The sequence below is a fragment of the Trachypithecus francoisi genome, unplaced genomic scaffold, assembly GCF_009764315.1.
Source record: "Trachypithecus francoisi isolate TF-2019V2 unplaced genomic scaffold, Tfra_2.0 Lachesis_group13, whole genome shotgun sequence".
NCBI classification, from domain to species: Eukaryota; Metazoa; Chordata; class Mammalia; order Primates; family Cercopithecidae; genus Trachypithecus; species Trachypithecus francoisi.
In genome coordinates this window covers 55747274-55819362 of record NW_022681458.1, presented here as the reverse complement: position 1 = coordinate 55819362, position 72089 = coordinate 55747274, and the positions used below count along the sequence as shown (strand labels likewise).

Sequence of the window (72089 nt, the reverse complement as noted above, 5' to 3'; positions counted from 1 at the left end):
AAGTGGGAAAGGATATGAACAGACATTTCTCAAAAGAAGACATCCATACAGCCAACAGACACATGACAGATCTTTCTACAAGCAGATCTCCACATTTGATTGTATCTACTTTGAACGCTAGTGTTTTGTCAACTTCAGATATCTCTATATATCATTATCTGAAATAGACTTTTATGCAAATTTTATAACATTGGCAGGATTTTTAAATTTATTTTAATTAGACACACAATAATTGTACGTGTTTATGAGGTACAATGTAATTTTTAAAATCTGAATACAATTTGTAATAAAATAGGGTGATTAACATATCTATTATTTCAGGCATTTGTCATTTTTTTGTGGCAAGAAGGTTCAAAATCATTTCTTCCAGTTATTTGGAAATATATAGTATAGTATTGTTAACTATGGTCAACTCTATGCATTTCTCTGATGCTTTGATATTGATCATTTTTTGATCATTTTTTCATATACTGTTAAATATTTGTCATCCTCTTTTGAAAATTATGTATTCATTTTTTTGCCCGCTTTTTAATGAAATTGTTTCTATATTGTTGAGTGGTTTGAGTTCCTTGTATATTCTGGACGTTAGTCTTTTGTTGGGATCAATAGTTTGCAGATATTTTCTCCTTTTCAACAGGTTGCCTCTTCACTCTGTTGATTATATCATCTGCTATGTAGAAGCCTTTTAGTTTAATATAGACCTGTTAGTTTATTTTTGTTTTAGTTGTCTGTGCTTTTGAGGTCTTAGCCATAAAATCGTTGCCCAGACCATCAGTTTTATTCTTCTGCATATGGATATCCAATGTTCCCAGCACCAATTGTTGGAGAGAATGTGCTTTCCCCGGTGTATGTTCTTGGTGCCTTGTTGAAAAACAATTAGCTATAACTATGTGGATTTATTCTTGGATACTCTATTCTGTTCGCTCTGTCTGTGCTTCTATTTTCATACCAATACCATGCTGTTCTGGTTACTATAGCCTTGTTATATATACATGTGTGCGTGTGTGTGTGTGTGTGTGTGTGTGTGTACGTGCATGTGGGCTTGTTTGTGTGTGTGCTTATGTGTGTTTGAGACAGGCTCTCACTCTGTCACAGAGGCTAGAGTGCAGTGGCACAGTCTCAGCTCACTGTATCCTGAAGCTCCCAGGCTCAAGTGATCCACTTCAGCTTCTCAAGTAGCTGGGACTAAATGTGCATGCCACCACAAATGGCTAATTATTTTAAATTTTTTTTGTCAAGAAGAGTTCCTACCATATTGCTTGATCATGAGGTCCTGGGCTTAAGCAATCCTGACACTTCGGCCTCTCAAAGTGCTAGGATTACAGGCATGGGCCACCATGCCCAGACCCTTGTAATATATATTGAAGTCAAGTAGTGTGATGCCTCCAGCTTTGTTCATTTTGTTTACGATTAGTTTGAATATTCTGACTCTTTTTTGGTTTCATATGAATTTTATAGTTTTTCTATTTTTGTGAAAAATAACATTGAAATTATGTAGAGATTTCATTATACATGTATGTATATATTGCTTTGGTAGTACGGTTATTATAATGATATTAATTCTTATGATCTATGAGCATGCAATTTTGTTTCATTTGTTTGTGTCCTCTCCAATTTCTTTCATCAATGTTTTGTAGTTTTTCTTGTAGTGAGCTTTTACTCCCTTGGTTAAATGATTTCCTAAGTGTTTTTCTGCAACTATTTAAATTGAATTCCTTCTTAATCTCTTTTTCAGCTAATTCATTATTGATACATAGAAATGTTATTGATTTTCGTATGTTGATTTCATATTCTGAAACTTTACCAAATTTGCTTATCAGCTCTAAGAGATTTTGGTGGGATCCTTTTCTAAATTTCAAATGATGTCATCTACAGAAGGGCACAATTTGACTTTCTTCTTTCCAATTTGGTTGCCTTTTGTTTTATTTCTTGCATGATTATTCTGGATAGGACTTCCAGTACAATGTTGAATAGTAGTGGTGAAAACAGGGACCTTGTCTTGTTCCAGTTTTTAGAAGAAAAGCTTTCAACTTCTCCCGATTCAGTATAATGCTGTTTGGTTTGTCATATGCAGCCTTTAATATATTGACTACGACTAGTTGGTGGAGAGTATTTATCATGAAGGCATGTTAAATTTTATCATTTTTGAGGGCGGAGCAAGATGGACAAATAGGAACAGTTCGAGTCTCCAACTCCCAGTGTGAGCGACACAGAAGACTGGTGATTTCTGCGTATTCACCTGAGGTACTGGGGTCATCTCACCAGGGAGTGCCAGACAATCAGTGCTGGTCAGCGGCTGCAGCCCGACCAGCAAGAGCTGAAGCAGGGCAAGGCATCGCCTAACCTGGGAAGTGCAAGGGGGAAGGGAGTCCCTTTTCCTAGCCAGGGGAAATGAGACACACAACACCAGGAAAATCGGGTGACTCCCACCCCAATACTGCGCTTTGAGCAAATGGGCACACCAGGAGATTGTATCCCACACCTGGCCGGGAGGCTCCCACGGCCACAGAGCCTCCCTCATTGCTAGGACAGCAGTCTGCGATCTAACCGCAAGGCAGCAGTGAGGCTGGGGGAAGGGCGCCCGCCATTGCTGAGGCTTAAGTAGGTAAACAAAGCCGCTGGGAAGCTCAAACTGGGTAGAGCTCACAGTAGCTCAAGGAAACCTGCCTGTCTCTGTAGACTCCACCTCTGGGGACAGGGCACAGCTAAACAACAACAACAAAAGGCAGCAGAAACCTGTGCAGACGCAAACGACTCTGTCTGACAGCTTTGAAGAGAGCAGTGGATCTCCCAACACGGAGGTTGAGATCTGAGAAGGGACAGACTGTCTGCTCAAGTGGGTCCCTGACCCCTGAGTAGCCTAACTGGGAGACATCCCCCACTAGGGGCAGTCTGACACCCTACACCTCACAGGGTGGAGTACACCCCTGAGAGGAAGCTTCCAAAGTAAGAATCAGACAGGTACACTCACTGTTCAGAAATATTCTATCTTCTGCAAACTCTGCTGCTGATACCCAGGCAAACAGGGTCTGGAGTGGACCTCAAGCAATCTCCAACAGACCTGCAGCTGAGGTCCTGACTATTAGAAGGAAAACTATCAAACAGGAAGGACACCTATACCAAAACCCCATCAGTACGTCACCATCATCAAAGACCAGAGACAGATAAAACCACAAAGATGGGGAAAAAGCAGTGCAGAAAAGCTGGAAATTCAAAAAATAAGAGCGCATCTCCCCCTGCAAAGGAGCGCAGCTCATCGCCAGCAACGGATCGAAGCTGGTCAGAGAATGACTTTGACGAGATGAGAGAAGAAGGCTTCAGTCCATCAAACTTCTCAGAGCTAAAGGAGGAATTACATACTCAGCGCAAAGAAACTAAAAATCTTGAAAAAAGAGTGGAAGAATTGGCCCGGCGCGGTGGCTCAAGCCTGTAATCCCAGCACTTTGGGAGGCCGAGATGGGTGGATCACAAGGTCAGGAGATCGAGAACATCCTGGCTAACACGGAGAAACCCCGTCTCTACTAAAAAATACAAAAAACTAGCCGGGCGAGGTGGCGGGCGCCTGTAGTCCCAGCTACTCGGGAGGCTGAGGCAGGAGAATGGCGTAAACCCGGGAGGAAGAGCTTGCAGTGAGCTGAGATCCGGCCACTGTGCTCCAGCCTGGGCGACAGAGACAGACTCCGTCTCAAAAAAAAAAAAAAAAAAGAGTGGAAGAATTGATAGCTAGAATAATTAATGCAGAGAAGGTCATAAACGAAATGACAGAGATAAAAACCATGACACGAGAAATACGTGACAAATGCACAAGCTTCGGTAACCGACTCGATCAACTGGAAGAAAGTATCAGCAATTGAGGATCAAATGAATGAAATGAAGCGAGAAGAGAAACCAAAAGAAAAAAGAAGAAAAAGAAATGAACAAAGCCTGCAAGAAGTATGGGATTATGTAAAAAGACCAATCTACGTCTGATTGGGGTGCCTGAAAGTGAGGGGGAAAATGGAACCAAGTTGGAAAACACTCGTCAGGATGTCATCCAGAGAACTTCCCCAACCTAGTAGGGCAGGCCAACATTCAAATTCAGGAAATACAGAGAACGCCACAAAGATACTCCTCCAGAAGAGCAACTCCAAGACACATAATTGCCAGATTCACCAAAGTTGAAATGAAGGAAAAAATCTTAAGGGCAGCCAGAGAGAAAGGTCGGGATACCCACAAAGGGAAGCCCATCAGACTAACAGCAGATCTCTCAGCAGAAACTCTACAAGCTAGAAGAGAGTGGGGGCCAATATTCAACATTCTTTTTTTTTTTTTTTTCCTGTTTAAAAATGTTGTTTTTTTTTTTTTTATATATTTCGTTTTCTTTTTCTTTTTTTTCTTTTTATTTATTTATTTATTTATTTATTTTTATTATACTTCAAGTTCTAGGGTACATGTGCATAATGTGCAGGTTTGTTACATATGTATACTTGTGCCATGTTGATGTGCTGCAGTCATCAACTCGTCAGCACCCATCAAGTCATCATTTATATCATGTATAACTCCCCAATGCAATCCCTCCACCCTCCCCCTTCCCCATGATAGGCCCCAGTGTGTGATGTTCCTCTTCCCGAGTTCAAGTGATCTCATTGTTCAGTTCCCACCTATGAGTGAGAACATGCGGTGTTTGGTTTTCTGTTCTTGTGATAGTTTGCTAAGAATGATAGTTTCCAGATGCATCCATGTCCCTACAAAGGACGCAAACTCATCCTTTTTTATGGCTGCATAGTATTCCATGGTGTATATGTGCCACATTTTCTTAATCCAGTCTGTCACAGATGGACATTTGGGTTGATTCCAAGTCTTTGCTATTGTGAATAGTGCTGCAATAAACATACGTGTGCATGTGTCTTTGTAGTAGAATAATTTATAATCCTTTGGGTATATACCCAGTAGTGGGATGGCTGGGTCATATGGTACATCTAGTTCTAGATCCTTGAGGAATTGCCATACTGTTTTCCATAATGGTTGAACTAGTTTACAATCCCACCAACAGTGTAAAAGTGTTCCTATTTCTCCACATCCTCTCCAACACCTGTTGTTTCCTGATTTTTTAATGATTGCCATTCTAACTGGTGTGAGATGGTATCTCATTGTGGTTTTGATTTGCATTTCTCTGATGGCGAGAGATGATGAGCATTTTTTCATGTGTCTGTTGGCTGTACGCATGTCTTCTTTTGAGAAATGTCTGGTCATATTCTTTGCCCACTTTTTGATGGGGTTGTTTGTTTTTTTCTTGTATATTTGTTTGAGTTCTTTGAAGATTCTGGATATTAGCCCATTGTCAGATGAGTAGATTGCAAAAATTTTCTCCCATTCTGTAGGTTGCCTGTTCACTCTGATGGTAGTTTGTTTTGCTGTGCAGAAGCTCTTTAGTTTAATTAGATCCCATGTGTCAATTTTGGCTTTTGCTGCCATTGCTTTTGGTGTTTTAGACATGAAGTCCTTGCCCATGCCTATGTCCTGAATGGTACTACCTAGATTTTCTTCTAGGGTTTTTATGGTATTAGGTCTAACATTTAAGTCTCTAATCCATCTTGAATTAATCTTCGTATAAGGAGTAAGGAAAGGATCCAGTTTCAGCTTTCTACTTATGGCTAGCCAATTTTCCCAGCACCATTTATTAAATAGGGAATCCTTTCCCCATTTCTTGTTTCTCTCAGGTTTGTCAAAGATCAGATGGCTGCAGATGTGTGGTATTATTTCTGAGGACTCTGTTCTGTTCCATTGGTCTATCTCTGTTTTGGTACCAGTACCATGCTGTTTTGGTTACTGTAGCCTTGTAGTATAGTTTGAAGTCAGGTAGCATGAGGCCTCCAGCTTTGTCCTTTTGACTTAGGATTGTCTTGGCAATGCGGGCTCTTTTTTGGTTCCATATGAACTTTAAAGCCGTTTTTCCAATTCTGTGAAGAAAGTCATTGGTAGCTTGATGAGGATGGCATTGAATCTATAAATCACCTTGGGCAGTATGGCCATTTTCACGATATTGATTCTTCCTATCCATGAGCATGGTATGTTCTTCCATTTGTTTGTGTCCTCTTTGATTTCACTGAGCAGTGGTTTGTAGTTCTCCTTGAAGAGGTCCTTTACATCCCTGTAAGTTGGATTCCTAGGTATTTTATTCTCTTTGAAGCAATTGTGAATGGAAGTTCATTCATGATTTGGCTCTCTGTTTGTCTGCTACTGGTGTATAGAATGCTTGTGATTTTTGCACATTAATTTTGTATCCTGAGACTTTGCTGAAGTTGCTTATCAGCTTAAGGTGATTCTGGGCTGAGACAATGGGGTTTTCTAAATATACACTCATGTCATCTGCAAACAGGGACAATTTTACTTCTTCTTTTCCTAACTGAATACCCTTGATTTCTTTCTCTTGCCTGATTGCCCTAGCCAGAACTTCCAACACTATGTTGAATAGGAGTGGTGAGAGAGGGCATCCCTGTCTTGTGCCAGTTTTCAAAGGGAATTTTTCCAGTTTTTGCCCATTCAGTATGATATTAGCTGTGGGTTTGTCATAAATAGCTCTTATTATTTTGAGGTACGTTCCATCAATACCGAATTTATTTAGCCTTTTTTGCATGAAGGGCTGTTGAATTTTGCCAAAAGCCTTTTCTGCATCTATTGAGATAATCATGTGGTTCTTGTCTTTGGTTCTGTTTATATGCTGGATTACGTTTATTGATTTGCGAATGTTGAACCAGCCTTGCATCCCTGGGATGAAGCCCACTTAATCATGGTGGATAAGTTTTTTGATGTGCTGCTGAATCTGGTTTGCCAGTATTTTATTGAGGATTTTTGCATCGATGTTCATCAGGGATATTGGTCTAAAATTCTCTTTTTTTTTGTGTCTCTGCCAGGCTTTGGTATCAGGATGATGTTGGCCTCATAAAATGAGTTAGGGAGGATTCCCTCTTTTTCTATTGATTGAAATAGTTTCAGAAGGAATGGTACCAGCTCCTCCTTGTACCTCTGGTAGAATTCAGCTGTGAATCCATCTGGTCCTGGACTTTTTTGGTGGGTAGGCTATTGATTGTTGCCTCAATTTCAGAGCCTGCTATTGGTCTATTCAGGGATTCAACTTCTTCCTGGTTGGTCTTGGGAGAGTGTAAGTGTCCAGGAATTATCCATTTCTTCTAGATTTTCTAGTTGATTTGCGTAGAGGTGTTTATAGTATTCTCTGATGGTAGTTTGTATTTCTGTGGGGTTGGTGGTGATATCCCCTTTATCATTTTTTATTGCGTCTATTTGATTCCTCTCTCTTTTCTTCTTTATTAGTCTTGCTAGTGGTCTGTCAATTTTGTTGATCTTTTCAAAAAACCAAATCCTGGATTCATTGATTTTTTGGAGGGTTTTTTGTGTCTCTATCTCCTTCAGTTCTGCTCTGATCTTAGTTATTTCTTGCCTTCTGCTAGCTTTTGAATGTGTTTGCTCTTGCCTCTCTAGTTCTTTTAATTGTGATGTTAGATTGTCAATTTTAGATCTTTTCTGCTTTCTCTTGTGGGCATTTAGTGCTATAAATTTCCCTCTACACACTGCTTTAAATGTGTCCCAGAGATTCTGGTATGTTGTATCTTTGTTCTCATTGGTTTCAAAGAACATCTTTATTTCTGCTTTCATTTCGTTATGTACCCAGTAGTCATTCAGGAGCAGGTTGTTCAGTTTCCATGTAGTTGAGCGGTTTTGGTTGAGTTTCTTAGTCCTGAGTTCTAATTTGATTGCACTGTGTTCTGAGAGACCGTTTGTTATAATTTCTGTTCTTTTATACTTGCTGAGAAGTGCTTTACTTCCAATTATGTGGTCAATTTTGGAATAAGTGTGATGTGGTGCTGAGAAGAATGTATATTCTGTTGATTTGGGGTGGAGAGTTCTATAGATGTCTATTAGGTCTGCTTGGTGCAGAGATGAGTTCAATTCCTGGATATCCTTGTTAACTTTCTGTCTCGTTGATCTGTCTAATGTTGACAGTGGAGTGTTGAAGTCTGCCATTATTATTGTATGGGAGTCTAAGTCTCTTTGTAGGTCTCTAAGGACTTGCTTTATGAATCTGGGTGCTCCTGTATTGGGTGCATATATATTTAGGATAGTTAGCTCTTCCTGTTGAATTGATCCCTTTACCATTATGTAATGGCCTTCTTTGTCTCTTCTCTTTTTGATGATGGTTTAAAGTCTGTTTTATCAGAGACTAGGATTGCAACCCCTGCTTTTTTTTGTTCCTTTGCTTGGTAGATCTTCCTCCATCCCTTTATTTTGAGCCTATGTATGTCTCTGCATGTGAGATGGGTCTCCTGAATACAGCAGACTGATGGGTCTTGACTCTGTATCCAGTTTGCCAGTCTGTGTCTTTTAATTGGAGCATTTAGTCCATTAACATTTAAGGTTAATATTGTTATGTGTGAACTTGATCCTGCCATTAGGATATTAACTGGTTATTTTGCTCGTTAGTTGATGCAGTTTCTTCCTAGCCTCGATGGTCTTTACATTTTGGCATGTTTTTGCAATGGCTGGTACCGGTTGTTCCTTTCCATGTTTAGGGCTTCCTTCAGGGTCTCTTGTAAGGCAGGCCTGGTGGTGACAAAATCTCTAAGCATTTGCTTATCTGTAAAGGATTTTATTTCTCCTTCACTGATGAAGCTTAGTTTGGCTGGATATCAAATTCTGGGTTGAAAATTCTTTTCTTTAAGAACGTTGAATATTGGCCCCCACTCTCTTCTGGCTTGAAGAGTATCTGCCGAGAGATCTGCTGTCAGTCTGATGGGCTTCCCTTTGTGGGTAACCCGACCTTTCTCTCTGGCTGCCCTTAAGATTTTTTCCTTCATTTCAACTTTGGTGAATCTGGCAATTATGTGTCTTGGAGTTGCTCTTCTGGAGGAGTATCTTTGTGGTGTTCTCTGTATTTCCTGAATTTGAATGTTGGCCTGCCCTACTAGGTTGGGGAAGTTCTCCTGGATGATATCCTGAAGAGTGTTTTCCAACTTGGTTCCATTTTCCCCCTCACTTTCAGGCACCCCAATCAGACGTAGATTTGGTCTTTTTACATAATCCCATACTTCTTGCAGGCTTTGTTCATTTCTTTTTCTTCTTTTTTCTTTTGGTTTCTCTTCTCACTTCATTTCATTCATTTGATCCTCAATCGCTGATACTCTTTCTTCCAGTTGATCGAGTCGGTTACTGAAGCTTGTGCATTTGTCACGTATTTCTCGTGTCATGGTTTTCATCTCTGTCATTTCGTTTATGACCTTCTCTGCATTAATTAGTCTAGCTGTCAATTCTTCCACTCTTTTTTCAAGATTTTTAGTTTCTTTGCGCTGGGTACGTAATTCCTCCTTTAGCTCTGAGTAGTTTGATGGACTGAAGCCTTCTTCTCTCATCTCATCAAAGTCATTGTCTGACCAGCTTTGATCCGTTGCTGGCAATGGGCTGCGCTCCTTTGCAGGGGGAGATGCGCTCTTATTTTTTGAATTTCCAGCTTTTCTGCACTGCTTTTTCCCCATCTTTGTGGTTTTATCTGTCTCTGGTCTTTGATGATGGTGACGTACTGATGGGGTTTTGGTATAGGTGTCCTTCCTGTTTGATAGTTTTCCTTCTGACAGTCAGGACCCTCAGCTGTAGGTCTGTTGGAGATTGCTTGAGGTCCACTCCAGACCCTGTTTGCCTGGGTATCAGCAGCAGAGTTTGCAGAAGATAGAATATTGCTGAACAGTGAGTGTACCTGTCTGATTCTTACTTTGGAAGCTTCCTCTCAGGGGTGTACTCCACCCTGTGAGGTGTGGGGTGTCAGACTGCCCCTAGTGGGGAATGTCTCCCAGTTAGGCTACTCAGGGGTCAGGGACCCACTTGAGCAGGCAATCTGTCCCTTCTCAGATCTCAACCTCCGTGTTGGGAGATCCACTGCTCTCTTCAAAGCTGTCAGACAGAGTCGTTTGCGTCTGCACAGGTTCTGCTGCTTTTTTTTGTTGTTATTTATCTGTGCCCTGTCCCCAGAGGTGGAGTCTACAGAGACAGGCAGGTTTCCTTGAGCTGCTGTGAGCTCCACCCAGTTCGAGCTTCCCAGCAGCTTTGTTTACCTACTTAAGCCTTAGCAATGGTGGGTGCCCCTCCCCCAGCCTCGCTGCTGCCTGCGGTTATATCGCTGCAGACTGCTGTGTTAGCGATGAGGGAGGCTCCGTGGGCGTGGGACCCTCCCAGCCAGGTGTGGGATATATATTCCTGGTGTGCCCGTTTGCTTAAAGCGTAGTATTGGGGTGGGAGTTACTCGATTTTCCAGGTGTTGTGTGTCTCAGTTCTCCTGGCTAGGAAAAGGGACTCCCTTCCCCCTTGCACTTTCCAAATGAGGCGATGCCTTGCCCTGCTTCAGCTCTTGCTGGTCGGGCTGCAGCAGCTGACCAGCACCGATTGTCCGGCACTCCCTAGTGGGATGACCCCAGTACCTCAGTTGAAAATGCAGAAATCACCAGTCTTCTGTGTCGCTTGCGCTGGGAGTTGGATACTGGAGCTGTTCCTATTCGGCCATCTTGCTCCACCCCCTCCACCTATTATTTCTTAAATAGATTTTCTAACATTTTCCTTTTCCTTTTGTTCTTTGGAACAGCAATAGTGCAAAAATTTTGTTGCTGTATGGTGTCCCATATATCACAACGGCTTTATTCATTTTTTAATTTCTTATATCTTATAATTGTCTGTCTTCAAGTTATGAGATTCTTAATTCTACTTGATCTAGTCTATTGGTGAAGCCTTTAGATGTATCTATTTGCATTTATTCAATAAATTCTTTAGTTCCAGAATTTTTGTTTGGTTCTTTTTTTATGATATCTATTTTTTAGTTAATGTATTATTATATCCTGAATTGTTTATTCAATGTATTTGAATTGTTTTTCAAAATTCTCTTAAATCTCCCTGACCTTCTTTAGAATCAATAATTTAAATTATTTTTCACAGAATTGTGTCAATTTCTTTTTTATTGGGATCCATTGCTGGAGAATTATTTTATCCCTTAGGATGTGTCATATTTTCTTGCTTTTTTATATTTCCTGTGTCCTTGCATTAATATCTGTACATCTAGTGTCAGTCACTTCTTCCGCTATTTTGAATTTGTTTTCATAAAAGCTGTTGAGAAACTGTGAGAGATTTTGATAATAGTAAGACCAGGGAAGCAGGAATATTTCTTCTTCTTCTTTACCAAACAAAATAAAGACCTTTGGTCTTTCTCAATTTGAAGAAGCTTCTAGCACATTCTTTGCATAGGCAGAAAGATATCACCTTGTAGAAATATATCTGGTTTTTCGAGACTTTAGAGAAAATCATTTTAGTTTATAGAAATTAAATATACTAAATACTTTTAGAGAAAAATTGTTTCAACATGACATGACTGCACTACACCTTGTTATTAATATTCAGAGATCTGGAAAGTATGGACCAATTTATTTAGCTAGAGGTCTCTTTGGTGGTAGAGACCCAATCTTTCTCTCCATAAAATTCAAAATTCTAGAAATTTGTCAGCTGAATCTGAGTATCCTTGATCAAAGGACATTACAAGGTAGATGATATTAATTGACTGACCATGAGAGGAGAGGCAGGATCGATTACCTGAGCCTAGTCAAAGGACATAAGGTTTCTTACACAACTGATGTTACTTGGGGAAAATGACATGTGGACCTTGGAGTTTTGGGTTAGGGATTTATAACAGTGTAAGTAGCGATCTATATTATCTACTATTGATTCCACTTCTCTGATTGAACCCTAAGTGACAGTAATTCAGCATTGGGAATGATTCCAGAAAAACAGACTCTTAAGGATGAGTTCTCTAACTTGATTCTGTGATTTATGAGATAATGTCTTAGTCCATTTTGTGCTAATGTAACAAAAAATATCATAAATTGGGTAGTTTGTAAAGAAAAGAAATTGATTTCTCACAGTTCTGGATCCTGAAAAATCCAAGATAAAGGTGCTGACGGGTTCAGTTATTTGGTGAGGGCTTTACTCTCTGGATGGGGGGACACTGTGTCTTCATGTGGAAAGTGAAAGGACAAGAGACTGAACACTGTGTGAAGCTTCTTTAGTAAAGACTTTAATCCCATATGTGAGGGAAGAGCTCTTATGGCTCAATTACCTCTTAAAGGTTCCACCTCAATACTATCACATTAGCAACAACGTAATTTTGGAGGGGACATATTCAAACCATAGAACATGAGTTCTCTAATCTGATTTGATATAAAAAGATTGATTATGCTTCCAATGGTAAGGAAAGCGCTGATAGTCCATGGCATGCCGTGGCAAAACAGTTACTCAAATTATCATGCGAAGATGCTTCTAATAAAGGCAAGACTCTGGGTGATGATGCATTTGCCCCCACAGAATATTACAGTTAAAATAAGGAGAATTATGTGGTTGTTTGTTTAGTTGCATCTAACTGCACTGGAATGCTTAAGGAAAGATGATGATAAGCTTGTTACTTTAAATTCCTAGGCCTTGAGCTACATAAGAGACATGAAAGCCTTTATGAATGACCTGGAGAAAAAGAGCTCTCTCCCTGAAGCAACAAAACCAATATTTCTAAAAATCAAAGTTAATCTTGTGGGTGGCTGACCACAAGCACAATGAACTCTTAAACATGTTAGGCTTTCTTGTATTAAAGTTAGGACATTGATTGGGAAGAAATGAGATTCTAACAATTAGAATGGGAACAAATTCCAATGAATATTGGAAATGCAAAGCAGGCGGAGAGTACTGCTCAGCTGTGAATATATGCCATATTTCATACAAAAGTAAACATGACTTAAAAGAGCCTAAAAGGTAGAATTCTGAGCCATGGAGATTTATTCCCAGGCCTTGAGACTATTTAAGAAACTCCCAACAGTAGTCCACTTGAATTTCAGGAATTCTATGGACCGGTGACTCACTTGAGCCGCCTAGTTTTACGGGTTTTAATAGGAATGTCTACAGTGGTTATCCTGTGTCTATCCCACCATTGTATGGCAGGTGTGTGGCAGGGAAACAGTTTATATCTTCAGTTTCACAGGTCAAGATAAACTGGGTTCAAATAGTTGTACTTAAGACATTACACCTGAGAGGCCTTATCAACACCTGGACCTCATTTAAAGAATAAGATTTTGGAGTTTGTGCTGATGCTATAGTAAAATGAGACTTTGAGTGTCCTTGGAAATGAGACAGTATATCTCAAATGTAAGAGGGATATGAATCATTAGAGTTACAGGGGACCTTGTGGAAGGCAGCCTCTGAGATGAACCCCAATCATCTCTACCTCTTGGTATCCAGGCCTGTATATAATTCCCTTGTCTTGTGTGTGGGCTGGATTCAGTGACTTATTTCCAATGAAAATGATAAGTGCTAGTGAAGATGTAAAGAAATTGTAATTCATTAGACACTACTAGGTGTAATGTAAACTGGTTTAGATAACATAGAAAATGGTATAGATATTTTCCCCAAAAAAATTAAAAATAGATCTACCTTATGATCCCAAAATTCTACTTCTGATTATATATATATGAAATAATTGAAATCAGAATCTTGGAGAGATATCTGCACCCCCTTGTTAGTCGCAGCATCATTCACAATAGCCAAGGTATGGAAACAGTTCAAATATCCATCGAAAGATAAATAAAGAAAATGTTGTATACATACAGTGGAATATTATTCAGCCTTAAAAAAGTAAATTCTACTATTTGGGACAACATGAATGGACCTAGAGGATATAACACTAAGTTCAATAAGCCAGTCACAGAAGGGCAAATGCTGCATAGTCCCACTTATATGAGGAATCTAAAGTAGTCAAATTCAGACAAGCAGAAAATAGAATACTGGTTGTTAGCAGATGGTGGAGGAGGAAATGGGAAATTGTTTCTAAACAGATATAAAGTTTCAGTTGTGCAAGACAAATAAGTTATAGAAATATATTTTACAGCATGGTAACTATAAATAACAATACAATATTGTGCAGTTTAAAATATGTTAAGGAGATAGGTCTCATGTTATGGTGTTCTTATCACACACACACATATATACACACAGAGAGACACATATAAGAAAACACAACAGAACACAAATTTCTGCAAGTAATGGGTATGTTTAATACCTTGATTGTGGTGATGATATCATGGATGTATACATATGTTCAAATTCATCAAAATGTATTGCATTAAATATTTGCAAATTGTGTAGATCATTTCAATAAAGCATTCTTTAAAAATACATCAGAAGTAATATTACTTCTGAGATTAGGTAATATGTCTGAGGCGCACTCTTCCTCAATTTGTCTTAGATCATTTGCTCTGGGCGAAGCCAGTTACCATGTTGTGAGGTGTCCTACAGAAAGGTCCATGGAGCCAACAGCCAACGGTGAGTTGACATTATCAATCCAACAGCCCACACAAAACTGATGTCTGCCAAAAATCTTGCAAGTGACTTTGGAAACAAATTCTGCCCTAGCCAAGCGTTTAGAGGAGAATTCAGGCTCAGCTCACAGCTTGACTACACAGTTATGAGACCTTGAGCCAAAACCAGCCATCTAAGCTGCTCCCAAACTTATGATCTACAGGATTTCTAAGATAATAAATGCTTGCAGTTTTCAGCTCTTAAATATTGGAGTAATTTGTAACAATATATAACTAATATAGTACTTCTAAAATGAATAAACAAAATTATAAGAGATATAGACTGTGTTTCTGATGGCAATATCCCAAATTTTCTTAGAAAGCAACTGAAAACTTCAGTAGAGTTTCCAAATACATGCATTCTATATCCATGGATTCAAACAACCATATAGTAAAAAATTTTTGGCTGGACACGGTGGCTCACGCCTGTAGTCCCAGAACTTTGGGAGGCCAAGGTGGGCAGATCATGAGGTCAGGAGTTTGAGACGAGCCTGGCCAACATGGTGAAACCCCATCTCTACTAAAGATACAAAAAATTAGCTGGGCATGGTGGCATGCTTGTAATCCCACTCACTTGGAAGGCTGAGGCAGGAGAATCACTTGAACCTGGAAGACAGAGGTTGCAGTGAGCCGAGATCACGCCACTGTACTCCAGCCTAGGCAACAGGACAAATTCTGTCAGGAAAAAAAAAGAAAAAGAAAAAAAAGCCAGGCACAGTGGCTCACGCCTATAATCCCAGCACTTTGGGAGGCTGAGGTGGGCAGATCATGAGGTCAAGAGATTGAGACCATCCTGGCCAAAATGGTGAAAGCCCATCTCTTCTAAAAATACAAAAAAATTAGCCAGTTGTTGTGGCACACGCCTGTAGTCCCAGCTACTTGGGAGGCTGCGGCAGGAGAATTCTTAATCCGAGAGGCGGAGGTTGCAGTGAGCTGGGATGGCACCACTGCACTCCAGCCTGGGCGACAGAGCCAGACTGTCTCGGAAAAAAAAAAAAAAAAAATTAATTGTGTTTATAGTGACCACACGCAGACTTTTTTCCTTGTCATTTTTCCCTAAAAATCACAACTATTTATATGGCATTTACATTGTATTAGGTATTATAAGTAATCTAGAGATAGTTTAAAGTATACAGGAGGATGTGCATAGGTTATATGCAAACACTAAAATATTTTATATTAGGAACTTGAGCATCCATGGACTTGGATATCTGTGGGAGGTCCAGAAATGAATTCCCCACAGATGCCAAGGGACTACTACAAATCTAGGAGACTTTTCAAGGGATGGGTATCTTTTCTGGGCTAGTTTCGATTTCATACCTTTTTCATTATTGCAGATTCTATTTTGAGGATCCAACATTCCTTTATTTCTTTATATCCTAAATACTAGAATTCAACTTCATTGCTTTAAAGTCTTTACTATTAAGTTCTTAGCCTTTGTATATTCAATGCTGCAAGTACATCTTAACCACTGAATCTTTATCCGTTGATTTTCAATTCAGGATCTCCTAATGTTTTCTACAAAGTGCCAGCTCTTTGCTTTAGTTATGGTCCTTGAGAATGTTTATGTGTTTGTTTGGTCCTACATGCCCTTCTATAATTAATCAGCCTGCCTTGAATTCATATTTTTCAGTTAGCCATGTCACCTCTGCATACTGAGTCAAATGCGAGGGTGTTTATTTTAAAATTCTTACTCTTATTACAAGGAGTAGTAGAAGGCATGCAATCTTATATAGCTATGGAATAGCTCTTTTACCAAAAATTTATTTATGGCGAGTCTGCCTCCAACTTATTATTCCAATTTATACCTATTGTCCAAACATAATGTTAGCACATTTTTTCATTCTGGGAAGTATTCCGAAGTGAATACTACAGTTTTGACAATCCCTTTTGTAATGAAAATTGCCCAATCAGGAGAAGCAGTGTTGGATTGTAAGAATGCAAGCTTTGTGAAAACTGGAATTGAAATCCTAACACTACCTTTTTCAGCTTTTTGCTCTTGGTCAAGTTACCTGATCTTTACTTTTAAAATAGATGAGAAAAAAATAATAAGAATTCATAGGCTTGTTATGAGTATTCAGTAAGTTACTATATATAAAGTCCTGAGAAAACTGCCATACAGTGATTACTCAATATATATGAATATTGTAATGGGTAATTTTATAAGTACACTGGATTGGCCATGAAGTACCTAGATATTTGTTCAAACATTATTCTGGGTATTTTTGTGTTTTTTTTTTAATAACATTTACATTTAAATTGGCGTACTGAGTAAAGCACATTGCCCTCCCCAATGTAAGTGGGCCTCATCTAATCAATTGAAGGCCTGAATAGTGAGAAAAAGCTGATCTCTAAGTAAGAGATAATTTCTTCTGCCTGACTGACTTTAAACTGAGACTTCAGCTTTTCCCTGCCTTCAAACTTGAACTGAAACATTGGCAATTCCTGGGTCTTGAGGCTGCAGGTCTTTAGGCTGGAATCATACCATCAGCAATTCTGAGACTCCAGCTTGCTGACTTCTCCCTGCAGATCTTAGGACTTGTTAGTCTCCATAATCTTGTGAGCTAATTCCTTATAATAAACAAGTACACATGCACACATCCTTAGTTTTTTTCTCTGGAGAGCCCTGAATAATAGAAGTATTAAAGGAGCTATAACAAAATTGCTTAATAACAATCATGTATGCTAGAGAAGAGGGATACCTTCTTCAACTTTTCCACCTGTAACTTTCTTAGAAAGGAGATTTGACACTGATGCTATGCAAGTCTATTAACAAAATATTCTGTAGGAGATGTGACACATTAGCTTAGCATTAAAAATATGGAATATTATCATTTTATGATTTGAGTTCTCAAACTTTAGATATTATTCTGATGAGGATCATGATGATAATTATTATGGTTATGGAAATCACAGCAATTGTTATAGACATAGTTTACCTTAATACAAAGCTACCATAGTTTGAATTCAGCTGTAAGGTATGGAACATTAAAAAGTCAAAGAAAATATCTGATTCTTAGCATCAAAGTACAAGTTATTCAATGTAAAATAATAAAGCACAATTTAATCTGTCAGAATAGCAAAGTGTTTCCTTTTTCAAGTAACTACTGGTTTCTAACAGCGTTACGTTAAATAGCTGTTTCTTAGGTTTCGAGCAGCTATAATCTTAGAACTCATTTAACTTAAAAAAAAAAAAAACTTGTCTAAGCCAAGAGCTAACATCAGATTTAATGTTGAAAAAGTAAAAGCTATATCTAAGATCAACAACAAAATGAAGATGCTCCATCTCATCATTTCTATTTAACATAGTACTAGAAGTCCTAGCCAGAGCAATTAGTCAAGAGAAAGAAATAAAAGGCATCCCAATTAGAAGGAAGGTAGTGCAATTGTAGCTGTTTGCAGATGATATGATTTTATATCTAAAAAGTCCTAAAGACTCCATAAAAATACTGTTAGAACTAATAAGGAAGTTCAGTAAAGTTTCCGGATACAAAACAACGTATCAGTAGTGTTTTTATATGCTAAAAACGAACTTTCTATAAAGGAAATTTTAAAAAACTTATGGTAGCCACAGAAATAAAGAATATTTTACGGCATTACAGCATGGTGACTATAGTTAATAATATTGTACTGGATACTTGAAATTTGCTAATAAAGTATATCTTAAGTGTTTCACTACACACGTACACAAAAAGTAACTATATCAGCTGATGAATATGTTAATTAGCTTGATTGTGTACACATCCATCTAAATTATTCTGATGTATACCTGAAACATATACAATTATTATTTGTCAATTATACCTCAATAAGTCTAGGGGGAACAAAACTTGACTAGGAAAATAATCGGAAATGCACACTAAAAAAACACATACACAAAAAAAGTTACTTTTGCCTTATTTAAAAGGGGAATAATTGAGATAACAGAAACCGCTCCAGTTATACTACTTTAAAAGAATATTGTGCACATGCTAAAATTAAGTTTATTAAAAATTACTAATGGCATGTCAAATTAATGTTAATTGACAAAAAATCAGGGTGCAATACGATTGCAACCAGATTTAAAATACTCTAGAAGTAGAAAATATAGCATATTATAATTTTTACTTTTGAGTAAGAAGATCATAGTTTTTAAAAATGATAGTCCTAGCTACTCAGGAGGCTGAGGCAGGAGAATGGCATGAACCTGGGAGGCAGAACTTGAGGCGAGCCAAGATAGTGTCACTGCACTCCAGCCTGGGTGACAGAGCGAGACTCCATATCAAAAAAAAAAAAAAAAAAAAAAAAAGGATATTCTTTAAAAATTTTAAATACATTTTCTCCAGTTTTCACCAATAAACATAATACTTCAATTATATGGGGAAGATGAGGAGCAAAAAATATAAATAAATGAATTATTTACTGAACAAAAATAAACATGGTCTTTGCCAAGGTGATCTTTTTTCAACCTTATATATCATATTTGTAGTGAAAACACTTAAAATCTCTTAGCAGTTTTCAAGTATAGAATGCATTGTTATTGACTACAGTCACCATGTTGTACAACAGAGCTCTTGAACTAATCTCTTCTGTCTAAGTAAAATTTGGTATCCTTTGACCAATATTTCCCCAATCCCTCCATCACCACCAACCCCTGGTAGCCACCATTCAACTCTCTGCTCCTGAATTTGACTTTTTTCAGATTGGCACATGTAAGTGAGATCATGCAGTATTTACCTTTCTGTGCATGACTTATTTCACTTAACATAGTGTCTTCCAGATTTATTTGTGTTGTCACAAATGACAGAATTTCCCCCTCTTTTAAGGCTGAATAGTATTTCATTGAGTATGTATACCACATTTTCTTTATTCATTTATCTGTTGATGGACAATTAAGTTGATTCCATTTCTTGGCTATGGTTAATAATGTTGCAATAAACATGGGAGTACAGATAACTATTTAACATACTGATTTCATATCATTTGAATATATAGCCAGTAATGGGATTGTTAGGTCATACACTAATTTTATTTTTAATTGTTTGAGGAACCTCCATACTGTTTTCTCTAATGACTATACTAATTTACATTCCCAGGCATGCTGATTTTAAAGCACGATGGGGCTTAGGGAAATCTCTTGAATTATTTTGACGTGTGAGTCAGGATCAACTGTCACTTTGAATCCCAATTTTTTAGACAATATAAACTTCAAACTCTCAAGAACAAAGTGGGTACCTCAATTGGAAATGCAGAAATCACCCACCTTCTGGGTTGATCTCGCTGGGAGCTGCAGACTGAAGCTGTTCCTATTTGGCCATCTTGCCAGCCGCCTCAAAGTATGAATGTATATCTGCTACACAAAAGCGTCTATAATGCGAACACTGGGAAAATATGACTGATTGAGTATAGTAAAGTCTTAAGATATTGTAAGTCTATTATTTCATAATCTTCATATTGATGAAGACATTTCATTGAATTTTAAGATTTTAATTGTTTTTCCTGAATATAAATTAATAGAAGTACAAATTCTAACATTTTCAACCACTATTTTGCTCTAAGCGAAAGTCCCCATTAAAATCACCTACAAAGTAAAACTATTATTAATAGTTAATTTTTAAAATATATATGCTTTTCTAGACATCTATGACTGTTCTCTCTCTCTCTCTGTTAGTTTATATTATTTGGTCATACTACAAAAAGTATAAAATGACTTTTCCACCATATATATGTATACATATATTTCCACCATATATATATACACACACACACAATTTTTATACCTATCTAAAATTTTGTAAAATAGTAAATAGCATAGACTTGTTAATCATAAACTATATTCAAATTCTACCACATATTGTCTGTGTCACTTGAAGCAGAATTATGTAAATTCCTCAAAGTCCAATTTTCTAATATATGAAATGCAGATAATATTATCTGAGTCATAGGATTCTAATAAAAATTTAAGGCAATAATACACATAAAGCTTTTAGCACATTATCTAAGAGATGAATGTTAAATATCTTAAGTTGTTTTTGAGTTGTTGGTATTATTATCATTCCATATTTTATAACAAAATATTATTTTATATGTATAAATAATTTTCTTCCTTCCCTTACTGCTGTAATTTCTGTCATTACAAATATATAATAGATAAACATGCCTATGCAAATATTGCTCAAGGATTAATTCTTGTAAGTGAAATTTTAAGTTTTATTTATTTATTTATTCATTCATTTATTTATTATTATTATTATTATACTTTAAGTTCTAGGGTACACGTGCATAATGTGCAGGTTTGTTACATATGTATACTTGTGCCATGTTGGTGTGCTGCACCCATCAACTTGTCAGCACCCATAAACTCATCATTTACATCAGGTATAACTCCCAATGCAATCCCTCCCCCCTCCCGCCTCCCCATAATAGGCCCTGGTGTGTGATGTTCCCCTTCCCAAGTCCAAGTGATCTCATTGTTCAGTTCCCAACTATGAGTGAGAACATGCCGTGTTTGGTTTTTTGTTCTTGCGATACTTTGCTGAGAATGATGGTTTCCAGCTGCATCCGTGTCCCTACAAAGGACACAAACTCATCCTTTTTATGGCTGCATAGTATTCCATGGTGTATATGTGCCACATTTTCTTTTTTTTTTTTTTTTTTTTTTCTTTGAGACGGAGTCTTGCTCTGCCACCCAGGCTGGAGTGCAGTGGCCGGATCTCAGCTCACTGCAAGCTCCGCCTCCCGGGTTTACGCCATTCTCCTGCCTCAGCCTCCCGAGTAGCTGGGACTACAGGCGCCCGCCTCGCCGCCCGGCTAGTTTTTTGTATTTTTAAGTAGAGACAGGGTTTCACCGTATTAGCCAGGATGGTCTCGATCTCCTGACCTCGTGATCCGCCCGTCTCGGCCTCCCAAAGTGCTGGGATTACAGGCTTGAGCCACCGCGCCCGGCCTGTGCCACATTTTCTTAATCCAGTCTGTCACTGATGGACATTTGGGTTGATCCCAAGTCTTTGCTATTGTGAATAGTGCTGCAATAAACATACCTGTGCATGTGTCTTTATAGCAGCATGATTTATAATCCTTTGGGCATATACCCAGTACTGGGATGGCTGGGTCATATGGTACTTCTAGTTCTAGATCCTTGAGGAATCACCATACTGTTTTCCATAATGGTTGAACTAGTTCATAGTCCCACCAACAGTGTGAAAGTGTTCCTATTTCTCCACATCCTCTCCAACACCTGTTGTTTCCTGATTTTTTAATGATTGCCATTCTAACTGGTGTGAGATGGTATCTCATTGTGGTTTTGATTTGCATTTCTCTGATGGCCAGTGATGATGAGCATTTTTTCATGTGTCTGTTGGCTGTATGCATGTCTTCTTTTGAGAAATGTCTGTTCATATCCTTTACCCACTTATTGATGGGTTGTCTGTTTTTTTCTTGTAAATTTGTTTGAGTTCTTTGTAGGTTCTGGATATTAGCCCTTTGTCAGCTGAGTAGATTGCAAAAATTTTCTCCCATTTGGTAGGTTGCCTGTTCACTCTGATGGTAGTTTCTTTAGCTGTGCAGAAGCTCTTTAGTTTAATGAGATCCCATTTGTCAATTTTGGCTTTTGTTGCTGTTGCTTTTGGTGTTTTAGACATGAAGTCCTTGCCCATGTCTATGTCCTGAATGGTATTACCTAGGTTTTCTTCTAGGGTTTTTATGGCATTAGGTCTAACATTTAAGTCTCTAATCCATCTTGAATTAATTTTCATATAAGGAGTAAGGAAAGGATCCAGTTTCAGCTTTCTATTTACGGCTAGCCAATTTTCCCAGCACCACTTATTAAATAGGGACTCCTTTCCCCATTTCTTGTTTTTCTCAGGTTTGTCAAAGATCAGATAGCTGTATATGTGTGGTATTATTTCTGAGGACTCTGTTCTGTTCCATTGGTCTGTATCTCTGTTTTGGTACCAGTTCCACGCTGTTTTGGTTACTGTAGCCTTGTAGGATAGTTTGAAGTCAAGTAGCATGAGGCCTCCAGCTTTGTTCTTTTGACTTAGGATTGTCTTGGAAATGCGGGGTCTTTTTTGGTTCCATATGAACTTTAGAGCAGTTTTTTCCAATTCTGTGAAGAAACTCATTGGTAGTTTGATGGGGATGGCATTGAATCTATAAATTACCTTGGGCAGTATGTGATTCTTCCTATGATTGAGCATGGTATGTTCTTCCATTTGTTTGTGTCCTCTTTGATTTCACTGAGCAGTGGTTTGTAGTTCTCCTTGAAGAGGTCCTTTACATCCCTTGTAAGTTGGATTCATAGGTATTTTATTCTCTTTGAAGCAATTGTGAATGGAAGTTCATTCATGATTTGGCTCTCTGTCTGTTACTGATGGATAAGAATGCTTGTGATTTTTGCACATTAATTTTGTATCCTGAGACTTTGCTGAAGTTTCTTATCAGCTTAAGGAGATTTTGGGCTGAGATGATGGGGTTTTCTAAATATACAATCATGTCATCTGCAAACAGGGACAATTTGACTTCTTCTTTTCCTAACTGAATACACTTTCTTTCTTTCTCTTGCCTGATTGTCCTAGCCAGAACTTCCAACACTATGTTGAATAGGAGTGAGGAGAGAGGGCATCCCTGTCTTGTGCCAGTTTTCAAAGGGAATGCTTCCAGTTTTTGCCCATTCAGTATGATATTGGCTGTGGGTTTGTCATAAATAGCTCTTATTATTTTGAGATACGTTCCATCAATACGGAATTTATTGAGAGTTTTTAGCATGAAGGGCTGTTGAATTTTGTCAAAAGCCTTTTCTGCATCTACTGAGATAATCATGTGGTTTTTGTCTTTGGTTCTGTTTATATGCTGGATTATGTTTATTGATTTGAGTATGCTGAACCAGCCTTGCATCCCAGGGATGAAGCCCACTTGATCATGGTGGATAAGCTTTTTGATGTGCTGCTGAATCCGGTTTGCCAGTATTTTATTGAGGATTTTTGCATCCATGTTCATCAGGGATATTGGTCTAAAATTCTCTTTTTTTGTTGTGTCTCTTGCAGGCTTTGGTATCAGGATGATGTTGGCCTCATCAAATGAGTTAGGGAGGATTCCCTCTTTTTCTATTGATTGGAATAGTTTCAGAAGGAATGGTACCTGCTCCTCCTTATACTTCTGGTAGAATTCAGCTGTGAATCCATCTGGTCCTGGACTTTTTTTGGTTGGTATGCTATTAATTATTGCCTCAATTTCAGAGCCTGCTATTGGTTTATTCAGGGATTCAACTTCTTCCTGGTTTAGTCTTGGAAGAGTGTAAGTGTCCAGGAAATTATCCATTTCTTCTAGATTTTCTAGTTGATTTGCGTAGAGGTGTTTATAGTATTCTCTGATGGTAGTTTGTATTTCTGTGGGGTCGGTGGTGATATCCCCTTTATCATTTTTTATTGTGTCTATTTGATTCTTCTCTCCTTTCTTCTTTATTAGTCTTGCTAGCAGTCTACCAATTTTGCTGATCCTTTCAAAAACCCAGCTCCTGGATTCATTGATTTTTTGGAGGGTTTTTTGTGTCTCTATCTCCTTCAGTTCTGCTCTGAACTTAGTTATTTCTTGCCTTCTGCTAGCTTTTGAATGTGTTTGCTCTTGCTTCTCTAGTTCTTTTAATTGTGATGTTAGAGTGTCAATTTTAGATCTTTCCAGCTTTCTCTTGTGGGCTTTTAGTGCTATAAATTTCCTCCTACCCACTGCTTTAAATGTGTCCCAGAGATTGTGGTATGTTGTATCTTTGTTCTCATTGGTTTCAAAGAACATCTTTATTTCTGCCTTCATTTCATTATGTACCCAGTAGTCATTCAGGAGCAGGTTGTTCAGGTTCCATGTAGTTGAGCGGTTTTGACTGAGTTTCTTAGTTCTGAGTTCTAGTTTGATTGCACTATGGTCTGAGAGACAGTTTGCTATAATTTCTGTACTTGTATATTTGCTGAGGAGTGCTTTACTTCCAATTATGTGTTCAATTTTATTTCATTTATTTATTTTTTAGAGACAGGGTGTCACTCGGTTGTCCAGGTTGATCTCAAACTCCTAGGCTCATGTGATCCTCCCACCTCGGCCTCCCAAAGTCCTGGGATTATACACATGAGCCACTGAGCCCAGCCAAAATTATGAGTTTTAAATTTTTTCATTATTTTAAAGTAGTTTTAGATGATTAACATTCCCTAAAACAATATGAGAGCTATTGGAATACTTTTTTACACATACTAAACAGAGAATATTTTCTGGAGTTTTTATTATTTTGCCAAAAAAAATAGGTAATTTTTTTCTTTCTCTTCATTTTCCAGATCTTTATGTATTTCAGTTGATATCACTTCATCTATTTTTTTTTCTTTTCTTTTAGAGACAGGGTCTCACTCCATCACTCAGACTGGAGCACAGTGGTGTGATTGTAGCTCACTGCAGCCTGAAACTCCTGGGCTCAAACGGTCCTCCCACGTCAGCGTCCAGATCAGCTGAAATTATAGGTGTGCACCACCATGCCCAGCTAATTTTTAAATTATTTTTTTGGAGAGACAGGGTCTTTTAGTGCTGCCCAGGCTGCTCTTGCACTCCTGGACACAAGCAATTATTCCTCCTCTGCATCTCAGGGTAGTGGGATTAAAGGCATGACTAACCCCACCCCACCCATTTATTTCTTAACATGTGTGTATTTGATATTTGGATGTGACATCATATAACAGAGAACTCTTAGCACAGTGAAATAAACAAGTGAGGAATTTAGAGGTTGATTTATTTTCCATAAAAACCAGGAGATAGATAGCTTTATGCATCAAGTTCCCCTTTCAGGTAGAATGATATTTTACATATATACATAAAATACAGATAGGCTCTATCTATCTATCTATCTATCTATCTATCTATCTATCTGTCTATCTATCTATCACCTATGTGATAACAGCAAAGCTTTTGCCAGTGGCCAACATTTCTGCCTATGGCTGAAGGACAAGAACTGTCATAAGGCCCTCCCTAATTTCAAGGGAACCCGAGAATCACATCCAACTGGTGCCATCACTGTCCCAAAAAAAGCAGTTTCTGTTATTAAGAAAAAAGCTAAGTGACATTGGATAGTTTATCAATCTCTATTTCATTAACCTTTTATAGTTCTTTTTTTTCCCAACCGTTTTACTTTTTGGTCCATTTTTCTGTTCACCTGCTCTATTTTTTCCTCTTTATATTATTATACAGTTTGGTATAATGATGTGCTGGTAAATGTTTAACAACTAGCTCTCATCACAAAATGAAAGAGCCTAATTTGTAGCATTTTTAAATATTTATGGCATAAATGCTGTTATTGTGGTCAATCTCACATTCCGAAAGTAATGTAATTAAATGTGGAGTTAGAAAGAGATGAGCAGTAATACACCATTATCTAGTAATTCCACACCAAAGATATGATAAAGATAAACTTGAAAGCATAGATAACAGTACAATGCAGTAAACTAATTAGAAAGTGATGTTTTTTCCATTTTTATTACTTTTATTTTTTAAATTATTTAATTTTATATTTATATAATTTTCATAATAATGACTGTATTTAACAACTAACACAAAATTAATGTAATAGTTGGCTCTTACAAGCTATGAGCTGGCTCCAGCATACAAGTGGTTTGACATGCATGTCTGTTTCTGTATGTGAGAAAGCATGTTTATGCTAGAACACTCTTATTAATCATATTTTATTTTTACATATCAATAATTTATGTTTTTAATTTTGATAGAGGCATGTTAAGATCTCTTCACTGCTATTTTATTTCTGCATAATTCTAATATTACATTATAATTAAATGAAATTTTATCTTGCATCATCAATGAGGATTAGATTTTCTTGTAACTTTTTAATTTTTTTGTTTATTTATGAACTTCACAAGCTACTAAGTGCTAGGTGTAGTTTTAGGTACTGGAGATACAGAAGTGACGTCTTTGAAAGTACTTGCTCTGAAGAAGTGGGTTTGTGTTGGGAGATGGGGAGTGTATCTGGAGTAGGAAGAAAAGGGTTAGTAGCCGGTCTACAGCTTATCACCATTTCCATGAGGACATACATGCAGTCAGAAAAAGAAAAATGTTCAGGTCAACTCATCTTGACAACATGCTATCAGTCCTTCTGATGGTATTTACCAGAAGGAAATAGAGTCTTTATCTGTGAGATGCTTTTCTCAGGACCAGCTCTAGTTGCTTATAAAACATAAATCTGGAATTGATGGAATTATGGAGCAAAGTATGCTGGAAAATATTATATCTCATGTAATTATAGGGTATAAAATGGATATATTTTATGACCAATAAAGTTACTTTTGTATAAACGATGCTTCAAATGCATTGCTTTAAACCTCGTATGTTAAATCTGAATCCAATGTCCCCAACGAAAGAAGACATAGGGATATGTGCTGATGGTTTTAGACTGTTTTAGACATGCTCTTCCTTGGTCATGTGATTGCCTGTATCCATTGAATTTCTTTCTTTTTTTTTTTTTTGAGACGGAGTCTTGCTCTGTCACCCAGGCTGGAGTGCAGTGGCGTGATCTCAGCTCACTGCCAGCTCCGCCTCCCGGGTTCCCGCCATTCTCCTGCCTCAGCCTCCCGAATAGCTGGGACTACAGGTGCCCGCCACCACGCCTGGCTAATTTTTTGTATTTTTAGTAGAGCTGGGGTTTCACCGTGTTAGCCAGGATGGTCTCGATCTCCTGACCTCGTGATCCGTCTGGCTCCCCCTCCCAAAGTGCTGGGATTACAGGCGTGAGCCACCACGCCCGGCCCACCCATTGAATTTCTAGTAACATTTCTTATTGGTCAGATCTCTTTGATTTTCATGAGTCTGATCTGGTTTTTTTGTTTGTTTTTTAATTTGAGGGATAGTAAATAATAATACTAAAGAAAATATCTGATAATAACTACTATGCAGATAATTAAAATGCTTTGAGTTTGAAGAAATTTAAAATGTGACTGATTTAGAGCCTGTGATCAGAGAAAGACTATTTGAGAAGACAATGTTTAATTTTGAACTGAAAAGTGAGTGATGCAACATTCCAGAAGAGCATTCCAGGCAGAGACCTGGCAAAAGAGCCAAAGATGAAAATGAGCTAAGTTCACATCGAAAAACTGAAGAAATTACAGATGTCAAAAATGTCATGAGATTGAGTAAGAAAGGCAGAACATAAGTCCAGAAAGATGAAGAGATGCCAAGTAATTCAGGCCTCATAGCCATAGGTGAAAAGTTTAACATTTATTTTAAGTCCCCAGTGAAGCCATTAAAAAGTGACAAAATATATTTATATGGCTTCTGTGTGAAGAATTAATCATAAAGAGCCATGATTGAAAACAAAGAGAAATTACATACAAGAAATTACATGCAAGAAAACAGTCCATACAAGAGAAGATACTGACTTTGAACAGGGAGTTAGGAGTGGAATGGAAAAGAAATGGAAGGATTCAAAATAAAGAGGTAGGGTCTAATGCAACCATTCCAAATTGGTTTATTTTGTGCCTAGAGAACATCTGACAATATATGGATACCTTTTTGATTGTCACAACCGGAGACAGAGGTGGTACAACTGGCATCTAGATGGTAGATGCCTGGAATGATGTTAACCATCCTACAAAGCACAAATACAAAGAATTATCCAGCCCAAAATTTCAATGGTGTTGCGGTTGAGAAACCCTGGTCTAGCAAAATTGTTGCTAGATTAGGTACATAGGTATGACAGAAAGGGGGAGCTAAAGGCTGATTTCCAGATTTTTAGGTCTGAGACGTTATTGATCTTCTTTTTCTTGTACACATTTTTAATTTTTTTAATGTTAGTTGATTTAATAATTTTCTTAAATATTAGTAATTTAATTAAGATTGATTTAATTTTCTTAAATGTTAGTAATTTAATGTTTATTTTATTTGTTTTGAATAAGTTTTATAAATTTTTGCATACTCTTACATTTGACTCATTGGAACTTTTCATTTCTAACTTAATTGTATTATGGTTGTAAAACATGGTCTAAATTAAAACATTGAATATTTATAATTTATTGAGATTTTATTTGTGCCAAATGCATCTTCACATACTCCTTGCCCATATACCCCCTACCCAATGATGTTTAATTGAAATGCTTTAAAATCTGGAAAACAAAGAGAAGAGAAAATAATCTTCACTTGATTTTTTGCAAAATGATAATGAAAAACACAGAAAATTATTTTTGTTTAGAAGTATGTATAAAAAAGAAGTGTTCCAATAACTTCACTGCATTTACATTTCCATAGTTTAATTATAAGCAAATTTTCATTCCTTTTTGAATTTTTTGAAGTATAATATATAGAAAAGTTGAGAAATCATACGTGTATGGTTTGATGACTTTTTACAATTTAAATTCCCCCATGCAACCAGCACCTAGATCAAAAAGCAGAACATTGACAGCACTCCAGAAGTCCCTTTAATGCACCCTTTTATTCATTGTGCCTGAAGGGTAACCACTATTCTCCTTTTAATGCCATATATTATATTAGATTTTCAAAAACATTTTATCCTGAGAACCATACAAATAAAGATTGAATTTTATCGATTCAACCATATGTTGTGAGATACATTCATAATGTTGTTTGTAGTTGTAGTTCATTCACTTTCATTGTTATACAGTATTCTAATTGATAAACAGTTGAAAATTTATTCCTACATTTTACCTATGGTAGTTGCCAGTATTCTACCATTACGACTAAGGCTCTTACTTTTATTCTTGTGCATGTCATTTGAACATGTATGTGCATTTCTGTTAGGAATATACTTAGAAGTTAAATGGCTGGTTATGGATATGCTCTCCTCTAGTAAACACTGCCAAATGATAGAATAAATTACTGTACAACCAGCCATGTGTGGATTTTAAGTTGCTCCATATGTCTACCTTTTTTCCTTTTCTCTTTTTTTTCAGTTTAGCAATTGTGAGTATGCAGCAGAATTGTAATGTGATTTGAATCTGCACTTACCTGATAAATAATAAAGTTGATCACCTTTTCTTATGTTTATTAACCATTTGGATATTCCCTTGTAAAGGACTTTTAAAGTGTTTTGTCTAGACATACATATTTTTCAGTTTGTTTGTTTATAGTCAAGAGGTCTTCTATTTTTATTTACACATATTATGCCATGAATTCATAGGAAATAGGTTCCAGCAGCTCGGCTTTGAACTGGGTTATTTGCGTGGAGCAGGCTGGCACTTCGGTTGAACTCACATGTGTTTCTCTTTTGCTTCCTTCTTTTTCTGATCATTTTCCTTCCTGCTTTTCAAAAAGTTATCTTGGCTGTTAGAACGCTTAATATGCTCAATATGCACATTAATTATCTTGGCAAGAATCTTGCTCTTAACTTGTTTGTTTATAACAATGCCAACAGTATGCTGGGTACATTGTAGAGAGAATATTCCAGTTTTTCCATGGTAACATTTGTGGGGCATTCCTTTCTGAACAGTATACACTCCTTTGATGTCTGCAGTATCATCATTCTTAAAGGTTCACATGTATATGGCCATAGGAGCACCTCCATGTTTTCTAAAAAGCCTACAGAACATATATTGGGTGCTTCTCCTCCTCTTTCCCTTTGTGTTCATCACTTTAGTGGATCACTGGAAGAAGAAGGTTCTAACTGAAAGGCTAAATTTAAAGTGTGAGTAATGTTTTAAATAGTACACAGTATTTTGTAACACATTTCTTCAGCAATAATTTCTGCTATAAGTTTCATGTATATTCTTTCAGTGATAACCTATGCAAATATAAAGTTTTTTATATTTTTATATTTATATAAATATAGAGTTATAACAAAAGGAAATCTGTTATGACTTTATATGGATGTATATAAGTGCATTGTATATGTAAAAATTATTTTTAAAAAGCAAATGGCAGGACTTGCACTTCTGGGAAGACAGAGCGAGGCATTTTTTTTCTGTTCCTTTCATTAAGTACAATAAACCCCCCTGGGCATTATACATAACAAAAATATAAGAATATATATAACATAAATATAAGAATATTTGCAAAAATAGAGAAAAGAAGGCAGACTATATAGTAACTTGGGACACAAGCAATGATATGGAGGGAATTTTACTGGGGTTTCTTTTTGCCTCATATACTCTAGGCTGGGTACTGAAGAAACCAGAAAAAAAAAAAAAAAAAAGAAATGCCAACAAAAGCAGACAAAAATGTCCCCAAGAAAAGCATACTCTCTCAAGTTAGAGAACCTGGAATGGAGCAATTTAGAAAGATAGAAAACTTTTAGATAATCACTGTATTCCTGCTAAACAGTGCAGAAAAATTATGGCCTCATTTTCATCCCTACCAGCAAATGTTGATGGAAGAGTCTAGACTTCAACTCTTGCCCAACTGTACCAAGACATATCCTATCCTGGCCCTCTAGTGCAGTATCAAAGGAAAACCATGGAGAGTTAGGATTTTTTTATTCTCATAGACAGCATCAAGGTATTATCCTTATTCATTTACCAGAGTGATCTCAAAGATATCTCATAAAATAAGATTTTTAAAAATTATCTTTTTATTTCAATAGGTTTTTAGGGAGCAAGTGTACACTGTACCCAAAGTGTTGTCATTTATCCCTCATCTCCTGCCACAGTTTCCCCCAAGTCCCCAAAGCCCAATGTATCATTCTTACACTTTTGTGTCCTCATGGCATAGCTCTCACTTATGAGTGAGAACACATGATATTTGGCTTTTCATTACTGAGTTATTTCACTTATAGTAATAGTCTCAAGTTCTATCCAGGTTGCTGCAAATGCCATTTTCATTCCTTTTTATGACTGACTGGTGTGTATGTGTGTGTGTGTGTGTGTATATATATCTCCCTATATATATTTCTATATATAGGGATATATATTAATCTATATATAGGGATATATATGGATATATATATGAATATATATGGATATATTTGGATATATATAGGGATATATATGATATATATATATATATCTCACATTTTGTTATTCACTCATTGATTAATTGATGGGCATTTGGGCTGGTTCCATATTTTTGCAGTTGTGAATTGTGCTGCTATAAACATGCATATGCAAGTGTCCTTTTCGTATAATGACTTCTTTTCTTCTGAGTAGATACCTAGTAGTGGGATTGCTGGATCAAATGGTAGATCTACTTTTAATTCTCTAAGGAATCTCTACATTGTTTTCCTCAGCGGTTATACTAGTTTACATTCCCACCAACAGTGTAAAACTGTTCCCTTTTTAACACATTCATGCCAATATCTTTTTTTTTTTTAATTTTTGAACATGGCCATTCTTGCAGGAGTAGGGTGGTATCTCATCGTGGTTTTGATTTGCATTTCCCTGATAATTAGTTATGTTGAGCATTTTTCCAAATACTTGTTGGCCATTTGTATATCTCCTTTTGAGAATTGTCTATTCATGTCTTTAGTCCGCTTTTTGATGGAGTTGTTTAATTTTTTCCCAATGATTTGTTTGAGTTCTTTGTAGATTCTGGATGTTAGTCCTTTGTTGGATATACAGATTGTGAAGATTTTCTCCCACTCTGTGTGTTGTCTGTTAACTATGCTTATTATTTATTTTTCTGTGTAGAAGTTTTTTAGTTTAATTAAGTCTCATCTATTTATCTTTGTTTTTGTTACATTTGCTTTTGGGTTCTTGGTCATGAAATCTTTCCTTAAACCAGTATCTAGAAGGGCTTTTCTGATATTATCTTCTAAACTTTTTATAGTTTCAGGTCTTAGATTTAAGTATTTGATCCATCTTTAGTTGATTTTTGTATAAGGTGGGAGATGAAGATCCAGTTTAATTCTTCTACATGTGGCTTGCCAATTACTCCAGCACCATTTGTTGAGTAAGGTGTCCTTTACCCACTTTATGTTTTTATTTGCTTTGTTGAAGATCAGTTGACTCTAAGTATTTGGCTTTATGTCTAGGTTTCTCTATTCTGATTCGTTGGTCTATGTGCCAATTTTTATAGCAGTGTCATGCTGTTTTGGTGGCCAGGAAGATATAGAAACTCTAAACAGGCCAATAACAAGCAGGGAGATGGAAACAGTAGTAAAAAAAAAAAAAAAAAAAAAATGCCAACAAAGAAAAGTTCAGGACCAGATGGATTCACAGCTGAATTCTATCAGACATTCAAAGAAGAGTTGGAACCAATACTATTGACACTATTCCAAAAGATAGAGAAAGATAGAATCCTCCCCAACTCATTGTGTAAAGCTAGTATCCCCCTAATACCAAAACCAGGTTAAGATATAACAAAAAAAGAAATGTACAGACCAATATCACTGATGAACATAGATGCAAAAATCCTCAACAAAATACTTGTCAACAGAATCCAACAGCATATCAGAAGGATAATCTACCATAATCAAGTGGGTTTTATACAAGGGAGACCAGAACGGTTTAACACATGCAAGTCAAAAAATGTCATACACCACGTAAACAGAATTAAAATTAAAAAGATCCCATAATTATCTGAATAGATGCAGAAAGAGCATTTGACAAAATCTAGCATCCCTTTATGATTAAAGCCCTCAGCAAAATCAGCATATAAGGGACATACTTTATGACAAACCCACAGCCAACATTTTACTGAACAAGGAAAAGTTGAAAGTATTCTCCCTGAGAACTGGAACAAGACAGGGATGCCCACTTTCACCACCTTTATTCAACATAGCACTGGAAGTCCTAGTCAAAGCAATCAGATGAGAGAAAGAATAAAGGGCATTCAAATCAGTAAACGGGAAGTCAAACTGTTGCTGTTTGCTGATGATATGATCAGGACCTAGAAAATGCTAAAAACTCATCCAGAAAGCTCCTAGAACTGGTAAATGAATTCAGCAAAGTTTCAAGATACAAAATTAAGGCCAATCTAACACAAAGATATGAAAATTCTAAATGTGTACGTAACAAATAACAGAGCTGCAAAATATGGGAATTGAAATCTGGTAGAACTGAAAGGATAAATAGACAAATGCACAGTTATAATTGGAGAGTGTACTTCAACACCCTTTTCTCAACAGTTGAAAGAACACAGAAAATCAGCAAGGATATAGAAAAACTCAACACTGAAGCAACAGGATATAATCAACATTTATACCCCAAAAAATAGAATATGTACTTCCCCCCAACCTAGCATAAGCCATATACCAAGATAGACTATATTATGGGTCATAAAACAAACCAAGCAAATTTAAAATCATATAGAATATGTTCTCTGACTATAATGAAATCAAATGATACTGATACAGAAATCAATATCAGAACGATAACAGAAAAATTTTCGAACACTTGGAAACTAAACGACTAGTTTCTTAGCAATGCATTGTCAAAGAACAACTTTTAATGGATAATTTAAAATGCACTGAATAAAATGAACATGAAAATAAAATATATCAAAATTTGTGGGTAGAAGTTATAGTAATGCTTGCTGGAGGGAAATTTGTAGTACTAAATAATTAAATTAGTAACTAGGAAATATCTTGAGTCAGTTAGTTATCTAAGTGCCCACTTCAAGAATCTGGAAATAGAATAGAAAAATAAACCCAAGGCAAGCAAAAGAAAGTAAAGAGTAACAATAAGAGTAGATATCAATAAAATGTAAAACAGAAAAAAACCAGCACATTAATAAAAATGAAGCTTGTTCTTTGAAAAGATTAATAAAATTGACAAATTTCTGTGAAGACTGACAAAGAAAACAGAAAGAAGACACATATTGGTAATGTCAGGAACAAAGCAAGGGATATCACCATGGTCCCTGTTGATAGTAAAAATATAATAAGGGAATATTATCAGTATAAGGATAAAAAGAAAATTCTACACACAGAAATTGATCACTTTACATAAAATAGACAAATTCTTCAAAAAGTCTAAACTACCATAACTCATCCAATATAAAATTTATCCAAAATAAAATTTATCCAAAATAAAATTTTTAGTGGCTATATAACTACTAAGGATATTAAATTGTTATTTAAACTCTCAGAAAGTAAATCTCCTGCCCCAGATGGTTTCAATGGACAATTAATTCTACCAATTGTTTACAGAAGAATTAACATTAATTGTACACAATCTTTTCAGAAAATAGGGAAGGAGGGAATGTTTCACGATTTATCCTATGTACCTAGTATTGACACTGATACTAAAACCAGACTAAGCATACACACAAAAAGGAAATTACAGACCAATGTCCCTCATGTATACAGTTGCAAAAATTCTTGACAAATTTTATAGAAGTCAGCAATGTGGAAAAATAACTGTACATTATTAACCAAGAGTATTTATTTCCAGATATGCAAGACTGATTCAATGTTCAAAAATCAATCAATGTAATCCACTATATTAACAAGCTAAAAAGGAAGTCACATGGTCATATCAATCATATAGGAAAAGGTTTTGGCATGATTCACTTTCATTCATAAAAAAAATTCAGAGACTAGAAATGGAAGAAAAGTTTGTCGATTTGAGAAAGAGAATCTATAAAAACCTATAGTCTAAATTATATTAAAAGGTGAAATATTGAATGCTTACCCCCTAAGATTAGAAATAATGTAAGAATGTCATTCCTCACCACTACTAGTCCACACAGTACTAACATTTCTAGCGAGCATAGTAGGACAATAAAATGAGAGTTAAAAAAAATAGTGCTTGGAGAGAATTAATTAAAACGGCTTCCATTTTAAGATGACATGATGTTCCACAAAGAAAATCACAAGGAATGTAAAATTAATAAGAGAGTTCAGCAAGGTGGCTATACATAAGATAACACATGAAATTATATTTCTATATACTAGCAATGAATACATGAAAACAGAAATTAAAAATAGAGTTTTATGTATAGTCATTCATAAGTAACGAAATGCAAGGGTTTTAATCTAACAAAACAATTAGAAGGCTTGAATGCTGAAAACTATAAAACTGTTGGAAAAAAATCAAATAAATTCTAAATAAGTGGAGAAATATTTTATATTCATGGATCGGAAGATTCAGCATAGCAAGGATGTCAGTTTTCTCCAAAATAACATATATTTGATATTGAAATGCTAAGGAACTAAAATAGTTAAAACAAATTCTGGGGGAAAAAAGTAGTAGGAACCATTTGATCTGATTTCCAGTCTTATCATCACCACAGCAATCAAGACTCTAAGGTTTTGGCAGAGGGATGGAAACATAGTCAATTGAATAGAATAGGGAACTCTCAGAAATAGTGCCACAAAAGTACAGCCAACAGATTTGTGACAAAGGTGCAAAATCAATTTAAAAGACTGAAACTGACTCAATTGTCCCACAGGACTGATGTTTATCATTTCTTATGAATAAACATAGAAATAGACCCTTCCAGTCTAAAAAATTGAAAAAGTTAAATTTGTCTTAGCTGAGTTCTTTTGTCAGGAAAATCAACCATCAGGCCTCCCATCTGGGAGTATCAAGGAACTTAAACTTACACATTTCTTTCCAGGTCACTGCATCTGTACCATAAGATGCCAGATCTCTCAACTATCATGATTGCCTAATCAACCACTTGCTTCCTGTTGACCAACTCTTCTCCTTAACTCTCTCTAATTTCTGTTTTCCCATACATGGTTACATTTCTTCCGTACTATATAATAACCCCCAATTTTACTCAGTCAGGGAGATGGATTTGAGACTGATCTCTCATCTTCTCTGCTGCAATGTTGTCTTGTGATTAGGCTTCTGTCCGGTAGGCAACAGGATCTAGACCAAACCCCTAGTTTTTTGGTAACAGGATCAAGGATAATGTTTTCAACAAATGGTGCTGGAGCAACTGAATAGCCATAGACAATAACAACAACAAAAACAAACAAAAAACCCCCAAATTTTGATTTAGGTTTCACACTTTGTGCAAATATCAACTCAAAATAGATCATAGTCTTCAATGTAAAACAAAACTAAAACAACTTTATAAGATAACACAAGAAAAAATATTTGAGACATAGGGCTTGGTGAAGAATCCTTTAAAATGATATCAAAGTACAATTCTTTAAAAATATGGCTAAATTGAACTTCATTTATATTAAAACTTTTGTTCCATGAAAAACCCTGTTAAAAGACAAACTACAGATTTGGAGCAAATATTTTAAAAACTATATATCTAACAAAGAATTCATATACGAATATATAAATAATTATCAAAACTCAACTGTGAAACCAAACTATTTAATTCTAAAATGTGTAAAGGATATAAAAAGACATTTCACAGAAGTGAATATGTGGATTGAAAACAAGCATAGGAAAAGATGTTCAACATTGCTAGCCATTAAGACCAGGATGAAATATCACTACATACTTACTAGAACGGCTAAAATAAAAGTGATGTTTAAATATTATAAATATAGTGATTTAATTTAAATATATTTAATAAATTTATGTTATTGAATAATAGTAACTATAAAAATAGTAATAACCAAAGGATGCAGAGAATCTGGGTCTCTCACACATTGCTAGCAGAAATGTAAAATGGTACAGTCTCTATAGAAAACTACTTTGGCAATTTATTTTAAAAAAACTAAATACACTTATCACATGTGCCACTCCTTGGGCATTCATGGCAGAGAAATGCAGATCTCTGCCCTCACAAAAATGTTCCCATGATTGCTTATAGCAGTTTTGGGGGAACTTTTCCTCGGAAATTATAGCCTAACACTGGAAACAACCAAAATATCCCTTAACAAATGAATGGTTAAACAAACTACAGTACATTCATGCTACTCAATAATACAAAGAAGAGACTATTGATACACTCAGCACCTTGGATATATCTCTAGCATGTCTGCTGAGTTTAAAAACAACAAAAAAGCTAATCTCAGAAAGTCACGGCCGGGCGCGGTGGCTCAAGCCTGTAATCCCAGCACTTTGGGAGGCCGAGACGGGTGGATCACGAGGTCAGGAGATCGAGACCATCCTGGCTAACACGGTGAAACCCCGTCTCTACAAAAAAATACAAAAAACTAGCCGGGCGAGGTGGCGGGCGCCTGTAGTCCCAGCTACTCCGGAGGCTGAGGCGGGAGAATGGCGTGAACCCGGGAGGCGGAGCTTGCAGTGAGCTGAGATCCGGCCACTGCACTCCAGCCTGGGTGACAGAGCAAGACTCCGTCTCAAAAAAAAAAAAAGAAAGTCACATACAGTATGATTTCATTCATAAATCACTCATGAAATGTCAATATTATAGAATTAGAAAATATTTGATTTGTTTTCAGGGGTTAGGTATGGTGGGTAGGGGTGTGACTGTAAAGATGTAGCATGATGGAGATCTTTTAGGTGATAGAGTAATTTTGTCTCTACATGACTGTAGTGGTTACATAAGTCTACCTCTGTGAATGAATGGCATAGAACTATATATATACAGTGTACCAATGTCAAGTTCCTGATGTTGATATTATTATACTATAGTTATGTAAGATATAACTGTTATGGAAAATTCAGTGACGAGTACATGGGACCTCTCTCTGTACTATCTTTGTAATTATTTTTTATCTATAATCATACCAAAATTAAAATATTTATAAAAGAAAATGTTAGCATAATGTACACATTTATTTTCACCTGGAAAAAAATTAACAATTTGTCCTGGGGATTATACCACACTACCTAATTCTTTTAATGGCTGTGTATTATATCAGTTTTTATTTGGTCCAGAATCTTTTGGTATTTGGGTTTTCTTTTTTCTGACTTTTTGATATACTAAACATTGTTGTAATAAATGTAGTTTACAGAACAGATATCAGCAAGTGCTTATCACAGTACATTCATAATAGGTGGCTACAGTGGTCATCTATTCCAAAAGATTGGGCATACAATTTGATGAATCAGTTCCATTACAGTACTGGCTACAAATGTTCTATGTTTTGTGCTTATCTGTATAATAAATTTCTAAGAGTGAAATTACTGGATAAATCTATTTTTATTATAGCAAACTTTAAATTAGTTTTAATAATAGAAACAGTATTTCCTTATTTTATTTTATTTTTATAAAATTCCTTAAGAATATTTATTTATTTTAATGTAAATTTTAGAATCAACTTTGCTAACTACAAAGTTCACACTGACATATTATTAGATATATGTTATATATGTTAAAATTATAGATTAAAATAGGGATAAAGAGTATCTTTCTGATACTATATTGTCTCAAGATCACACTGTGAGTATAATTATTCAGGTCTTCTTAGCTATTCCTTAATTTTTTACATAGACTTAAAACATTTCTAGTTAAATTATTTTTATTTTTGACGCTTTTGTAAACTGGATTTGTTCTTCAAAGGTGTTTTCTAATTGTACTGAAATTTTTAAATAAGTAGTTTATTATCTGTGTATTTTAAAAGTTATCTGCAGAACATGGCTTGATTTACTGGGTGTCTACAAATTTTTTGGTTTTCATCTTGAATATACAGAAAACATCTCTTAGGCACAGTGCATGTGTGCATGTGTATGCACGGGCACACACACACACCACCTTGGAGTTAGGTATTCTATGTGATTAAGTTCTGACTAACAAATATAGGCAGAAGTGTTATGACATATTTTCAGGCCTTCATCAGGAAAACTACTTGTATAGTCCTACACATTCTCTCTCTACCAACCCAGTGTGGAGAGTTGCAGGAGATAGCTCAGTGTGGTGGGAGAAACTATAGGGAAAAGGAGCAGGCAGATTACTGATATCAAAGCAAATTATACTAATAAGGTATGAACATGGAATCATCCTTGCATTCCTAGTATAAACCCCACTTGTTTTGGTATATCAATATGTAATATGCCAACCAATTAAATTCACAAATTTTTTTTAATCAATTATGTTCCTAAATTAAACTTTTTTTTGAAGCTTTTATATGAATAATATATGGCTTCATAAAATAAATTTGGAAGCTTTCATTTCTACTCCATGGTCTTGTATTAGTCAAGGTCCTCCAGAGAAACAGAACCAACAGAACGTGTGTGTGTGTGTGTGTGTGTGTGTGTGTGTGTGAGATTTATTATGAGGAAATGGCTCACAGGATTGTGGAGGCTGAGAAGTCCCACAATATACTGCCTGCATGCAAGCTGGAGACCCAGGAAAGCCAGTGGTGTAATTTCAGTCCACGTCCTAAGGACTGAGAACCGAGGGAGCCAATAGTGTAAAACCCAGTGCAAAGGCAGAAGAGTGATGTTCCAGCTCAACTATGCAGGCAGGAAGCAAAAAGGAGTTAGTTCTTTCTTCTACATTTTGGTTCTGTTCAAACCCTTAATAGATTGGATGATTGATTTCCCATGCACATTGGGGATGGCAGTCTAATTCATTGAGCCCACCAATTAAAATGCTAATTTCATCTGGGCACATTTTGTCAGGCACATCCAGAGATAATGTTTATATACACATTCCATAGAGCAGTCAAATTGACACACAAAAACCATCATAGTTTTGAAGGGTACAAATGGCAATGAATAATTTGTATCCTGTAGATATTGTGAATCCCCCCAGTCTCATCTGGGCTAACACTTCTAAAAGGGATACATCATTTACAAATTTCTCACCTTTTTAAAAATACTACACATATATAATTTTTTATATCTTGAAATGTTTAGAAATTCAAGTTTCATAAAAGTATCAGTACCTCCAACTTGTAAACTTATTTTCCTTTTCCTAGATCCAACAAAAACATCAAAGAAGAGTTCAATAGGTAATTTTAGAAATATGTTTCAAGTTAACCAACGCTAAATTTCAATTATTTTTAAAATAATCTGTGATTTGGCTCTGTGTCTCCACTCACCTCTCATATGGAATTGTAATTCCCAATGTTGGGGGAGAAACTTGGTAGGGGGTGATTACATCATAGGGGTGAGTTTCCCCCTTGCTGTTGTGATAGTGAGTGATTTCTCACGGGATCTGTTTGTTTAAAAGTGTGTAGCACTTCTACATTTGCTCTCTCTTCCCCTTGCTTCAGTCATGTAGGACATGATGCCTTCCCCTTCACCTCCTGCCACAGTTGTACATTTCATGAGGCCTCCCCCAGCCACGCTTCCTGTACAGCCTGTGGAACAAAAGATAAATCAATTAAACCTCTTTTATTGATAAATTATCCAGTCTCAGTTAGTTCTTAAAAGCAATGTGAGAATGAACTAATACAGACAATTGGTATCAGAAGAGTGGGGCATTGCTATTAGGATACCTAAAAATGTGAAAGCAGGCTTAGAATTGGATAACGGGCAGAGGCTGGAACAGTTTGGAGGGCTCAGGAGAAGACAGGAAGATTGGCAATAGTTTGAAACTTCCTAGATACTTATAGGATAGTTGTAACCAAAATGATGATAGTGATATGGTCAGTGAAGTCCAGACTGGTCTCAGATGGAGATGAGGAACCTATTAAAAACTGGAGTAAAAGTCACTCTTGCTATGCTTTAGCAAAGAGGCTGGTGGCATTGTACCATGGCTCTAGAGATTTGTGGAACTTTGAACTTCAGAGAGATGACTTAGGGTATCTGGTAGTGGAAAAATTTCCAAGCAGCAAAGCATTCAGCATGCAGCCTGGCTGCTTCTAACAGTGTAGGCTCATACGACTTCATAAATAAATGGTCTGAAATTGAAGTTTATATTTAAAAGGGAAACAGAGCATAAAAGTTTGGTAAATTTGCAGGCCAACCATGTGGAAGAAAAGAAAAACCCATTTTTTCTGGTGAGAAATTTAAGACTGCAGAAATTTTACATAAATAGGGAAAGAAAAGTCACTTGTTGATAGCCAAGACTATAGGGAAAAATGCCTCAAAGTCATTTCAGAGACCTCATGGCAGCCTCTCCCATCATGGGCCTGGAGAGCATGGGGGAAAACTGTTTTTGTGGGCCAGGTCCAGGGTCTTGCTGCTCTGCACAGCCTTGGGACTTGGCACCCTGCATCCCAGCTGCTCCAGCTCCAGCCATGGGTAAAAAGACCTCAGATATGTCTCAGTCTACTGCTCCAGAGGCTGCAAGTCATAAGAAGACTTGGTGCTTTCCATGTGGTTTTAAGTAGGTGGGTGTGCAGAGAGCAAGAATTGAGACTTGGGAGCCTCCACCCAGATTTCAGAGGATGTATAGAAATACCTGGGTGTCTAGGCAGAAGTCTGCTCCAGGGGTGAAGCCCTCATGGGGAACCTCTACTGTGGAAGTACAAAGGGAAAATGTGAAGTTGGAACCCCCTCACAGAGTCCCCAATAGGGTACTGCCTAGTGGAGCTGTAGAGCCAATTTCTCCCATTTGGAATGGAAGTATTTACCCAATGCCCACATCCCCATTTTATCTTGGAAGTAAGTAGCTTGTTTTCGATTTTACAGTCTTATTGGTGGAAGGGACTTACCTTGTCTCAGATGAGACTTTGGACTTGGACTTTTGAGTTAATGCTGGAATGAGTTAAGAATTTGGGGGACTGGCCGGCGCGGTGGCTCAAGCCTGTAATCCCAGCACTTTGGGAGGCCGAGACGGGCGGATCACAAGGTCAGAGATCGAGACCATCCTGGCTAACACGGTGAAACCCCGTCTCTACTAAAAATACAAAAACTAGCCGGGCGAGATGGCGGGCGCCTGTAGTCCCAGCTACTCGGGAGGCTGAGGCAGGAGAATGGCGGGAACCCGGAGGCGGAGCTTGCAGTGAGCTGAGATCTGGCCACTGCACTCCAGTCCCGGCGACAGAGCGAGACTCCGCCTCAAAAAAAAAAAAAAAAAAAAAAAAAAAAAAAAAAAAAAAAGAATTTGGGGGACTGTGGAAAGGCATGATTGTGTTTTGAAATACGAGAAGGACATAAAATTTGGGAGGGGCCAGGGGCAAAATGATATTGTTTGGCTCTGGGTCCCCATTCAAATCTCATCCCAAATTGTAATTCCCAAAGTTGGAGGAGGGTTCTGGAGGGAGGTGATTGGATTATGGAGGTGGATTTCTCCCTTTCTGTTCTTGTGATTATGAGTGAGAGCGCATGAGATCTTTTGGTTTAAATGTGTGTAGCATGTCCCCCTTCACGTTCTCTTTCTCTCCTCCCCCCACGTGAAGATGTGCTTGCTTCTCCTTTGCCCTTCTGCCATGATTGTAAATTTCCTGAGGTCTGCCCACTCATGTTTCCTGTACAGACTGTGGAACTGTGAGTGAATGAAACCTCTTTTCTTTATAAATTACCCAGTGTTAGGTAGTTCTTTATAGCAGTGTGAGAATGGACTAATATAAATATATACTTCTAATACATTTAGGTATAATTCTAAGTAAAATTGTTTTAATTTTTTTTTAATATTTTCTATTTTTCTTTTCTACTTGAACTGGTGATGTCAAAATTTACTACATTTCCAGGAATAATTACATGTCATTTAAATTATTCTCTAATTTGAAATATTTAAGTATTGTAGAAATAGTGGAAAAATTACTCTTTTGACAGGTAGACATTTCTGACACTTCTCAAATCATTTAAGAAATTGACTTTCAATTGAGTTAGATATAAGACTGGTTCTAAATAAATGAAAAAAAAAATGGTATAGTGGATTCATTACTTAAGGCATTTGGAGCCCTGTGAATTTGAAAATGTCAAAACATATCTAAAAATAATCTTAGGCTATAGCAAAGACTAGATGACCCTGATTGTTTATTCAAAGGAAAAAATTACTAGAAAATGAGTTTTGAACATCAGACTAGTTCGATCATACCTAAAACTTTGCCTTAGTCTCAAGTATAAGAGATTTATAAGTGTCAATTATTTAGTAAATTAAATGATTGCAGTTTTCATATATCCTTTTCTATATAGTTATATGAATATTTTCTTACTGTTTCAAATTAAGTTTCAGAATTTTAGAAAAGTGTCTTGAGTGTATAATTTTTTTCTCATTACCTCCCTCAATTATGACAGATTTTATATTGACTTTCAAAATAGTGACAATTAGGACTGAGAGAAGTGTAACAACATAGATGGCATTTAAAATTTTAAGCTCCTGTGTCGTGAACTGAAACTCATTTCATGTAAGTATGCCAAACATTCCTCTGTGTGTTTGTTTGTGTGTGCAATGGTTTTACTGTCCTTCAATTGCTATGGGCTTTGAAAATGTATTTTTAAAATATCAAAAAACGAACATTTATTTATGCGCTTTTCATTTGAGTTTCATTTGAATTTAGAAAACTGTTGATATTTTAAATAAAATTATAGATATGGTTTTAGAGACATCCAAAATTAAATTTTAAAACATACACAATACGGGGGCAGAGCAAGATGGCCGAATAGGAGCAGCTCCAGTCTCCAACTCCCAGCGCGAGCGACACAGAAGACCGGTGATTTCTGCGTTTTCAACTGAGGTACTGGGGTCATCTCGCTAGGGAGTGCCGGACAATCGGTGCTGGTCAGCTGCTGCAGCCTGACCAGCGTGAGCTGAAGCAGGGCGAGGCATCGCCTCACCTGGAAGCGCAAGGGGGAAAGGAATCCCTTTTTCCTAGCCAGGGGAACTGAGACACACAACACCTGGAAAATCGGGTAACTCCCACCCCAATACTGCGCTTTAAGGAAACAGGCACACCAGGAGAATATATCCCACACCTGGCCGGGAGGGTCCCACGCCCACGGAGCCTCCCTCACTGCTAACACAGCCGTCTGCCGCGATCTATCCGCAAGGCAGCAGCGAGGCTGGGGGAGGGGCGCCCGCCATTGCTGAGGCTTAAGTAGGTAAACAAAGCCGCTGGGAAACTCGAACTGGGTGGAGCTCACAGCAGCTCAAGGAAGCCTGCCTGTCTCTGTAGACTCTACCTCTGCGGACAGCGCACAGCTGCAGCCCATTAGGGGAAAGAGCGGGGCGGTGCAGACGCGAACAACTCTGTCTGACAGCTTTGGGGAGAGCCGTGGATCTCCTAACGCGGAGGTTGAGATCCGAGAACGGACAGACTGCCTGCTCAGGTGGGTCTCTGACCCCTGAGTAGCCTAGCTGGGAGACACCCCCACTAGGGGCAGTCTGACACCCCACACCTCACAGGGTGGCGTCACCCCTGAGAGGAAACTTCCAAAGAAAGAATCAGACAGGTACACTCGCTGTTCAGCAATATTCTATCTTCGGCAACCTCTGCTGCTGATACCCAGGCAAACAGGGTCTGGAGTGGACCTCAAGCAATCTCCAACAGACCAACAGACAGTCCTTCTGACTGTCAGACGGAAAACTATCAAACAGGAAGGACACCTATACCAAAACCCCATCCGTACGTCACCATCATCAAAGTCCAGAGACAGATAAAACCACAAAGATGGGGAAGAAGCAGGGCAGAAAAGCTGGAAATTCAAAAAATAAGAGCGCATCTCCCCCTGCAAAGGAGCGCAGCCCATCGCCAGCAACGGATCAAAGCTGGTCAGAGAATGACTTTGACGAGATGAGAGAAGAAGGCTTCACTCCATCAAACCTCTCAGAGCTAAAGGAGGAATTACGTACCCAGCGCAAAGAAACTAAAAATCTTGAAAAAAAAGTGGAAGAATTGACAGCTAGATTAATTAATGCAGAGAAGATCATAAACGAAATGACAGAGATGAAAACCATGACACGAGAAATACGTGACAAATGCACAAGCTTCAGTAACCGACTCGATCAACTGGAAGAAAGAGTATCAGCGATTGAGGATCAAATGAATGAAATGAAGCGAGAAGAGAAAACCAAAAGAAAAAAGAAGAAAAAGAAATGAACAAAGCCTGCAAGAAGTATGGGATTATGTAAAAAGACCAAATCTACGTCTGATTGGGGTGCCTGAAAGTGAGGGGGAAAATGGAACCAAGTTGGAAAATACTCTTCAGGATATCATCCAGGAGAACTTCCCCAACCTAGTAGGGCAGGCCAACATTCAAATTCAGGAAATACAGAGAACGCCACAAAGATACTCCTCCAGAAGAGCAACTCCAAGACACATAATTGCCAGATTCACCAAAGTTGAAATGAAGGAAAAATCTTAAGGGCAGCCAGAGAGAAAGGTCGGGTTACCCCAAAGGGAAGCCCATCAGAATAACAGCAGACCTCTCGGCAGAAACTCTACAAGCCAGAAGAGAGTGGGGGCCAATATTCAACGTTCTTAAAGAAAAGAATTTTAACCCAGAATTTCATATCCAGCCAAACTAAGCTTCATCAGTGAAGGAGAAATAAAATCCTTTACAGATAAGCAAATGCTTAGAGATTTTGTCACCACCAGGCCTGCCTTACAAGAGACCCTGAAGGAAGCCCTAAACATGGAAAGGAACAACGGTACCAGCCATTGCAAAAACATGCCAAAATGTAAAGACCATCGAGGCTAGGAAGAAACTGCATCAACTAACGAGCAAAATAACCAGTTAATATCATAATGACAGGATCAAGTTCACACATAACAATATTAACCTTAAATGTCAATGGACTAAATGCTCCAATTAAAAGACACAGACTGGCAAACTGGATCAAGAGTCAAGACCCATCAGTCTGCTGTATTCAGGAGACCCATCTCACATGCAGAGACATACATAGGCTCAAAATAAAGGGATGGAGGAAGATCTACCAAGCAAATGGAGAACAAAAAAAAGCAGGGGTTGCAATCCTAGTCTCTGATAAAACAGACTTTAAACCATCAAAGATCAAAAGAGACAAAGAAGGCCATTACATCATGGTAAAGGGTTCAATTCAACAGGAAGAGCTAACTCTCCTAAATATATATGCACCCAATACAGGAGCACCCAGATTCATAAAGCAAGTCCTTAGAGACCTACAAAGAGACTTAGACTCCCATACAATAATAATGGGAGACTTCAACACTCCACTGTCAACATTAGACAGATCAACGAGACAGAAAGTTAACAAGGATATCCAGGAATTGAACTCATCTCTGCACCAAGCGGACCTAATAGACATCTATAGAACTCTCCACCCCAAATCAACAGAATATACATTCTTCTCAGCACCACATCGCACTTATTCCAAAATTGACCACATAATTGGAAGTAAAGCACTCCTCAGCAAATGTACAAGAACAGAAATTATAACAAACTGTCTCTCAGACCACAGTGCAATCAAACTAGAACTCAGGACTAAGAAACTCAATCCAAACCGCTCAACTACATGGAAACTGAACAACCTGCTCCTGAATGACTACTGGGTACATAACGAAATGAAAGCAGAAATAAAGATGTTCTTTGAAACCAATGAGAACAAAGATACAACATACCAGAATCTCTGGGACACATTTAAAGCAGTGTGTAGAGGGAAATTTATAGCACTAAATGCCCACAAGAGAAAGCAGGAGAGATCTAAAATTGACACTCTAACATCACAATTAAAAGAACTAGAGAGGCAAGAGCAAACACATTCAAAAGCTAGCAGAAGGCAAGAAATAACTAAGATCAGAGCAGAACTGAAGGAGATAGAGACACAAAAAACCCTCCAAAAAATCAATGAATCCAGGAGTTGGTTTTTTGAAAAGATCAACAAAATTGACAGACCGCTAGCTAGACTAATAAAGAAGAAAAGAGAGAGGAATCAAATAAACGCAATAAAAAATGATAAAGGGGATATCACCACCGACCCCACAGAAATACAAACTACCATCAGAGAATACTATAAACACCTCTACGCAAATCAACTAGAAAATCTAGAAGAAATGGATAATTTCCTGGACACTTACACTCTCCCAAGACTAAACCAGGAAGAAGTTGAATCCCTGAATAGGCCAATAGCAGGCTCTGAAATTGAGGCAACAATTAATAGCCTACCCACCAAAAAAAGTCCAGGACCAGATGGATTCACAGCTGAATTCTACCAGAGGTACAAGGTGGAGCTGGTACCATTCCTTCTGAAACTATTCAATCAATAGAAAAAGAGGGAATCCTCCCTAAACTTTTTATGAGGCAACATCATCCTGATACCAAGCCTGGCAGAGACACAACAAAAGAGAGAATTTTAGACCAATATCCCTGATGAACATCGATGCAAAAATCCTCAATAAAATACTGGCAACCGGATTCAGCAGCACATCAAAAAGCTTATCCACCATGATCAAGTGGCTTCATCCCTGGGATGCAAGGCTGGTTCAACATTCGCAAATCAATAAACGTAATCCAGCATATAAACAGAACCAAAGACAAGAACCACATGATTATCTCAATAGATGCAGAAAAGGCTTTTGACAAAATTCAACAGCCCTTTATGCTAAAAACGCTCAATAAATTTGGTATTGAAGGAACGTACCTCAAAATAATAAGAGCTATTTATGACAAACCCACAGCTAATATCATACTGAATGGGCAAAAACTGGAAAAATTCCCTTTGAAAACTGGCACAAGACAGGGATGCCCTCTCTCACCACTCCTATTCAACATAGTGTTGGAAGTTCTGGCTAGGGCAATCAGGCAAGAGAAAGAAATCAAGGGTATCCAGTTAGGAAAAGAAGAAGTCAATTGTCCCTGTTTGCAGATGACATGATTGTATATTTAGAAAACCCCATTGTCTCAGCCCAAAATCGCTTAAGCTGATAAACACTTCAGCAAAGTCTCAGGATACAAAATTAATGTGCAAAAATCACAAGCATTCTTATACACCAGTAACAGACAAGCAGAGAGCCAAATCAGGAATCAACTTCCATTCACAATTGCTTCAAAGAGAATCAAATACCTAGGAATCCAGCTTACAAGGGATGTAAAGGACCTCTTCAAGGAGAACTACAAACCACTGCTCAGTGAAATCAAAGAGGACACAAACAAATGGAAGAACATACCATGCTCATGGATAGGAAGAATCAATATCGTGAAAATGGCCATACTGCCCAAGGTGATTTATAGATTCAATGCCATCCCCATCAAGCTACCAATGACTTTCTTCACAGAATTGGAAAAAACGGCTTTAAAGTTCATATGGAACCAAAAAAGAGCCCGCATTGCCAAGACAATCCTAAGTCAAAAGGACAAAGCTGGAGGCGTCACGCTACCTGACTTCAAACTATACTACAAGGCTACAGTAACCAAAACAGCATGGTACTGGTACCACAACAGAGATATAGACCAATGGAACAGAACAGAGTCCTCAGAAATAATACCACACATCTACAGCCATCTGATCTTTGACAAACCTGAGAGAAACAAGAAATGGGGAAAGGATTCCCTATTTAATAAATGGTGCTGGGAAAATTGGCTAGCCATAAGTAGAAAGCTGAAACTGGATCCTTTCCTTACCCCTTATACGAAAATTAATTCAAGATGGATTAGAGACTTAAATGTTAGACCTAATACCATAAAAACCCTAGAAGAAAATCTAGGTAGTACCATTCAGGACATAGGCATGGGCAAGGACTTCATGTCTAAAACACCAAAAGCAACGGCAGCAAAAGCAAAAATTGACACATGGGATCTAATTAAACTAAAGAGCTTTTGCACAGCCAAAGAAACTACCATCAGAGTGAACAGGCAACCTACAGAATGGGAAAAAATTTTTGCAACCTACTCATCTGACAAAGGGCTAATATCCAGAATCTACCAAGAACTCAAACAAATATACAAGAAAAAAGCAAACAACCCCATCAAAAAGTGGGGAAAGGATATGAACAGACATTTCTCAAAAGAAGACATCCATACAGCCAACAGACACATGAAAAAATGCTCATCATCACTGGCCATCAGAGAAATGCAAATCAAAACCACAATGAGATACCATCTCACACCAGTTAGAATGGCAATCATTAAGAAGTCAGGAAAACAAGGTGTTGGAGAGGATGTGGAGAAATAGGAACACTTTTACACTGTTGGTGGGATTGTAAACTAGTTCAACCATTATGGAAAACAGTATGGCGATTCCTCAAGGATCTAGAACTAGATGTACCATATGACCCAGCCATCCCACTACTGGGTATATACCCAAAGGATTATAAATTACTCTACTACAAAGACACATGCACACGTTTGTTTATTGCGGCACTATTCACAATAGCAAAGACTTGGAATCAACCCAAATGTCCATCTGTGACAGACTGGATTAAGAAAATGTGGCACATATACACCATGGAATACTATGCAGCCATCAAAAAGGATGAGTTTGCATCCTTTGTAGGGACATGGATGCAGCTGGAAACCATCATTCTTAGCAAACTATCACAAGAAGAGAAAACCAAAACCGCATGTTCTCACTCATAGGTGGGAACTGAACAATGAGATCACTTGGACTCGGGAAGGGGAACATCACACACTGGGGCCTATCATGGGGAGGGGGAGGAGGGAGGGATTGCATTGGGGAGTATACATGATATAAACGTCATGCACATGTACCCTAGAACTTAAAGTATAATAAAAAAAAAAAAGAAAGAAAAAAAAACAAAAAAAAACAAAAAAAAAAAAAAAAAAAAATAAAACATACACAATACACAAAAAACATTGTGTATTGTGAATGTGATAATGTGATTGCTAACATTATATATCAATTTGACTGAACTAAGGGATGCCCAGATAGCCAATGGATTTGTGCATTCCAACACTGCTATAAAGAACTAGTTTAGATTAGGTAATTTATGAAGAAAAGTGGTTTAATTGACTTACAGTTCCACAGGCTATACAGGAAGTATGGCTGGAAGGCCTTAGGAAACCTACAGTCATGGCAAGGGTGAAGGGAAAGCAAGCACATCTTACCATGGTGAAGCAGGAGAGAAAGAGAGAGAGAGAGAGAGAGAGAGAGAGACAGGGAGAGAGAGAGAGGGGGAGAGAGAGAGAGAGAGACAAGGGAGAAGTGCTACATACTTTCAAACAATCAGATCTCATGAGAACTCCATCATGAGCACAACAAGGAAGAAGCCTGTCCCCATGATTCAATCATTTCCACCAGGCCCTTCTTCAACACTTGGGGATTACAATATAACATCAGATTTGGGTGTGAACACAGAGCCAAACCAGCAAAACACCATTTCTGAATGTATCCATGTGGGTGATTTTAGAAGATATTAACATTTGAATCAGTAGTTTGGGTAAAAAAGATTGCCTTGATTAATGTGAACAAGCATCAGTCAATCTACTGAGGGCATAAAATAGAATAAAATGATGAAAGAAGTTTAATTCACTTTCTCTATTTGAGTAAGGGCATCCATCTTCTCCTGCCCACAGACTTGAACTAGGACATACACCATTGGCTTCCTTAATTCTCAAGCCTTTCAGCATGAACTAGAATTATACCACTGATTTCTCTGGGCTTCCAGGTTATAGACAATAGATGAAGGGACTTTTTGGCCTCCATAATCATGTGAGCCAATTCCTCATAATAAATATATTTTTATCTCTTGATAGATAGATGATGATAGATAGATAGATAGATAGATAGATAGATATCCTGTTGATTCCTTTTCTCTGGAGAACCATGATGAATTCAGTGAGAATATTAAGAAATCCTTTATCAAGTTAATATTTTGAAAATAATTCTGCCTATTATTGAAACATAACAGTTTTAAATAAATGCTTCCGTGCATTACATATTTTATTCAAATGTTTACATCCTATCTTCTCTCTTTGAAGGCATAGATACAGACATACAGGCACAGGGATAGGTAAGTAGATGGATATAGATGTATAAATATATTTGTGTATATTATTATTATATACACAAGTTTGACTTCTCTAAGATTTTCTAAACATTAAGTACCTAGACATTTTACATGGTTTCCAGAACACTAAATTTATCCAAAATATAAGTGCTTTTCCAGACAAGATGTATTATTTAAAGACTTCTAATTTTTTGTAGCATGAGGATAAAATAAAAATTTTAAATACATTGCTACCTTGTTTTCTCTTGGCCATCATAAGCATTATGTCATTTTCTCATTTATCTGAATAAAAAGAATTATTAATTCCAAGCTAAATTAGAATTTCATAAATAAAAGCATAATTTTTTTTCATATTTCAATTTCTCACTTTCTCTTTTTTATGACATTTATTCTTACTTTAGAATGACTAAGATGATCTTTATTACATTGCTTTTTAAAAGTCTTTGGTAAACAGGCACCTGAGGTTACCTCATATTTCCCTTTGTGTAATGGATCAGCTTAAATCAGCCTGGAGGTTAATTCATCATTTTTAAGTTATACTGTGAAACTAATTAACTCACATAGCTCGATACTGCCAGGATATCTTAAAATATTTATTTCTAATTCCCACTTGGTTTTCTAGATCCATTGTTTTATAATATTTTATATTATTTTCAATTAATATCTCTATAAAATCCCCTTGAGAAAAACATACATCCTTCTACATTATTTCTGAATATTATTTTCTGAGTGGGTTTCTTCAGTCTAATTGTAGTTTATTACTCATTTCCTTTCCTTTATGTTATAGTGTTTTTCTCAACTTCTGAAAATATTCTTCACTTGAATTTATCCCTGAATAGTTACATGTAGATATCTTTGTTCCTTTGAAATTTTTTTCTGTTTTAGTAAACATAATATTAGTTATTAAGATGTGCTACCTTTCTTTGACTCCTATTATCCATTCTTTATCTTGTTAACAATTAAGAGAAGAGGTATTGGTGTTTTTTATATATGCAACTACAATTATTTTAACATTTACAAAACATTGATTTGGAACAAGATATATAGCTCCTTATTTTCTTTTGCATTAAAATATGTGGGTTTTGCTTTTTAAAGGATTTTTAAAGTATTAATTGATTCATAAGAAATATTTGTAATATTTTATTAGTTTAAAACTTTTAAGTCCTTGTTTGGAGTTAATGTAAGTATTTTGGTGTGTATGTGTGTGTCTGTGTGTGTGTATCTGAGAGAGACAGAAAGAGATTCTACGTGTCTCTACCTTTGTTTTTAGCTTTCTTTTGCTACATTCTAGCTTTGTTATGTTATAGTCATAGAATAGTGTCTACACTGTGATTTATTGGAATTTTGGAGTGTCTAAAAATGAGATAATTTTTAAAGTGATACGCTTACAGAAGTTCAAAGAAAGGACAAAACAGAAGTTATAGAGAATGTTACGAAAACATGGGATACAATTAGAACACTGCAGAGGAAAATTCTGCTTTAAATATTTTCATTTCTAAAAACAAAAAATGAACACAAATTAATTACATACTTAATTCAAGAAAATAGTTTTTAAAAAAACAACCAAATGAACCTAAGAAAATTTGATGAAAGTAATTACTAAAGAGAAATACAGACATTAAACATTAGAAAATAATAAACAGTATACAAATAATAAATAAAACCAAATGTTGACTGTTGGCAATAAAAGCAAACCATAAGATTAAAAAAAAAAAAAATTAGTTCACCTAATCAAAAGAACATAAAAAGCAAAAATATGCAAAATGAAAAGAAGCAACATTTCAGTTTGATAGGAAAAGAACATTCTTAAATGTACTGATTTTTCATTCAGGGTGAATATGAGATGACAGTCTGCTGAAAAGAAACACAATATTCTATAATTATCCAGAACATCAAATAAGGTATCTTCTAAAACTCAGTTACATCAAATGTCTCACATGTTCTGCAGTGTTTACTTGTATTCATAGCTTAAGGCAATATACAAAGTTGAGACTACAGAGAGAGTCTTGTGAAATATAATAAAGTGTGGGTCACATAATGCTAAAGTAAAAAAAGTATTAATTTTCTTAAATGTGTAAGAGTCATGTGATTCAGCTGGGATATATCAAGGAAACAATGAACTTAATTATGGGCAGCACTAACCTCCTCACACTTTATCTAGGTAGGCTCAGTCCTGGAAGCTGTCTGATGTCTTGAATTTATAATTGCCTTGAATAGGAAAAAACAGATTTATTTCATTTAAAAATTAAAAAGGAGAAAACACCACTCTCTGACTAAGAACAGGGCTCAGCCTGATCTGAACCTGTGTTCCAGAAACCTAGTGGTTTCAGAAACGAAGAGCTAGGGTGTTGCCAGTGCTTCTGTGAATATGACATTGCTGTAAATCACATGACATTAAATACTCCAGAACCAATTGCTAAGTCATCTAGACGTCCACATAATCTAAACAAACTTAGACTGATATTAAGCTGCCCATTTTTCTTCACCCTCTGCCTATAATGAAGAGATCACAAATTCCATTTTGTTGAGTCCCTCCCATGAGGCTGAGGCTGTGTCAGCAAACATCTGCACCTAAAAATAACAACAATAAATAGGTAAACTCTGAGAAATGCTGATAAAAGATTATAAAGCTGATAAAAAATTAGCATTAAACGCTGATTTTAATTAAAAAATTAAATGCTGATAAATGCTGATTTGAAAAATGTTAATTTTGTATTAGCAAAGAATGACTGCCCTCCAGTCAACACAAAACTATGCTGACACATACAACTCCCACACACAGAGCTAATTAAGAGTAACAACTTTCAGAACATTTTAGCCTGTGGCTCTGTTAAGTATTGGCTGTAGCAAGGCATGAGTGCAGAGTACCTTTTACTTATTTTAGTCATGTAATCATCAGATGGGTTCTTCCTGCCCACTGCATAGACAAAAATCAATCCACTGAGACTACAGCATTGCAGTAGAGAAGTGGTTTAATTGATGTGAGGCTGGCCCACATGAGAGAACTGAAGTTAGCACTCATATCATAGCTAAGGAATGGGTGATCTTTACTGACTGAGGATGAAATCATAGGGGTGTGGAAAATGGTACTCATATGGTGAGTCCACCTCTGGGTGGGGCTACAGGATCAGTTGAGTCATGAGTCTGGGTGGGAACAGTCTGAAAGGTATCTCAAAAAACCATTAGGTTCTACAATAGTGATGTTATCTATAGCAGTAATTGGTCAAGTCACATATCTTGTGACCTCTGGTCACATAACTCCCGAGCAGTAAAGGATTATAGACACTATGACTACATCTTAGCAGAGTTCAGGCCCCTCCCATAATCCTATTCTTGCAACTTTTCATTAGTTTCACAAGGGTGGTTTTGGGTCTCTGAGCAAAGAGAAGAGTAGTTTAAGGAGGGGTTATTATTGTCGTGTTCAAGTTAAACTGTAAACTAAATTCCTCCCAAAGTTAGCTTGGCCTATGCCCAAGAATGACCAAGGATGGCTTAGGGGTCAGAAGCAAGATGGAGTCAACTATGTCAGATAGCTCTCAGTAGTAAGTTTGCAAAAGCACCTTCAGTAGACTGTGAACCTAGGAGAAATATTCCACATGTTGTGAAAGAAATGTTTCAGGTAAAAGCTGAGATAAATATTCAAAAAATAAGTTAATGAAGTTGCCTAGATGAATTCATGGAGCAGAATCAATGCAGGTACCAAAAAAAAAAAAAGAACAAATCAGATAATACAAAACCTGGATAAATACTGCTGAGGAACTTCTGCCAAGGTGCTTCTGGTAACATTTATATGTTCGAGGTGCTAATGTGTTTACGGTGTTTGACTATTTTCAGTAAGCTACAGCTAAAAAAGTTATTTCTACTCTTGATGGCATGTTGGATCTTTAAAAAAATATTAGTACTGGGTATCAAAAATCACCACCTTCTGATTTAACTTATCTCCTTGTAGCCTGGGCATCGCATTTTAAAATCTGATTTTTTAAAAGTGTCCCAGAGATTTCTAACATGCAGCAAATGTTGAAATTCACTGAGTGAGGAAAACACGCTTAGAATAAATGTACATTCCTACCTGTTCCATCCCCCAAAGATTGCAGCTTCTCATCTGTTGCTATACCAAACCAAGTAGCAGGATGATAAAAATGGGATTCCTTTTTCTTTGTTTTAATTACGCTCTAGAAAAGAGATTGGCCTGCCTGCATTTGTAAATAAAAATTTTACTGGAACACAATTATGGTTTCTATTTTTCATCTATTATACTACTATGTTGGAGTTGAGTAACTACCACAAAGACTGTATGTTGGCAAAACTGATTGGCGCTTTACAGAAAGTTTGCTGACCTTTGACTGATGAGACTAACTGGGCCACTCTTGCTCCTTGCCTATTTTTTATTCATTATCCTCCCTCATCATTGCCAGTAAGCTACAGGAGGGGTAAGAAAAGTAAGATGGGCAGAGAAAGCACATGTTACAATTTTGAAGGAATTTCATGATTTTTAATCTCTATACTCGAATGGACATAAAAATTACTGAAGTGAGAATGTTTGAGGTTAAAGAGGAATAAAACTTCCTATTTACTGACTGCTATAAACTGAATGTTTGCATCTCTACAAATTCATATGTTGAAGCCCTAATCCATAATCCATAGTGTGGTTGAATTTGGAGACATGTCCTCTAAAGAAGTAATTAGGTTAAATGAAGTCATAAGAGTGTGACCTTAATCCAGTAGGATTAGTGTCTTCATAAGAAGAGACACCAGAGAAAGCATTCTTTTTCTTTTTTTCTAAATCTTTCTCTTCTCCTGCCACCCCTACTTCTACCCTCAGCTGCACACCCACTTGTTACAGGACTGCCAGTTTTCTATGCCCACTACACAGCAACAGACCAATACACTAACAGCAGTGTTGCAGCAGAGAAAGGGTTTAATAATCACAACTCACCCAATGAGGAAATGAGAAAGATTCTCAAGCCTCAAATCCATTTTGTCAAGGGGCTGTGGGCAAGGGTTTTCAAGGGGATTTGTGAAGAGTGAGGGGCTGGAAAACTTGAGGTCGTCAATTGGTCAGGATAAGGGACATGAAATCATCAAGATGCAGCAACTGCATTTCTTCATGAGTCAGCTTCTTACTGGGCCTGCCAGATCAGCTGTCATCTATAGTTTTCTTAGTATGAAGAATTTAGGAAAGAAGCTCCAATAGAAGTCTTATCATCTCACAATGTCTTAGACTTTATAGAATAGAAAATGAAGAGTCTTGTGATAAGGGTCACATTACACTGGAGTAGTGACTCTACAAGTAAGTGAGCCAAAAGGCAAGTTGGCATAATGATTGCTGCTGTGATTAGCTGGATTTTTTTTTCTTAATCGATTTTATAAAATCCTGAGGTGAGGTGGTTTCACACTGAGGTAAGAACATGTGAAGATAAGTGAAAAGGAAGCCAACTGCGAGCCAAGAAATGAGCCCTCTCCAGAAATCAAATTGGTTTGATGTTGAACTTTCAGCCTCCAGAATTGTGAGAAAATAAAATTTCTGTTGTTTAGACCACTCAGTCTGTTATTTTGTTATGGAAATTTGAGTAGACTAAGACACAAGTGAAAAGTTAAGAGATAAGCTATAGGCTTCTCAAATTTAAACCCAGAGAAAAAGGAAAAATTAGCTTCAGCACAGTTTTAAAAGGTCAGTTTTGGAGGAGGCAGAATAAAGTGGTTTTCTAGTTGGAACTCACCATGGGTTACATTTTGGACATTTGCACAAAGCATTCTCATCACTGTGACACATTTTAAAAGTAATTTTGAACACAAGATAGATATTTCCTTTCATGATTACCTGGTTTTGTTTCTTCTTCTTTTTTTTCTTTTGTTTTAGTTTCTGATGTCATTGTAGTTGTTTCCATACATTGGGGAAAATGCCTTAATTTACTTCTTAATGTAAATTTGTAACTTGTATATAAACATGTTGTAAAATTTACTACGCATTCCCATTATCTTTGTTCAGTTTTGTAATAAAAACTTACTCCTCTTATGAAGGACTTCTCTTTTCTCTAACTACCCTCCTCATCCACATCACAAATTATCAGTAATATTTTATAGAAATAGTAGAACAAAATATATAACACAGACACACAAACACATATATATGCATATACATAATTCTGAAAAGAAATTACCAAAGTTAATCTCCCCTAAAATTATTGTTCAAAGTTATATGCCTTGAAAAAATTAAAATAACATGACAAGAAAAATTTTTCTTTATTATAATCTACTTCTAATTGGGGAAAAAAAGTCTTGAATTTTTTTACAAAAATATTTGCTTTTGGGAGATGCTTCTTTTCACCCTTATTATTCTCTTGACTCCAATTAAAAGGAAATTTTACTTTAGCCCTTTGGAAAGTCTGGCTAGATATGTTAAGAATCTCACATCTACTTATAAATGACTTTTGTCATTTTTTTACTTTTTAAAATTCAAATATGTTACATATATTTTATTATGGAAATATTTTAAGTAGTTTGGAAATGAACTGCCACATGGAATTCAAAACAAAGAAACTTCTATTGCCTTTTATTTTTTAAGTACTACAACCACATTTTCTCCAAGTACAATTTTTGTTTTCTGTTTACCAATAGACCAGTATGAGAAATTGTGGTACCAACATCTTGCTCTCTCCAGAACAAAAGGTAAGCATACTTACTGGCTGCTATGAAAGATTCAGGTGTCATAAGCTCAGAGCACTCATGTAACACAACTAGTGTTGCATACACATTACTTGGTACACTCCACAGGGAGATTGGGGCTCAGAAAATCAGTAGAAAAAAAATGATATTCTGGTTACTGCTAGTTCTGTAAAAATTAAAATTCTTTATCCCTGACCCAGAAATCATGTCTCTGCTTTCAGCAACCATGAAATTGTGGTAAATTTACTTATTAGATTTCAAGTAGGGTAAAATTTCAGACTTTACACAATTTTTGACAATTTTTATCCTCCAATAAACTAGACTAGCTGTGATGACAGACTCTTAATGTGGCCTGCATTATTGCTGCCTCTTTTTGTTCACACCCTTGTGGAATACCCTCCACTCTATTGAGTATGGGCTGGACTTGTGACTTGCTTCAAACTGATAGAATATGGCAAAAGTATATGATTTCATATATAATATATAACATAAGTTGTATATTCATTTTTGAGTCTCTTCTTGGCTGGCTTTAAGGTAGCAAGGAACCATATTGAGGAACCAAAAAATAGCAAGGAATAGCAGTCAATCTCTGAGAGTGAAACAATGAATTTCTCCAACAACCTGAATGAGCCTTGAAGAACATCTTTACCCATCCAAACCTCAGATGAAACTGTGGCCCCAGCCAACCCTCTAATTGCAGTCCTGTGAGATCCTGATCAGAGAACTGAGATAAGCTGGGTCTGGACTCCTAGATCTCAAAAACTGTGATAAAACAAATACATGTTGCTTTAAGCTGCTAAGCTTGTGGTAATACTGGTATGTAGCAATACATAAATAATATACTATCTTACCCACAGCATGGCCTCAGGGAGGCATTCCAAGGACATGAAACTGAAAGCTGCATGATCTCTTAAGGTCTGGACTCAGAAGTCAAATAACATCCTCCAACTGGTCAAAACAAGCCAGAATGCCAGCTTATATGCAAGGAGTGAGGAAATAAATTTCAGCTCTTAATGGAAGGAACGGAAAATTACAACTCAAAGGACAGTGGGAGGAACCATTTTAAACATCTTTAAAAACTAACTACCACAGTCTTTTCTGTGATCTTAATAATTCACATCCCTACCACATGCAAAATAAACTCCTTCTCGCCTGTCAAGACAAGTCTTGCCAGAAATGGCTTCAGGCTCAAAGTCCATCCATGAGATTCGCATTAGACTCCTCAAGTACTATCATTTTAAACAAAATTAGAAACTAGGGTTTCTGTTTTGTTTTATTCAATTTTTGTGGTTTAAAAATAGTGTAAAAGGAAATGCTCCCTGTTAACATAACAGTAGTTAAATGTAATCAAAATGACAAAACCTAGATGAGAGCCCACCCCTAAATGTAGAAAAACATTATCTCTTATTTCAGCTTTATTCTTTCCCCTTTCTTTTCAAAACTCTTAACTGAGTTTTACTTTGTCTTCAACCTTTCCTCTCAATGTATAATGGCTTTTCCTCTCAATGTATAACACTACTTCACTCTCCTACTTGTTCTTTAGCCAATAAGAGTTTTTAATCCATCTGTCTTAAAAGTGGCAGCAGTGAAGTTAGCAGCAAGGAAATGTAACAGGAGCATATTAGAGGAGAAAGGGATTATATGTTATCATTCTCGTTTGGCAATATGAATTAACAAAGCATAGATTATTGAAGTTTTTGTTGATATTGTTATCCCTTGTTTCATTTTCTCTTTCTTTAAGTGATATAACTAACATTTTAGGCAGTGGAATTTGTACGTTTTAAATGATGGGCAGGCCTTCTTTACTAAGATATGCTTCCTTTCCACTTTCTAGCTCCCATTCTCACCCACTGATTTTCCTATCGAGAATACAGGAAAAAAAAAAACAAAAAAACTGAAGATACAGGTTAAATAAGTCTGCTAAGTTACTCTAAAGCACTGGTTGGCAAACTTTTTCTGTGAAGAGCCAGACAGTAAATATTTTAGACTGTGGGCCAAATGTTGTCCACTGCAACTACATAACTCTACCACTGCAACATGAAAGCAGCCATTAATAATATGGAAACAAATGGGCGGCTTGTTTTACAGAAATCGTATGCAGACTGAATTTGATCTGCACACTGTAGTTTATAGACCCCTGACTTAGAGCAGCACTGTCCTCTACAAGTATAATGTGATCCTGCATATCTAACTTTATATTTTATAGTGGCCTCACTTAAAAACTAAACAGAAACAGGTAAAATTAATTTTGAGATTGTTTTCTTTAACCCACTATATCTAAAATATTAACTTTTCAACATGTAATCAATTAATAAAATTGTTATTTTATAGTAATTTTTCTATAAGAGTACGATCTTTTACAAGCTTTAAAAATATTTTAAACACTATCTTTTAAAAAATCTCTAGATTTGTTTTTCTTTCTTTTGTACTAACTTCAAAATGTAGTGTGAGTTTTATACTTATTATAGTACATCTCAATTAGGATCAGCCAAACATCACATGCTCAATTACCACATGTGTCTGTTGGCTATCTTATTGGGTGGAACAACCTTAGACTATGAATAAAGTGAAAACAAATTCATATTACCCAAAACCTATGTCGTCTTCTTTTGCCAGTTTAATTTCTCCTATACCTAAATTAGAAGGTTTAAGTAGACACTTTGATATTCAACAAAACTAAAAACCCATAATGTGTGTGTGTGTTTTTTTTTTTTTTTCCAAAACCATTGTCACTGACCTACAAGGGCATATATAGAGAGAATATATTAGTTAAATGATTGTCTTAACTTAGTGATTGGGTACTTTAGTTAGATATCCAAGTTACATGATCACAAAACATAATTTGGATTTCTTATTGAAAATGTAGATTTTCCCTACAGATTATATTTTATAGAACTAAATGTTGGCCTAAAATTTTATAATTAATAAATATTCCATGGTTTTTCTGGAACCCGGGCTAGTTTATACAAAGTTGCCTAGTGAAGGTAATATGGATATGCATATAAACTAATTCATGTAATGACTTGGGAACAAAACTATTATTTTAACAGTGACACAAACAAAAATGAATAAGAAAAAACCAGTCCTGGCAAACACAAGTGGCTTTTAGAAATTTTCATCATTTCTCACTCAACAAGCAATTCTCATTTATTTTCCATTTTATCTAATTTATTTTCTCTTTTCTTCTTCCTTGGTTTTATTTTTCCCTTCATTTTCCCATTATTTCTTACAAACTGAACTCTTTTCTTTATATGACCTCCCTCTCACCACCCTCAGAATTTTATTCTCAACTTTTACTCCCATCATATCTTATTAATAGATTCAGTCTCTCTCTTTTATCCTTACTCCTATTTTCACACGTGGTTCTTGTTCTCCTAGTGCCACTGTATTCCTTATAACATCCCTCCATTTATCTCTAACAATGTCCATGACATAAATCATCACTTCAATAGCCACTTTCAGTTTATCCAGCTCAAAATTCTTCAACAAAACTGACTGAAATAGAGCATGAGAGCTCATCAATTTGCCATAGGCTGTTAAAAATGAAACAGACCTTAAAAATATTTCCTGCACTTACAGATCCCTGATACAGTGCAAAGAATTTTTCACTTATGTGATACATTCCAGAATATTTCCAGCGGATGGGTGACTTGCTGTTTTTTATGTCACTCTTCAACAGTTTCAGTGATTTGACGCAATATAAAGCTAAGTGACAAATGTGAAACACCATGGACATTTTAATTGAAAAGTAGAAAGGGACAACAGTAGAGAGAGAAAGACAGAAAAGTAAAGATATACAGACAGGACCTGTGAGAGGAAAAGAGGAATAGAGACATGAACAAATAGGCAGAGGAAAATGAGAGGAAAGACACTCAGCAAGAGACAAAGAGGAAAAAAATGAGAGGAAATACATTAAAATTACATGATTATCTTTGGATGAAATGAATATAAGATAATTTCATTTTCTTGGCTTTATTTTTCATGTTTTCTATAAATAAGCATACATTACTTTCATAACTAGTTTAGATACAGTTCTGTAGACAATTTTGTGCTACAATCTAAAAAATCATATGTAATTTTAAATATAATTTAATATTAAGACAAAATAATTTTACCCATTCTTATTGTAAAAATATGACATTTATTGACATTCTTGGTCTGAAAGATAGGTTCTGGAATCAAGTGTTTTAATACAAATTTGAGTTTTAATCTCAAAGCTACTTCAATGAAGATATAATTAAGCTTTTGCATTAAACCTGGACTCTTAAATTTCTAAATGGTCTTATTTTCTAAAAGTGTTAGTTTTCACACCATTTCTCTAATAAGTTATCAGAGCCTCTAAATCTTTCCAGTGATGATCAAAATCAAAATTTAAATCTTTTCTTCTGGAAAACTCTAAATCATTATTAAAAGAAAAACAAACTAGAAATTCTTCTTGATATGAATTAACATCAACGGAAGATTAATACTAAATTGCGTGAGGAATAAATGAACTCTCAATGTTGTATTCCAGTCATATTTTACTTCCAACATGCTCCCGCTGGCCTTCCTGACCTCACAGGCTGTCTTTTTCAGGGCTGTCCTCTTCGGAACAACTGAATTACCTACATCAACTGTTTAGTCATTTGATAAATATTTTGTTAACTTTTGCTGTATACCCAGTATTGCTCTAAAATTTTACTATAAAAAGATAATTTATAAGATCTCTGCCTTTAAGACATGCCATAATAATATCTACAATTTAGTGTGATAAAGCACTTAGCAAAGATAGGGATGAAAGCCTATATCCAATGTCACCATGAATCCGGATGAAAATTAATAAATAGTAGGTGTCCAAAAATACATATGTGTCAAATTAATAGATAGTGGAGTATGTAATCAATATATTTAGAATATATGTAGAATTAATTTCCCTTGTTTTTCACAAATTAAAATGAAATGTTGGCATGAGTTAATTCCTTTGGAAATAACTTTATAATGCTATATGCATAAATAATATTGAGGAGATTATGTGAAGTAAAGGTAGAGGAACATTGTTGGGCAAATAATTTAGCAGCAAGCAATCTGTAGAACTAATGCAAGATTAGTATATCCTTTGAAGAGTATGTTAGAATTCTTTTTTTTAGAATTTTATCTGTTCTTTATATGGTTTTATTGTTTTCTTTTGTTTAGTTTTGTTGTTGTTGTTTGTTTGTTTTCCCAAGATGGAGTGTCACCCAGGTCTGGAGTGCAGTGGCGTGATCTCGGCTCACTGCAACCTCCGCCTCCCAGGTTCAAGCGATTATCCTGCCTCAACCTCCCACATAGCTGGGATTTCAGGTGCCCACCACTCTGCCCGGCTAATTTTTGTACTTTTTTAGTAAAGACAGGGTTTCATCATGTTGGCCAGGCTGGTCTTGAACCTCTGACCTGGTGATCTGCCTACCTCCCAAAGTGCTGGGATTACAGGTGTGAGCCCCTACGCCCAGCCCATATGAGTTTTATTATACATCCATTTTATTAAAATATTCTTGAAATCTTATTCTTTTTAGTCTTTGCTTTTTACTTAATGATATTTGAAGACACTGTAACTTGAAATAAAAGATAAAAAAACAGAACAAGTAAAAAAGTGATTTTTGAGACATAATAACCTAAAATTCTGGAACAAAAATAAACTCACATTTCAAATTAAGTAATTTGTGTAAGTGTACTTCACCTTTCTTTAAAAAACCACTAGTATCAAATGAAGATCTTCAAAAAGTGAGAGGGCTTCAGACAGTAGTTTTCATAATGAAAGAATTAGTGGGAGGAAGCAGCTTCTTTCACCTTTCCAATTCTTTTTAAGTCAGACATTTGTGTTACCCTAACTATAATTTATACTTTGAACCTTCAAGACACTAAGATTGCTGGCTTTTACCTTTTATTTTCTATAATCTGGTGTTGCGTAGACTCAGCCATTAAGCCATAAGAATCATCTATAAAAATGAATATCATATAAAAGTAATGAGTAATTAAATAATTGCATGAAAAATCATAGTGATTACTAGTATTTTATTATAATATTCTAAATATGTATTATTGGTTTATTATACTTTGCCCTGAAGACAATTCTAGAAGATTTGGTTTTCTGAGCTAAAATGATTTTTCTAATGAGAACAAAAGAACAATAAAATTATGCAATCAATTCCTCTGTCCTGTACCCCACAAAAAGAAAGACAGACTAAACAGAAATAATTTGTGTTTGACATTAGCAGCTTAATGCAACCAGTAATCTCAAATTTTAGAAAACCACCAGTTTTCAATTACAAACAAGTACAATATGGTGCTGTTTTATTACCAAGAGTTATGTTCCTATGTTGCACTACAAAATCATTGCCCATTGGTTTAACAAGTGTTTAAATGAGAGGCTTTGGAATCACATACTTGGGTTTAAATCCTAGCTCTGACATTTATAGCTGGCTGTTTGTGGATAAGTTATTTAAACTCTGTGTTTTAATTTCTTCATCAGCAAAGCTCAAAATAGTCTTGTATTTACCTCATAGTACACATTGCACAACCTCAGTGAGTGTGTTATCACTGAGAGAGATCTATAATGGGCTTACCAACAGTACTGAGGGAACAAAGTCCTATGAGATACTGGTGGTCATTTCCCAGCCTTCAGTAATTTCCCAGGTAAGAAAATGAGACATTTAAGAAATATCAGCTACACAGTTAAATCTGGAAGATTAGGGCTCTATCTCAGATCTTCCATCTGTAAGTGTACTATCCTAATCCACATCCTGGTTTATATCGTGACTGGCATCTTTCTCCAGCTTGCCCTTCTTTTCTCCTCAACTCCACCCCACCATCTTCATCATCACTATTGACCTCATCATCACTGTCGTCATCATGATTACCACCTGAGCCAGGAGTTACTCATTTCCAACTCTGTGCCAGACACTGTGTTTGTTATTTTACAATGATTACCCCAATGTTTCTCATAATAACTCTGGAAATGTTGGGTCATTGCTGGACACTTGAGACACTGAAGCTATAAAGCATTTAGGTAATTTTTTTCAAAGACTTTGAGCTACTGAGTGATAAAACTTGGAGCTAAAACTGTTTTTTGTAATGCCAAAGCCCAGGAGTTCTTTTAAAGCAGCTTTATTGAGATATAATTCACATACCATAAAATTTACCTATTAAACTATTCAATTAAACAGTTTTTGGTTTACTACATTAATAATTTTTTAAATTTTTACAAAGTACATATAATATAAAAGTTGCCATTTTAATCATCTTCAAGTGTACAGTTCATTTATCATATTCACTTGTACAACCATCACTGTTCTTTATTTCTAAAACGTTTTTATCACCCCAAACAGCAACTCTGTAATGATAAAGTGTAACTCCTCATAAATGCCCTTTATCATGTTGAGAAAGTTTTCTCTCTCCTAGTTTTCTGAAAGGTAATTTTTTTCCATGAAAAGGTGTTGGATTTTGTCAAATGTCTTTTCTTTTTTAAATGTAATTTTATTGCCTTTTTCTTTAATCTTGTGTTTTTTAAAATAATTTTGACTTTTATTTTATATTCATGGGGTACATGCGCAGTTTTGTTACAAGGGTATATTATGTGATGCAGTGGTTTGGAGTACAACTGACCAATCACTCAGTTAGTGAACATGGTACCTGGATAACTATTGGGCAGTTTTTCAACTGCATTGCTTGAGCTGATTCTGTTTTCTCCCCTTAGTGCTATTAATGTGATACATTGCATTGATTGACGTTCTCATATTGAACTTCCTTGCATACCTAGCATAAATCATCTTGATCCTGGTGTATAATCCTTTTAATATGCTGTAGGATTCAGTTTGCTAGTATACTGTTAGTGGGTTTTGCATTTAGACTTACAAAGAACATTGGTTTATAATCTTCCTTTTATGTCTTTATCTGGTTTTGATATCAGTGCTAGATAATAAAGCACTCAAAAAAGTTTTGGCCAGGCGCAGTGGCTCACGCCTGCAGTTCCACACTTTGGGAGGCCAAGGCGGGTAGATCACAAGACCAGGAGTTCAAGACCAGCCTAGCCAAGATGGTGAAACTCTCTCTACTAAAAATACAAAAATTAGCCTGGCGCTCTAGCAACCGCCTGTAATCCCAGCTACTAGGAAGGCTGAGGCAGAGAACTGCTTGAACCCAGGAGGTGGAGGTTGCAGTGAGCCAAGATAGTGCCACTCCAACCTGGGTGACAGAGCGAGACTCCATCTCAAAAAATAAAAAAGTTTTAGAAACCCACCATATTGATAAGAGTATGTCAAAGGAACACAGGAATCAATTGAAAGTGCTCCCAGTGGTTACAGCCAAACTAAGTTGAGCAAGGGAGTAAAGCATTGGATTATAACCCAAAGTATAAACTAAATATTCATGAGTCCATACTGACATACAATAAGCAAATTTCTGTATTATCTTTTCAGTTCTCCTTTAAATCTAAAACTGTTCTTAAAATACTGCATCTATTTAAAATTAAGGCAAAACAAAAAATCTGATGGTGGGGCAATAAGACTGGAATACAAAGATATATTTAAAAATATAAGAAATATATCTAAAGAGAACTCTACAGACGTGACTATTTTCACATGTAAACCAATGTTTGGAGTTGATAAGTGGTTGAATTTCTAATTCCGTGAGGCCTCTAACTTTGGTTACCTTTCTAATTTTATAGCATATTCAATTATCTCTTAATTGTAACATGCTAAAGGCAACAAAGATTATCAGTCCTTCCTATTAGTTTTATCCTTTCTAACCTCTTCACTAGAAGTTTGAGTCAATTTTGCGCCCCAGAAGGTGTTTGGCAGTTTCTGGGGCCATTTTTGGCTTTCACAACTATAGGAGTAGAAGTTATGCTGATGTTCTTTGAGAACAAAAACATACGTAGTGAGTAGAAGTCAGGTTTGCTACTAAACATCCTACAATAAATGACAACTCCTAACAACAAAGAATTACCTGGCCCCATATGTCAATAGTACTAAGAATATTGAGAAACCTTGCCCTGGATTTATAAGTCTGTATTCTCAGTTACCTCAGATGAAAGCTTTACAAAATATTTTGCCATTATATAAGACAAATCACCAATTTTCCAGTCTTTATTTTACCAAATAGACAACTGACCCATTATTAAGGATTTTGTTAGTGCTACACTTTAATTTTGGGACCAATCTTTGTTTGTTTGTTTGTTTTACATTTTTTATTTCCATAGGTTTTGGAGGAACAGGTGGTATTTGGTTACATGAGTAAGTTCTTTAGTGGTAATTTGTGAGATTTTTGATGCATCCATCACCCAAGCAGTATACACTGAACCCAATTTATAGTCTTTTATCCCTCACTCCCTTCCCACCCTTTCCCCCTGAGTCCTCAAAGTCAATTGTATCATTCTTATGCCTTTGCATCTTCATAGCTTAGCTCCCATCCTGTATCAGCCTGGGTGTACTAGCGTATGCTTAAATAATGAAGGGCCATGCGGTGTTTGGTTTTGTGTTCTTGTGACAGTTTGCTAAGAATGATGGTTTCCAGCTGCATCCATGTCCCTACAAAGGATGCAAACTCATCCTTTTTTATGGCTGCATAATAACACCGCATGTTCTCACTCATAGGTGGGAACTGAACAATGAGATCACTTGGACTCGGGAAGGGGAACATCACACATCGGGGCCTATCATGGGGAGGGGGGAGGGGGGAGGGGGGAGGGATTGTATTGGGAGTTATACCTGATATAAATGACGAATTGATGGGTGCTGACGAGTTGATGGGTGCAGCACACCAACATGGCACAAGTATACATATGTAACAAACCTGCACGTTATGCACATGTACCCTAGAACTTAAAGTATAATAAAAAAAAAAGAAGAGCCATACAATAATTTTTAGATATTTGTTTACCAGTCATATTACATGTCCATTTTAATATGGATAGGAGACATTAAATGATCATGGTGACAAGAAGAAGAAAGAAAGCTGAAGGTCTTATACCAGCTACAAAATACTGCAATCCAAAGCTACCTTCTTCTACAGTTTGTGGCAAGAACTAACCCTGTGGTGGCCACCAAACTGCGAGAAGGGAAAGGAACCATAACTATACAATGTTTCTGGAAGTAAATAATCATCAAATAGGATTGAACATATACAATTTTACATCATTTTTTGAGTTTCAACTTAATATTATGTTCTATAATTGTATATAATATTTTACCTATGTTCACAATATTATCAAAGTCTTCTTAATCAGTGTTTTTAGTGTCATATTATTTGATGGAATAGACTAACATCACCTCAAAAGCTATTCTCCAGTTGAGGTATTTAGATTTTTTTCTGCTTTCTGTTAGCTTACATGTTGCTTATGTCAGTAACAATCGGTGTTATGTTACAGTAAAAATATCCTAATGTCAGGAAGTTAAGGTAACAAAAATGTATTTCTTTTTCATACTATGTACATTTCCAATGTGATTAGGCTGTGGACTCTGCTCTACATCCTTCTCCCTCTGGGATCCAGGCTGACTGACCAAAATCTGCCTGGAATGTTGCTGATTGTCATGGTAAAATGAGAGGGAAAAGAAACTCTGAACGATTTAATACCAGTAATAAAAATCTCAAAACAAGAAATGACATGACATACATCATTTCTGTTTATAACTCATTGGTCAGATTTAATCACTTGATACTATGCAAACAAAAGAGCACTGGAATGTACAGTCTTACCATGAGCTTAGAATATTACAACGCTGAGACTTTAATGACCACAAAACTTCACAGCAGCCCATTTCATCACAAGCCAGGAAGCCAAGGAGGGAAAAAAAAAAAGATGGTTTCATGAGGCAGGCGCAAAGACTTGCTGCTTTGCGCAGTTTCAGGATTTGGTGTCCTGCATCCCAGCCACTCCAGCTGTGGCTAAAGTGAGCCAAAGTACAGCCTGGGCCTTGGTTACAGAAGGCATCTCTCATGAGGTTGTGGTTAAGCTGTCAGCCATAAATATGGTCTCTGAAAATAAGACTGGGACCATAGGATCCAATCTAAGCACCCTCACATGTGTCTTAGCAGGAAGTTATTTTTCCTCACGCTGTGGGTCATCCCATCAGACTGTCCATGACCTGGCTTCTTCTAGAAAAGTGGAGAAAGAGAGAGAGAAAGACACTGGGGGAAAGTAAAAACTTACATGATTTGATCCTATAAGTGACATACCACTACTCCTGTATTCTGTGGGTCACACAGAACAGCCCTAGTACAATTTGAGCAGGGATTACACAATGATGTATAAGGCCAACAGGTGGAATTATTGAGGGTCATCTTTGGGGGCTAACTACCTCAGCAAAATACATGAGTTCCCATGAAGATAGAAGAGTAGATATTGTTGTAAGAAAAGGTGGTTTACCTTTTTCTACACTATAAAGCAGAGTCATCAGCTGAGACTGAGGAAGGCAAGACACTTATTAGAATTTTGTGGCAAGGAATGAATGTTTAAACGTAAAGCTTCTTAGAGACTGGGAAGAAAATAAAGATCTGTGATAGGATTGACATAATATGCTGAATGACCACTCATTCTTGGTCATAAATTAAGGTATGACCAGTTATCATAATGTGTTTTTCTCCAACCATGTTTTGTTGCTTGTTGGTAGGCTCAGTAAAAGTGAACTACTGAATTTAAGCAAGGTACAGGTTTTGCAATGAAAATGCAATGGGAAAAAAGGTTGTAAGGAAACCAAAAGTATTTGCCAATAAACTATTAAATACAATCAAATAATATGTGTCATGGATAAATGCTAGGGAGTAGATATCAAACAACAGAATAATGATCAGAGGGTGAGCTACTTGAAATAAAATAATTGTAAGCCTTCAGGGATGTATCAGTACTTTATTTAAAGAAAGCATTGATTACCTATGACCTGTTCAAAGGTATTTGCTATTACACATTGAGAAATTGTTTTCTTAATTAAGGGAAAAATTAATTTAAAAATGTTTTGTTTGAAAGGTTATGACCAAGAAAGCTACTAGATCCCAAAATAATTTTCACATAAAATTGGATTAATATATTGTTTATGTTATATATAAACACTGACCACTATAGATGATAATCTACTCATCATATTACTGATAAATCATAAATAATACAGATTTTATTATTTCAATTTAATCTACTGTTAATAAGTACATCACAAATTCAAAAGACATACCTTACTTAATTTCCTATAAGTTTATCCTTGACATTGACAAATGTATGTCAATTGGGAATGAAAAATTATGCCACACTAAGGTTAACTAATTTTGGTATAATAAAATTATACTTTCATCACTTAGTAGATTAAGTAGTCTAACAAAGCTTGGGAATATCTCTGAGAAAATACAGATTTTTATATTATCATATTTCATGTGTGAATGAGGAAGAGACTTTTTCACTTGCCTTCATAATGATGGAAATTTCTTGACTGACTTCAACACAGAATAAGAAGAATTGCTAGATTCTAGGAAATGCACATGTTTTGTTAGTAGATACTGCCAAGTCATTTTGTCTTTCACTAATTTTACTGCTGAATATGGAAACATTAAGTGGTACATAAAAGAATGCCTTGAGTTCTAGTCATGGCTTTCCCTGCTTGCATTATTTAGTAGAGACCTAACTTCCACTCCAGTTTATTTAATCACTCCTTACTTTGTTGATTCAGTGACATGAGAGCCCCAAATAGCCAGAGAGCCATATACCTTCAAGTTCATGCCAACCATTGTGTTCCCTGATAAAAGCATTCATCCCTTGCAAAATAACACTGTTAATCAAGCTTCAAGAAAGGGAATAAAATTGTTCAAGTGCCTTATTAAGTGAAATAGTAAAAGGAATCTCTCCCACTTCCAACCCTTGACTTCAGACCCATATATTCTGACTAGATTTATCCAGTCAAATGTATCCAGTCAAATACAAATACTACAATCTGTAGGACAGAAGCCCAACATTGCAGGATGCTGTCTCTGAATGACATAATAAATATCTTCAGTTGGCCACTCTTATGTTATGCAATGCCAGCTGCTTTAAAGTGATAGAGTATAGGGCAGGACCAGTGAACTCAATTAGCATAAACTAATTATTTGGTGTACTTTGCTATAATATAATAAACATGTTCAGAAGCAAACCTGTATGAGGCAACATGGTAGTGAATAAATATTTTATAAGTTATCAAGTAGCTGGAAGAAGCATGGTAACCTAAAGAAGCAATACCTTAACTAGGCCAAGAGTTTATTTAATTGAAATAAACAACCACTCCTTTCAAATTAAGATGATTTCAATGACACTTAAATTCTATATGTAGTAGTCAAGTTTTGGATTTAATCCTCAACTGTAACAGAGCTTTTGTTATCTGCTTATGCCTTAACTGTATAAGACTGGCTACAATTTAAATACCTGACCTATTCATATTTCTTGTATACATTACTTAATACAGTCAGAATATGATGATTGCTAAATGTCATGGAGGCTCCAAAGGAAGTCAGTGAGTGGCAAAGGATAATTAATTACCTATGTAGGACAGAGTGTGAAAGTTAGTAGACCTCTTCAGTGTCATAGAAAATGATCTGATGTTCAATGCTGCACCTTCTTAGGATCCTCCCCCATCCCTCCTCTCCTGGTCACCACAGAAATAAGAGAATGAAGTCACAAATTAACCAATCCATGGGAGTGCTAGACTTTCCAAAGGAGATAATAAATTATATATCAGAGGAACTGAAGGATCCAGCCAAAATGTACCAGAAGAAGCTGGCAGAGCATGTGTGGGACTGGATCCTGAGAGTGCTGATCAAGGAGAATAGAACATAAAGCTCTAAAAACCTGATTAGGGAGAGTCTATTGATGTGGAGGCACTCTTCCATGATACAAATGTACACATCCTGAAAAATGCTAGCACGCTGCTAGGATGGATCTTGGAAGGTTGGACAAAGTGATGGTCCATAGGTGACTTGGAAATGCCAGCGTAGTCATAGGAGATGGTGGAAGAATGCATGAAAAGATTCAGAGAAGAGGATAAACTAAATAAGACTGGAAACCTGGTAAGATGTTTATGTTCTTCAAGAGAATTAGAAATTCAAGAAAAAACTTGTTTATCAAAGTAATAAAAAATGTGCTGGTGAGCAAGTCATCCGTACTGTCAAGAAGGTCAGTTGTGCACTCTTTGGACAAGGGATGACCATGAAAGATGCTGTTACCAGACTAGCCTACCTGAAAGCAATGGAAGGAATAAAATCCTGGAATAACAGAAATCAGGTGACAGTACCTAAAATTCAGAAACAAGTTGGGCATAATTACCAGAATAGCACCAAAGTTTTGAATGGCAACAAGGGGACCTGATTGGTAAGGCACCATGGAGACAGTTAATAGAACACAGCATCTCTAGAGAAAATACAGATGGAAATCAACAGATATAACTTTCACTGTGTACAACCAAAATAAATGCAGGATGAAAGATCAAAGGCTTAGGGTAGCCACCACAAAAGAAGTCAGTATGCTTTGCCTA

General features: G+C 36.4%; 1 long non-coding RNA gene across 1 annotated transcript; it reads left to right on the top strand.

Annotated features, from left to right (window-relative positions):
• The first annotated feature begins 29705 nt into the window (after positions 1–29705).
• On the top strand, positions 29706–59043 carry LOC117095355. The gene is made up of 5 exons (XR_004441936.1): positions 29706–30072; positions 40066–40098; positions 50894–50925; positions 57541–57591; positions 58446–59043. It is a non-coding gene; the product is annotated as an uncharacterized LOC117095355 (long non-coding RNA).
• The last annotated feature ends 13046 nt before the right edge of the window (positions 59044–72089 follow it).